General features: G+C 37.4%; 1 pseudogene; it reads left to right on the forward strand.

Annotated features, from left to right (window-relative positions):
• Window positions 1-14,686: 14,686 nt before the first annotated feature.
• Window positions 14,687-21,284, forward strand: LOC109729236 (COP9 signalosome complex subunit 3 pseudogene; annotated as a pseudogene).
• The last annotated feature ends 50,805 nt before the right edge of the window (window positions 21,285-72,089 follow it).

Genomic DNA, 72,089 nt, shown 5'->3' on the forward strand with positions numbered 1-72,089 from the left:
TCTGACAAGTGCATCAAAGGGAAACACAGAACATGGAATGAGTTTGTTAAATAATAATGACCAAAGCCCTGTAAAACAGCTAATTTGATTCTTTTAGACTGACTGGCTGCCTCCGGGCAGGGGTGAGAAACCTGTAGCCTTAAGGGACACATGTGGCACTCCAGGTCCGTCAGGGCAGTCTTTTGACTGAATCCAAATTTTGCAGAACACATTCTTTCATTTTTATTAATACATTTTTGTTCATCTTTTATGTTTTAATTTTATTTTTTAAATGAACATATTTACCAAATAATAAAATAAGTTTTAACAAAATACTCCTTCCAGATTGACAGGCACAATTAGAACATTAGTAAGACATAGGAGTAAAATTGACAGCTGCTATGCTCATGATTAGTTTTAAGTTCCCCTGCCTAACTGGTGGCACTACCCCACGAGGCTGGTTGACAAGAGTTTATGAGGGTCGAGTATGCCAGTCTGTCATCAGCTTTTGACAACAGTGCAAAGTGTCTCTGTTTGAAATGGAATTTGTGAATATTGCACAGCTTGACAGTATTTTTTAATTCTTTTAATTCTGTCTGCTTAACAAGTCATCATGTCAAAGAAGATTGAGAGAACACTGAAAGAAGAAAACAGATTTTTTTCATGAGGATTGGGAACTGCAATATTATCTTATTTCTGCTAAAGATAAAATGATATGCATGCTTTGTGATACTGAAATATCAACATTAAAGAAATTCAATGCTCATAAGAATTATAACACTCCTAAGGGCCACAAATATTTTCAATTAGAGGGAGAGGCACAAAAGGTTGTATTGCAGAAATTAAAAGATAAAAACCAAAAGCAAAGACAAGTTTTCTAAGCAGCAATAAGATCTAGAAATAAAGCCACTGAAGCAACTTATAAGGTAGCTAATACACTCAGAAACAAAAGGAAGCCATTCAGTGATGGAGAAATTGTGAAAGAATACATCCTTGAAGTTGTAGGATGCAGAGAGAACCATAATTGATCAGCAGCGTGAATTAGCCTTCAACTTAACAGAAAAACTTCATGCAATGCTTCAAAAGGAGACTACATGTTATTCAATCATTTTAGATGAATCAATTGATACTACTGACTCAGCACAGGTTTTATACTTCCTCAAGGTCATAATAGAAGATTTTCTTTGCTAAAAAGAGTTAAATCACTTTGGGAAATTTTGAGAATAGAACATGGGGATAGATACTTTCAACAATTTTCAAGATAAATGTCGTGAAGTTGGACTGCATATAGTAAGTTTAGTGATTGTATGTACTGATGGTGCACCTTCCATGACAGGAAAATATGAAGGGTTTATTGCACAGATAAAAAAATGATTAACAGATCCATATGCTCTCATTTCTTTTCATTGTATCTTGCACCAGCAAAATCTCTGTCCTAAAGAGTATTTTAAGTGACACTTTGCAGCAAGTTGTAAGCATTGTTAACTATATTCATGCAAATGCAACACAGCATCATCAATTTCATAACATGCAAAAGTTGAATGATGTAGATTTGCCATATCATTCTGAAGTGTGTCAGCTACTGCAGGACAGGTGTTAGCCCAAATTTTATCTCTGTGAGAACAGGTGGTTAAATTTTATGAAGAACAGAATCAGCAATGTGAATTATTGAAAGAAGATTTATGTAGGAATGCTTCATTTCTATGTGATGTCATCTCAAATCAAAATGACTTGAATATTTCTTTCCAAGGTAAAACTATAAATTATGTGACATAAAATCCAAGCATTTCAAAAAAAGCTATCTTTTTTCAAAACACTTCTTCAAAAGAAAATTTTGGATGAACATTTTCCCCAGTAACCAAATGTTATTGATGAGCAGGGTGATTTATGCAAATCACTTGAAGAATCCACAGCTATTATAGACCAAATAATTGGAGAATACAATAAAATGTTCACTCGCTTTGAGAATCATGAGATCACACTGAAATTAGCAATTCAGCCTCATCTAGCTAATATCACCAAGGCACCTAAAGAACTACAGATGAAATTGATTGAGTTCTCAGTAGATGACATGTTAAAGTCATTCTTTGATGCTAAGAAAGATCCAATTGAAATACGGAAAAATGCAGTAGAATACCCACACCTTCGGCAACATGCCCCCAAAATGCTTTCTTGCTCTTCAACCACATAATGCTGAGAATCTACTTTCTCCTACTTAACCCAAATCAAGATGCCCTTAAGGTCACAAATGACTGATAGCCACCTAGGGGATCTCTTGAAACTGTGGACCTCCATGCTGCAACCAAATATTCAAATGCTTTCCAACAAAAACCAGTAGCAATAAAGTCACTAAAAGGTTAGTTAACTTTAAAAGAAACAAATAGTTTTCACTTTTTGAAATGTATTGAGTATACAGTAGTTCGATTTTTACCAACTAATGTACATTTTTGAGTATATCCACTTATATTTTCTTGAACGTGGCCTTATGTGAGTACAGCTAAATTAATGTGGCTTCCAACATGAAAAGGTTCCCCACCCCTGGGTTAGGATTCCAGCATCTTTTGTGGGGGGAACACAATGCAGCCCATAATATCTGGAAGTGGAGAAAAGAGGAGGTGGGAGATCCAGTTAGTATTCAGGATTGGGAATTTGCAGCAGCTTTTAGGAAATCACAAGATCCTAAATTAAGGAAATGGGAAGAGGCACTGGATGCAATCTGAAGCTGATAGGCCACAGCACTATTTATAATGAATCTATTTTTAAAAACTTCAAAGTAAGCAATACAACTTTTCATTTAATGTTTTTCTGCAAAGATGCAATAGAACTAAAAATCTGCTGAAAACTATAACTCTCTCATGCATTTCTCATCATGATTCTCTACTACTACTGACCAGATAATAGGATTAATCAGCAGTATCGCCACAGCACAGATATTTTCATTTATATTAAATTGGATAGGTTTTTTTTCTTTAAAATGATAAACATTACATTTTAAAGTGATTTTTTTATTTTTTTCTACAGACTGAACATTTCTAACTTTATGTCTTAGCAAATTAAAGATTCCAACATAATTTTAAATGCACACACTTTTTTTTTCCAAATGTAAGCAAACTGCAGTCATCTGGGATGAAATGTTTTTAAGAATCACGCAGGACTTACATCTTCTTCAAGAAACTTGTCACGCATACAACTCTTGATGTATGAATTCTAGCAGCCCCTCTCTTCCTTAATGAATGTTCTGAGAGGACTTCAAAAAGACAAATTAAAATCATTTGTCCCTGACATGAATATCTGAGGACTATCAAGAGCTTTTTAATAAGTTCATTTAAGGATGAATATGGGTCAAAATATTTTTATGCCCATTCTTAGAACTGACAGATTGTCACGTTCATTAATGTGGGCGAGAATAACATTATATTGCAAAAATCATCAATGGAAAATAAAAAATTGAGATGTCGTATGTAGCCTTATGAGCAACTGTGCCATTCCTGGATATTAAAATTAAACATAAGCATGTGCAACGTGTTCTCGGTCTGCAACTTAGCTTTGCAACTTAGCTTGAGAAATGCAGAGGTGCTTCTTCTCTCTCTTCCCCTCCCCTTCACCACCTTTTGGCTCCAATCTCTTTTTCTTTGTTTCTGAAACCGCCCCAGGTCACCCCCTAGGCCAGGCCTGGGGAACCTTTTCATGTTGGAAGGCCTCCTTAATTTAGGTGTAATCAAATAAGACCATATTCAAGAAACTTCAATTAAATATATTTTAAAATGTATAATTCATTCATTTTATTCAACCAATATTTGTTGCTACAGTAAACAACTCCAACAACAAACCACTACCCCTGTCCTCGTAAATCTTATAGTCTAGTGGGATCCAGGGACAGAGAAGTCATAGAATTAACTACTACTGATGATTTAATTACGGCAGCTTTAATTCAAGTGTGAGTTTATCTGTCGGAGTCAGATCATGCATGGGATCAAAAACAAGCATTCTGGTAGAGGAAGTTTATAAATATACACAATCTTGCTTATCTCAAAACAGGGGAACTCCTCAGATTTTCTATCATAAAATATGTCAGGTCTGCACACATTTTTTCAGGACTTAGGTTTTAAAACAATCATTCACAATGGATTTAGGAAAGAAACACATAACAAAGCATAATAGTAAAATCATGGGTAATCATCAAAAAATCAAAATGCAGGATGTTTTGGGCTGAGATTCAAATTTTGAGAGTGAGACAGTGAACTTGAGTGCAAAATTTAGGGGTCACCAAAAAAAAAACAAAACTCAGAAATCAAAATAAATTATATTGTAATGCTATATTTCAAAAATAAAATTAATGCAAAAGAATTTATGATGAACAAAACATCAAAATTTCAAATAAAGAATACACGATCATCCAGGCATTTCCTTTAGTTGCAGACTCCATGAGGCTTAGCACAGCCCTGGTGATGACCCTTCCCCGGGCCTGGTGTGCAGGCCAGACTCTCTTTGTCCAACCAGATTCTGTCTCCACACCTTTCCAACTTGTTCTGTGCCCTGGGAGGCTGACCTATAAGGACCTGCACTAATGGTCTCGCTTATTCTCAGACTTCTCGATTGGGCCTAGCCAGTGGAAAATCTAGACAGATTGTCAGAGGACAAAGGATAATGAGATTGGAATATTTGTTCCCAGCTTCCTTGCCTACCAAGCAATGAGCCAGCCAGAAGTGGCTGTGGCCTCGATCAAAAGCCAGAGCTCCTCTTTAGTGTCCCTCTCTTGCAGCTACAATTCCTAAGCTGCTCTCCTTTCTGCTGCTACTGGGACGCTTCAATATCCCTCACTGATTCCCATAGCCCTGCCTACACCTCTGTAAATAGACTCTTTATTAAACTCTCCTCCAATATCCTGTTTATACAGGCCAAATATTCCCTGATGGGACGCAACAGCCTTGGACCAAGCCAGCTCTTATGCAGTGCCAACACACAAACCAGGACTAATGCAGTGTCTTCTACACTCTGTGATTAAGAGCTTAGTTTGATTAGATCCTGCCCCATAAGCAATGACTCCATATGATCCCTTGAGTTTGGGCCTGGCTAGTTTGCCCTCACAGAACACACCACAGTCCAAATCTGGCAATTTGTTTGTTTCATGTATGGTGGGCAAGTTTAAATGTTTGTTAAGACTAGAAAAAATATTTGCATAATCAATTAAATTGAAAAAGTTTGGCAAATATAGATTGAATCTGCATGATACATTTATTTATTTATTTCATAATACATCCTATCAATATTTCCCTTAATTTCTAGGCTAACTTAACAAAAACTTAAAAAAAGAAAAACAAAAAGAAAAACCCTGTCTGATTAAGGTACTCAGATCTATGATCTGACTCTAGCATGGACTGCAGGCTGAGCTGACATCAAGGAAATGATTCAAATGACTACATCAGTTTTCATCTTGGAAATCATGTAGTTTTCACATTAATACCCACAAAAATAATATTCCAAATCGCTTGTGTAGGCGGACATAAAACTTTTGTGTAATAATGTAATTCTTTCTCATGAGGATCATAAAATTTGGTTAACTTAATTTTTTTGTATACCAGTTATGTGGTAATAATTCAGATGTTATTACATTAATTTTTCTTGCTTTTTAAATTTTAGTGAATGCTACTTTTTGTTTCAACTTTGTAAGTATGCATTTACAATTGCAATCCTTTATCATCAGGAAGAGACTATTTTATTTTATAATAGACTAGTAATACAAAAGGGAGCAATAGAAAGTAGATATTTAGACATATTTATAAGAAGTATTAATTTTCATCAAAATATTAGAGAAAATTGATGGGTGTGATACAGGAAAGTGACCTCCCAATGCTGGGAGCTACTTGACATCCAAGTGGGTCTTTGGCTTCATGCAAGAAAGAATTCAGGAGTGAGCCAACAGTATAAAGTGAAAGCAATATTTATTCAGAAACTATAGAAAGTCTACTCCACAGACAGAGCAGAGACAAGTTTTCCCCACAGAAGGGAACCAGCTCCCTGTTTCCTGTTGTTGCCTTTCTATTAATATTTAAGCAACGGCATAATTACAGGCTAAACAAGGGGAGGAATGTTCATGGTAGGGGTGGTTTTTCACCATTTTGGTTCTAAACCATTGGAACTTGCTCTGCCTACATCCTGTTTTGATGAGAGTAATTTGAAACTTTGTTTTGAGACTTCCTGACTCAGGTAATATTGCAGCAATGCCCAAAGCAGTACCTGCCAGTTCCCTATCTCAGGAGTAATAACCTATATTCATTCTTTATGGTAAAAGTTAATTAATATATACAAAGTTGCTTATTTCAAGGCAGAACATATTGTAACAACAATGTAATTCTACTTTTAATATGCTGATTTGGCTTATTAACTAATATAAAATTCTTTGAGATCCTCAGAAGATCAGTGCTTTATAAATGGAAACTAGTAGAAAATCTATGATGTACTGATTATAAAATATACTATGCTCTACTTATTCATGTCCAATCACATTTGTGATCTCATCTAATACAGGTCATAATATATTTGTGCTTACATTGGCTGATGGGAATAGGAGAGAAATGTAACTTGCTTATTGAACACTGAATATGGAATATTGAATATCTTTCTCAAATTCTTCATGTCTTTTAACAATTGGAAGTTTCAGAGCCTCATGAAAGACAACAATGTTGATATGAATTTCTATGTATTAGGCAAACATCCTTTATAAAATTAAATGTTCTGGGTCAACATTTTATTTACTCACATTTACATCGTTACTAGAATTTTGCAAATTTATAATAAAAATTCCCACAAAATTAGAGCAGCGAACCTTCAAAAGTGTTCAAGCAACTCAAATTTCAGATTCTTCTAAAATAAAATTAGAGAGGGCACAGGCAAAAAGGGAGCCAATTAGATGTTTCCTGTTGAAATAGATCAGCCAGGTTGCCTTGAATCAATCCAATCCTGGAAGCCACAGAAGCATTGCACTAAAAGCAAACACTTTTGGGTGTGTGTTTCTGAGCTTTCATTCGAAAAAGTAAAGAAGTTTAATTAAATGTGGATGGAGACTCCCGTCTACAAAATCAAACCCATGCGATGATAGACCTAAGCAGCTTTGCAGCTCTACGACTGCACACTTAATCCGTCTGTACTTTTCAGCTGCCAGAAAATAAATTAATAAATAAATCTCTGCCCTCAGCATTCACTCGATGCCTTCCTTTTCAGGACGGAAATGGCAAATCAGATGATGGAAAACATGACTAAATATGCCATGGTTGAGAGGCCTCCCTCTATTCCAGGCTCCTCTCTCACCCTTCACTGCAACGTTAGTAAACACAAAGTGCGCATGTTCGTGCTCACCCGTCTCGCTGTAACGGTAATAGAGAGGCTCTCCAGGCTGTTACTCCACTGACCGAATATTCTAAATGTAAATTAGAACACCTACTGAAATGGATTGAAAAGAAAATTCATAAGATCAATTTCACAGGCCAAAGGAGAGCAAACTAGCACTAAGGATCCTCAGACATTAGGGGACATAAAATAGCAAGGATGTCAGGCAATGTGCCAAAAATGTATACATTCTGGGTGACCTCAAGCCCATTGCATCTGCCACCTTGCTCCTGTTGGAGTGTTTTGGTTTTTTCTTCAGTGGTTTTAGGGTTCTGCTAAAATTCTAACCAGTGCAGTTTATGGAGAGCCTTCTACTACGTACCTTCATTTAAAAATTGCATTAGCCTAACAACACGTGTTACAGTGAATCACTCCATACAATGCTCTTACTGCAATCACTGTCAAACTCTGGACCAGTCACCACGGCTCCATGGCAAGAGTTCCTGACATACCACCGGAAGGAATGGCAAAATGCCTCATAAGAGTGGCTAGGGCACATATACCTTGTTTTGTTGTGTTTTCATATCTTAATCCCCTCTGATTACTTTCCCAGTAACATATTTTTTAAAGTTATATCTAAGGCATCAGTTAGTGATTATATGCATATACCTTAGAGTCATATGCATGTGGATTTGAAACCTGATTATACCATTTGCTCCCTTCATAGTGGGCAAGGGACTGAACACCACTAAGACTTACTTTTCTCACCCATAAATGGAAAATAGTGGGAATGACACCTACCCACGGGGAAGTTGCAAGGATTAAATTAAACAATTAGTCCAACCTCTGTGGAAAGCAATATGGAGATACCTCAAAGCGATACAAGTAGATCTACCATTTGATCCAGCAATTCCACTACTGGGCATCTACCCAAAAGATCAAAAGTCACTTTATGAAAAAGACACCTGCACTCAAATGTTTATAGTAGCACAGTTCACAATTGCAAAGCTATGGAAACAACCCAAGTGCGCATCAATTCATGAGTGAAGTAATAAAATCTGGTATATGTATACCATGGAGTACTACTCAGTTTTAAGAAACAATGGTGATATAGCACCTCTTGTATATTCCTGGATAGAGCTGGAACCCATTCTACTAAGTGAAGTATCTCAAGAATGGAAAAACCAGCACCACATGTACTCACCAGCAAATTGGTATTAATGGATCAACACCTCAGTGGACTTATAGGAATAACATTTATCAGGTGTCGGGAAGGTGGGAGGGGGGAGGAGGAGATGGGTATATACAACCACAACAAGTAAGATGTGCAAAGTTTGGGGGATGGACATGCTTAAAGCTCTTACTCGAGGGAGGAGGAGGACATAGGAAATATAAGTAACCTTAACACTTGTACCCCTATAATACGCTAAAATAAAAAAAAATAAAAAAAAAATTTAAAAAAAACCACGTGTAGGTAGTGCAGCTAATTACCAGTGCTATAGAAGGTAGCTGTTTCCATAGGTAGTTTCAAAGATTGTTTTTCTTTCTCTCTTTCTCCTTTGCTTTCAGTCAACTCTCCTCACTGTTAATTTGACTCTCCTCCTGCCCATCCACGCCTCGTAGTGCCCAGGGCAAAGGTGCACAGAGCCCTCGTGTCAGGATTCAGTCCCTTTCTGGCTTCAGCTTCCATCCGTCCCCACGTGCTCCAACATCCAGACACGCCGAAACTTTCACAGTCCACACTGTTGACTCCTCCCGAATCTTCGCACAGGCTGCTTTCTCCAGTGCATGAGAACTGTGGTTCGATTGTTAGGAAGGTTCTCAAGTGTCGCTTCTTCTCCAGACTACAATTTTTCTTTCCCGGTATTCCATTCGCCCCCTGCAGCACTGGTCAGGCATTATAATTACTGCCTACTCTTCTTCTCTTCCACCAGGTGACAGACACTGAGTGGAGATCGACAGCAACTAGGTTTTGTTCTTCTAATTTTCCTGTTCTGGTCTTAACACACTGACAATCATGTTGCAGGAGTTTAAAAAAAAATGTCTGTTGAATAAAGGCCAGGGCACTGGTGAAACTGATATGGGAAACGGCCATTTTATTCAATTAAATGCAACACATGTTCATGCACTATACATGCACAAGGCAGACGCTGTCCTCTAGACGCTGAATGCCTTAGAGGAGAGATGAGCATGCGAACAGACAATTGCAATATAACAGGCAGTGAAAGGAGCTATATGGGTGCCCAGGAAGAATCATGCATTTCACTATGAAAAATTCCAATAACAAATGGCATTCTGAAAGAGTCGAAACTTGTTCTTCAGGGGAACATCTCTAGAGCATTGTCATTATTATTTATTTCCAAATTTCAAGTATAGCAAATTCCACATGTTGATCCACATGAGGATATCTATGATCTTAATATTCTGGTTAACATAAGCAACTTTATATAGGTTATTAGTCATGTGTAACAATTTCAAATAATTCATATTAATAACATATTCTTAGCTCTGAAATTAAATTGACCATAACTGCAACTTTGGTGACTGAGAAGGCACTTTGGAATAATGCAATGACTCAAGGTCAGAGTAAAATTATCTCCTAATACATAAAGAAAATGGTTATTGGAACATTCTATTGTTTGAATTATCTATAAGTAAGGATTTACTGAAACATCTGGAGTTTTGCCACCCAATGTATAGAAGGACTCAAAAGGTCATTTGCTGTTATAAATAACATAATAGCATACTTGATCTTTTCCTTCTATTTTTTCCTCTTTTCCGAATTTAATACTACAGCTTTATAAATGCATAAACATGGAACTTTCTGCAAAATTAGAGAGATGACTATTTTGTTAAATTTTTTCAGATTCTTTTAAATTTTTTATTGACTCAACATAGCACTAATATGACTGAAAGATTTCAAATTAAGCACTCAGTGATGGATTAGCTGAAATGAAGAATCATACTTCAGTCTTTGCTCCTATAACTCTGTAGCTTGGCAATTTTGTGAAAACTTTTTCATACTGAAATGCCATTCATATATGGAGAAGACCTAATTTTTAACTATTTTTTAGCAATTTTTTTCCTGCCTACTGGTTCCATTCAGCAAAGTTTCACAATTTCTCTTAAGACTCATTTATTTTCTTAAAAAATTTGGAGTAGATTACACAGAGGATAGTTTATTCCAAATAGAAATTCTTAGTCTAACCTCGTTACTAATATCCATAGCAACATTTAGAGTCAACAAGTCACAAAACATTAAGTTGAAATGACAGTCACAATATCTCTTATAGTTTTGAATGTTTGTATTATGAATTATACAGATTTTATTTTTGGATATATGTATCAGTCATATATGTTATAGACAAATTGGTCGCCAAAATGAAAGTGAGGTGCATGATAAATAAACTAAGGAAATTCTGGGTCAGTATATATAAACTTGCATCTTTCAACTTGCCTTCTGTAGAACTGACATTGTGCTGTCTTCCTGCTCTGCAACAAAATAAATGTGGACATCCTCATGAGAGTATTTCAGGATTCATAAGGAGTAGGGATTATATATACATGATTACACAGCAAATGAAAATATTTAGTGTCACACAAAACGGATTTATTTCACTGCACTAATGTCACCCCTTCCAAAAACAACAGCAGCCAGAACAAAGCATGGACACAAACAAGCAGAGGGCACCTGCTTTGCCGCTTTGTCTCGGAGACTCCTGGCATCACTCGGGCATCTGCAGTGCCCGATTATCCTCACGCAGCTTCCAAGGGCAGCTGCGGACGGAAATAAGTTCTCATTCCAAGTGAATACAAAAAAGGGCTCTTCTAAAAACATCCATTTCACAATACATAGTAGCCTGGCTAAAATAGCATCACTCTTTCTATACTCTCATTCTCATAAAAATAAAGACAGTAATTGGAAAATACACTGTAACAAGCTTGGATTCTCAGTTTCTATCTCAATCTGCTTCAGGAGCAGTAAGATGAAAGAAAGAAAAAGGGTTTTTTTTTGTATGTGTATGTATGTTTTGTTTTTATTTGATAAGGTAAAAATACTTTGTTTTGTAATTTTTTGTATAAGTAATGCATTCATTCACATGGTTTGAAAATCAAAATGGCATATAAAGGCTATACATAGAAAAGACCATGTTTATGAGTTTCTTTTGTATTCTGGAGTGTTTCTTTATATGTGCAGATACAAACATATATTATTTTCCCACTTTCTTGCCGAAAGGTTACATACTACCAAGATTATTCTATATCTTTATGTGTTATACCTTTAACTGTTTATGCATCAATTACTTGTAAGGTTAGGAAAATGCAAGTTGTAAGTTTCCACCTTTCTTTAAACATAAAAGTTTTTAAATGAGATGACAATGCTGTAGGGAAAAGGTGAAAAAAGAGGTTAAATCTACTGCTTTAAAATCTTAGGTAAATGTTACAGCCACAAATCAAGAGATAATAGTTTCATGTTCCTATTGCAAAATATTATTGGTTCCATGTATAAAAGGTAGGCATACACATATAGGTATGTATCAGTATAATAACTATCATCTCTAAACACAAAGATAATTCAAATACTGGCCACAAAATCAGTTATTTAAAGATGTATTTATATTATAGTCTGTCTAATAATACCACATTATTCTTAATGACTTATGTCAACAGGTTTTCCTTTCTTTTAAGTTAATAAACTGCTTCCCTTCTATGTCTATATTTTACAAACATTGAGGGCATTAAGACTTGCAAAGGGATTTAGCCTATGGTAGCAATGAATACTTCTTTTTGATATTTTTAAGGCCATTGTATGTTATTTTCTTGGTATTCTTTTGGATTGTCTGAACCACTTGTTTTCTCTGTAATGTAAGTTAAAACCAAGTATAGCCACATAATTCTGGATGAGACATGATATCCATCCATGAACAGAGAAATATAAATGAGAACAGGACATTTTGGAATGTTGTTCATTTACAGATGATTCAAGTGAGTGAGGAGAAGTAAATCAAAGATGCCCACGGTTGTACAGCTGAGCTAGGACTTGACTTCAGGACAGCTGCCTCTGACTAGTGCTCTTGGTCCTAAGAGATCCTGACTCATGAATAAACAAAACCGTGTATATGTAACTGTGCTATGCATAGAGAGACACGAGGAAAAGAATAGGATGCCATTTTGTAAGGATATTAAACTAAAAGTGTCAAACTTAGCAGAAAACGAACTTTAATACAAAATCTCTGTTACATTTTCAAGGCATTTTAAGAGTGAATTATCAAGTACCTGGTAATTATTGTTATAATGGCAGTGTTATATTTAGTATGGAACTAGGTCACATCGTGTGTGTTTTCTGGGTAGTTTCAGAGTAATTGGAGCCATAGGAAACAGCTAAATAGTCAAGAAAGGCATTTGGGGACTTTAGGTCTGGCAAGTGAAGGCTATGTAGTCACTGTCCTAGAAGAAATAAATTCTGGAGGAAGAAGATGTGATAGATTTTGATAGATAGATTTATTCAATTTATAATTATTAAGCACCTACTATGTGCCCTGAGTTGTTCTATATTCTGGGAATATGGATGGTGATCCTACCTTTTTGTGGGTAAAGATACAATTTTTGTAGTATGCCAGAAGGTGATGAGTGCCATAAGAATAAAGCGTGGATGAGGTTGGAATTTAAAATAGATGGTCAGAGAAGGCGTCTTGGGTTGGATTTGTCCCCTCGCAATTCATATGTTGAAACCCCAACCCCCAGCACCTCGGATGTGACTTTATTTGGAAATAGGGTCCTTGCAGAAGTAATCAAATTAAAATGAGGACATCAGGATGGGCCCTGATCCAATATAACTGGTACCCTTATCAAAAGGGGAAATTTGGACACAAAGAAGACAAAGTGAAGATTCAGGGAGAGAGGATGCCATGCAAACATGGACACAGTAAAATGGTGTGTCTTGGTCTACACACCAAGAATGGTGTGTCCTTTGGTCTACCAAGGACAGAGGACTGGGACAGACCCCCCTTCACAGCCCTCAGAAGGAACCCACCCCACCGACACCTGGATTTCGGACTTGCGGCCCCCAGACGTGTGAGACAGGGCATTTCTGTAGTTTGAGCCTCCTGCTTGTGGCAGCCCTGGCAGATCCATGGATGGCGTTTTCACCGTGAAGGAGTATCTGAGCAAAGACATGAAAGTCTTAGATGAGAGTGTTGGCTATGGAGCTGTTTGAGGGACAGTGTTCCCGGCAGAGAGCAGTGTCAACATGAAGAAAGCCAGGCCAGACGTGTGCTCGGGGTGTTCGCTCAGGAGGCCGGTGTGGCCGGAGGGGAGTGAGCTAATGGAAGAGCAGTTGTAGCAGGCGAGGCCACAGAGAAGAGGGGTGTGTGTGGGGGGGGGCACAGATCCAGTCAGGCCTGTCAGCCATTGTTAGGATTTTGGCTTTGACTCTGAGTGAGGCAGGAAGCTACTGGAGGGTTTTGAGCAGGAGAGGGGTATGGCTTTTGCTTAATAAGACCAATTTTCCACTGCGTTGAGAGCCAACTCTATGAGGACTGGGGCGAATGGGAGCAGGCTGACCACGGCGGGCTAGCCCAGTTCCTTAGGCAGGAGCCTGCAGGGGGTGAGCAAGTCTGAGAAATGGGTGCATTGGAAAAACACTCCGAAGGTAGCACAAATAGGACGGTCTGATGGTTTGGACGTGGTGTGAGAGGAACAGAGAAGCCAAGAACAAATCTAATATGTTTTGGCCTGAGACATTAGAAGACCAGACTCATCATCCACAAAGTGGAGGATGACTGAGGGAAAAACAGGTGCATCAGGGTTGGGCTTCACTTCCGATCGCCATGATAATGCTGCCTAACAAGGCATTCTAGAGCTGAGTGACTGTAAAGAAAGTCACAGCTTCGCACTCACTGAACTGCTTGGCATCAGCTGACGGGCTTCACCCGCTGGGTGCCTCCCGGCTATAGGTCAGGTCCCAGTTGCTCCATTGTCTGTCTCATCACTCTTGGATCAACAGAATAGATGGGGAATGTCCTCACGGGCTGTAGAAACACTGGGAGTTTGGGAGACAGGAGCACTCAATGTTTCTTAGGGCCGAGGTTCAGAACTGGCACAGCGCCCCTCCCCGTCACATTGTATAAGCTAGAGGAAGTCATGTGGTCAGGCCCCAAATCAAGGCTCTGCCACTAGATGAAGGAACTGCGAAATCCCACAGCCAAGGGCAAGGATACATGAGTCCGGGGTTCATGGATGCAGTACGGACTGGACGTACAAACTGAGGTGGCATCGTGCATGCTAAGGGACAGTATGAGATCATCAAATGAGTGAGTGTGACAGAGAAGAGGTCCAAGGCCTGATTATCTTGGAACTTAAAATGTGTATGGTCGGGACGATGAAGAAGATCTCAAAGCTGAGAGTGAAGAGTTGCTGCAAAAGAGGTCAAATGGAAACCCAGAAAGCGCTGCTCTGGAAGCCAAGTGAGGAGAATACATGAAGGGGGGAAAGTTTCTGACGATGGCAAATCTCGCACAGAAGACAAGGGAGATAAGAACCGAGAATCGCCCTCTGGATTCGGCAATGCCGGGGTCATTGGTGACATTGATGAGAGCAGCTTTCCTGGAGCAGCAAGGCAAAGCCCCGCGTGGAGTGAATTTAAGAAAGAACAGGAAACGAAACACTTGAGAGTGATTACGAACATTTTCAAGGAATTTTACTATAAAAGGGAACAAGGACATTGAGGAATAGAGAAAAGCTGAAGTGAGGCTCCAAGATATTTTGGGGGAAGAATGAAAGCATGTTTGTACACGATGGGAATAGCCCAATAAAGAGGGGAACCCTGATGGAATTGGTGATACCATAAAGCGAGGGGAGAATTGCTGAGTCAGGCTGGACTCTGGTGCTCGGCGTGAGGGCTTGACGCTGGGAGCACAGGGAGTTTATTTACGGCAGTGGTTCCAACCTAGGGAAAGTTCATCACCCAGAGAACGTCTGGCAATGAATGTCTGGAGACCATTTTCTTCCATTTTCTTTGCCACAGTTAACAGTGCTACTGAAATTAGTGGACGGAGGCCAGAGGGGCTGCTAAGCATCCTACAATGCAGAGTGCGGCTTCCCTACAGTGAGAATCATCCACCTGATGTGGCAAGAGTGTGGGGGCTGCAAAGCCCCAATTTACAGCAAAACGTAAGGAAAGAGAGCACGTGGGCACTACTGCCAGTGGGCAGGCAATTACTGTGTGGGTGGGAGCTTGGGGAGTGCTTCTTCTCATTGTGCCATGCTTACTTTTGTGTGTCAGCCTGGCTGGGTGATGGCGCCCAGCTGCTTGATCAGTCACTAGTCTAGATGTCGCTGTGAAGGTATTTTTTAGATGCGGTTTACATGTAAATCAGTAGACTGCGTAAAGCATATTCCTCTTCCTAATGTGGCTGGGCCTCATCTAATCAGTTGAAGGCCATAAGAGCAAAGACTGAGGCTTCCCAAAAGAGAAGCAACATTGTCTCAAGACAGCAATATAGAAACCCTGCCTGAATTTCCAGCCTGCACATTTTGGACTTAAGACTGCACCATCAACTCTCACCTTCATTCATTCATATTCTCTCTCTCTCTCTCTCTCTATATATATATATATATATACATACATATATATATATATACACATATATATATATTTCTCTGGAGAACCCTGATTAGTGCACTTTGCTTCCTTTTTTTTCAGAGAAATATAATGCAAAATCATCAGACGGTAGTGAGCATAGGAGGAAGTACAGCAGGATTGAGGGGAGAAGCATAAATGGACAGGGGAAGCTCAGTTGATTCCCCGACTGTGTTCAGTGCCAACTCGAGGTTAATGGTCATGCGCTTTGAACGATCCCAGTCAGCATGACAGTGTGTTTAAATGTGGTGCTATTTGGCCTTGGAGAGACAGGTACAAATTGTTTACTTGTACCTGTGCTGAGGGAGGGGGCGGTGAATGGAAAGACAGATATCATCAGTTAGGGTTTTGCTAGAGATGTAGCATGAAAAAAGGGGAAGGGGTTAAAGGTGCGAGTGAGAGAGTAATTATAAGAGATAAAATCGACAATGTAATTTCAGCTGGAAAATGAGACCAGTTAGAAGAAGAGGGAGTTTAGTGAAAAGGTGAGTCTGCTGTTCCGATGGGGTGGGAGAACTGTGTTTTGGAGGGAGCATTCTAGAACAATAAGAGGTGTGAGAGGAGCATGTGATGCTGGAAGTTCAGATCATAAGTAATGACAAAGTCTATGGGACTACAAGGGGGAATGGAGGTGCTAAATTAGGCAGGAGAACAGAGCACTTGACAGGAGGTTGAAGAACCACATGACCCGTTTTAGGATGATTATCTATGTGGATATTGAAATCACTGAGAATAATGAATGTAGATTGTTATAAGAAGAACGTCGTTAAGCCAGGAACTAAAATCTCCCAGATGGGAGAGGAGTGAGCTGAAAGTCCACAGATGCCTGTAGCTCATGGTGGTAGCAGGTCTTCTGAGGATATGAGATTCCAAGCCAGGAGGTTTTATGGAGAAGATTGAGAAAATCATCCAGAAATGGCAAGGAGAAGCAGGAGTGTCCCCACCATAAGCATGACATCAGGAGGATGGCATATGAAGGAGAAAAACAGTCACCACTTAGGGGCCTACAGGGGGGCAGAGTGAGAGCCACACTTCCACAGAACCACAGAGCAAATCAACTTCTCTGCCAGCTCCATTTAGAAAAGTCTCACAAAAGAACTTTGAATTGGCCTAGCTTGGGTCACATGTCCACTGCTGGCCAATTACTGTGTCCAGGAAGGTAAGGTACTGAAATTGACAATATTCACTGACACCATATTTCTCTTGAAAGAGTTAAACACTAGAGCCATTAAAGAGGAAGGAAAAAGAGTAAAATTAAGCAGGCCAAAGTAATGGGATGCAAAGAAAAGATTTAAACTAATACACTATTGTCTTTAATATTATGATGATTGTCAACATATCACCAAATTGGTTAACAATACATCATTATGTTGCTTGGGAGTTTATGGACAAGAAAGGGAGAAAGAAATGAGCCCATATACAAAGAATATTAAAAACTCTGAATCTGAAATCCATAAGACCTAAGGATTTTTTGAATTTCTTTTAGTATTATTCTTTTCTCATTCACATACTCTGCTATAGTCTCTTTTCAATTGGCAAATTCATTACCGTGGACATATTCTAAAAGTGGATCTTTTTTTGTTATGGAGGTGGTAAATTCAGAGGAAGTGGTTTTGTTTTGTTTTGTTTCAGTAGATAGTTGTTACATGTCACAAATCTACATTACTTATGTGAAGCTGAGAGTTGAATAACACTGATCAGTGGATTTTTAAGTTGGTTAGTCAAGTTAGTCTATTATCACCCTCTCAAAAGAATTTGGGTTCTATTCTACTGTGTAATTATTCAACTTCCCTGTTCACTTGAATAGATACACTTAGCTTTTAATGACCAGCTTCTGGGTAAAAGAGGGACAATTGTAAGAGACAGAAAATCAAAGTGGGTGTCTGTAGTAGAATCTAAAATTCCAACTCCTAGAGTGAAACAGGACAGAGATGAGAAAGAAGAAAAGTTAACAGATGATGTCAGCTCCATGTCTTAGAATAGAAATCTCAGTATTAATCAAAGCTAAAGAATCATAACACAGGGATTCCTGGACATATTTCTAAATATTTTTTTCACCAGAAGTCTTAAATTTGAATCTAGTCTTGTTTCTAATTAAATGAGCCAATTAACTTGGAGCAAGCCAATGACCATCTCTGAGCCTTAATGAACACACTTTATAAATTGTAAAGTGACATAAAACTATTATTGCTCTTATTATGACACTCTATTGATTGTATATGTATAATGATATATTATATATACGCAAGTATATATATATATACAGGCATATACATTATATATATGTATGTGTGTATATAATACGAGCCAGGGATATTTTCTTTTATTGGGGGTCTACATGTTGCTTAATAATTATGTAGCCTCAGGCAACATGCTTGTTCTCTCTGAGTTTACATTTCTTCATTTGTACCTTTACGGAGTTTTTCTTGAGGATTGCACAGGGCTTCGTATTGTTTCTGCCACATACAGCTACTTAAAACTAGAAATCATTAACTTAATTAATTTCTATCTAGTTTCACATTTCTTGGCTCTGACTGTTATCATGTGTTGTGAAGGTTCTTAATTATCTAAAGTTTCCATTCTTCACTTTTAGGTCTAAAGCCACAGGAGGAGAGATACCATATCTATTTTTACTATCGAGTTCTGTGTCCTTATCCTTATACTGCTAGCTCCGGAGGCAATAGTTTGAACTTACTGGGAAAAATTGTGACTCATATGTAGAAATGAGTTATATCAAGAACTTCTCAGAAAAGTGTGCTATGAGAATAAGCGGTTACCCTTCGACAGGAATGAATTACTGGGTTTGAGGGAACATGCCCTCATAATAGCAATGAGAGGTTTTTCAAAGTAGATCAGGATTTCCTGTCAACTGTGAAAGAAACCATCTTTAGCTGGATTTACCAGCATTTCTGGGAGAAAAACGTGGAAAGCCCCCATGATCTCATATTACATTCCTTTCAAAATTAAATGATACTTGGCAGAAGCATAGAAACTGTGTTGGTAAGCAACCGTTAGGCTCGTGATTGTATATTTAAATAAATGGTATTAACTTTAAAATAAACATAAATATTACTGTATTAAAGTATTTTGTTCTCATGTAATTTAAATATAACATTATGTTTTAAACTTTAATGTAACTTTTATTGCATTTTTTCGTAACATTTTTAGCATCTCTATCAACATGTAATTTGACATGCCATAAAACTCACCATGTGAAGTTTACAATTCAGTGGTTTTCAGTGTATTCACAGAAAGGTACATGCATCACAACAGTCTAAGCCTGGAAAATTTTTATTAACTCAAAAATAAATCCTATAACCATTAGTATTCACATTATAAGTCTTCCTGCCTGCCACCCCCAGCCCTAGGCACTGGGCTAATGTACTTTTGGTCTTTATACATGTGCATATTCTGAACATTTTATATAAAAGGAACCATACAATGTGGTCTTTCTGTGACTGGTTTCTTTCACTTAGCATAATGCTTTTAAGGTCCATACATGTTGCAACACATATCAGTTCTTCATTCCTCTTTATTAGCAAATAATATTCCATTATATGAATATACCACATTTTATTTATTCATTCATCAGTTAAAGGACATTTGTGTGATTTCCACTTTTTGCTATTTTGGATAATGCTACTATGAACATTCATGTATAAACTTTTGAATGGACATATGTTTTCATTTTTCTTGGGTATATACGTAGGATAGAAATGCTCCATCATATGGTAAGTTATGTTTGACAGTTTGAGGAACTGCTAAAATGTTTCCAAAGTAGTTGAACCATTTTATATTCTCAACAAGAAATGAGGATTTCAATTTCTTCACATCCTTGTCAACACTTACCTATTGTCTGTCTCCTTGATTATAGCCATCCTAGTGGGTATAGATTGATATCTCATTGTGGTTTTGAATTGCGTTTTCCTAATGACTATTGAGGTTGAGCATCTCTTTATGTTTATTAGCCATTTGTGTATCTTCTCTGGAGGAATGTTTATTCAAGTCCTTCACTCATTTTTTAATTGGGCTATGTGTGTTTTTGTTATTGAGTTGCAAGTGTTCTTCGCATATTGTGAATGGATACTAGTTCATTATCAGATAGACGAGTTTTCAAAATTTCCTCCCATTCCTTGGATTTTCTTTTCACTTTCTTCATAACATCATTTGCAGCACAAGATTTTTACTTTTAATGCAATCCAATTTATCTTTTTTGTTGTTGCTTGTGCTTTTGATATGCTCTTATGTTTAAGTCTATGATACATTTTGAGTTAATCTCTATAAATGGTATGAAGAAGGGGGCCCAAACTCATTCTTTTACATGCGTATATTCAGTTGTCCCAGAGCCATTTGTTGAACAGTGTTCTTTCCTCATTGATTGGTCTTGGTCACCCTTTTCATAATCAATGGACTATAAATGTATGTATGAGTTTATTTGTGAACTCACAATTCATTCAGTTGGTCTATAGGTCTATCTTTATGCCAATACCATACAATCTGGATTACTGTAGCTTTGTAGCAAAATTTGAAATGGGGATTTGAGTCCTTATTTGTTCTTTTCCAAGATTAAAATCCTAGGTCCCTTGTATTTCCATATAAATTTTAGAATCAGCTTATCTATTTTTGCAGAAAAAAAAAATTGAATCCTTTTGGTGAATTGCTGCAGTTCCTCCTCCCAGAATGGTCACTTGGGCTGCCACAGAGAAAGCATGGGGTCTTTCCCAAAATAATTTGTAAGACAGTGTGAGACAGCTCTCAACTCAAGGGCAAATTATTTAGCTCTGTAAACTGATTAACAAAGGTAGAAAACTCTTTGCAAAAAAAATATACCATCTGAGCACTGTGCTTGGGGCTCTGGATATACAAGAATACTTCCTGGGGTCCTTGCTGCTTTGTTTGTGAAGTTTTCTATGCCCAGTGTTCCTGACTTGGAAATATTATTCTCACAGGTTTAGCTCTCCATCAGTACTTGTAATGGGGAGCACATTCAATAGGCAACAGATACTTTTACTGGGCTTTGCCCCCAGTTAATAATTGCACTTGTGCAAAGAAAACAGCCCCTGGAAGGAATGGAAATCCTTAAAGAAGCCATGACAAGCTGCAGATGGATACAAACCCACTGACCTCAATACATGCTGATTTCAGCCAGTTTTGTTTACAGGCAAAGTGCTCTAAGTCTACCCTTTCATCTCTTGCCATGGCTGTGATGAATATCTGTAAAGAGAATGGAACTATATCAATCACGTTTTCTGTTTTCTGTATTTTACAATGCTTTGACATACTTGGGGCCTTATGGACCTGGGAGGGAATGCCCTTCCCCAGGTTAACCAATTCCTAGAGATAACTAACAACTTGCCTGTGAGTACACCTTTGATATTTAAACCAACCAATCCTTCAGTCCTTACCCACATCCACCTCCTTTTATCAGGTTCCTGCAGAACAAGGCCAGGTTCTAGAAAACTATCTTACACCATTCACAAATTATATGGAGGCAGACACCATGCTTTCCCTGGGTCAGTCCAAGTGGCCATTCTGGGAGGAGTGACTGCAGTGGTTCACCAAAAGGATTCAAGATATTTTTGCAGAAATAGGTAAGCTAATTTTAAAATTTATATGGAAATTCAAGGGACCTTTATATTCCAGAGTCTGCCAAAAGTGTTCAAACCATCTCCTCAGCTTGCCTACTGTTCCTTGCTCATTCCTTCCCTCGAAACTGCAATAAAGGTTCTGGCTCAGGCTTTCCCCTCCTCTCCTGATGCCCAATTAATGCTGGTGCTTCCATGTGTGGCCCTGCAGTGAGATGCCCCCTCCTCTTGGGAACTGTGAGTAACAACTGTCTTTGCATTGGCAGTTGTCTCCTGATCTGCTGGCTTCACCATAACCCAAATAAAAAAATCCCAGGTACATTTTAAAACAGGAGCCTATGATACTAAAACAGGAGATTATGTTAATCTTACATGCCATATATGTACATATAATCTTACATACCATATAATCTTACATACCATATATGTACATATAGGGAGGATCTATACATACCAGGCTGAAGATCAAAGTGAGGAGCACTCTACTTTTGTGAACAAGTTAAACCTTCTCCTGCCATGGTGGTTTCAGTCATACCATGGCGGAATCATGTAAAAAGTAGATCATGGTTTCTTTGATATTACTCTACAAAGTACAATGATTCAGCAACTGGACAACAATGTGGCCAGTGACTCTTGAAAGTAACACACACTCTGAGATGTCGTGATGTAAATAAAAAATGTGATTAATCCTTATATACTAAAAAAGTTGAGTCTTTTATTAGAAAACATCCCCACAGAGCAAGAAAACTCTAGATCTAGATGGATTCGACTGTGAATTTTTCCAATTTTTTTAAGAAAGAAATAAACTCTGACTTACATACTTTCTTCCAAAGTATAGAAGAAGGAAAAAAATAATTCCAAACAATTATTGTAAGGCCAATGCTGCTTGATATCAAATCTCAACAAGAACACTATAAGTAAAGAAAATTATAGCTCAATACCTCTCTTAAACATAGATGTAAAATTCCTAAGCAAAATATTACTGAGTAATTTAATAGAGTGATATCTAAAAATTAATATATTATAATCTAGTGAAATTTATCTTGAAAATACAAAAGTGGTTTAACATTTAAATATCAATAAATATAATATGTTACATTAACAGAAATAATAAGAAAGTCATAGAATCATATTATAGTTGCTAAAATAGTATTTTATAAAATTCAACACTCCTTTGTGATTTAAAAAAAAAAAAACAAAACCTCTTAGACAACTGTAAATCAAAGGGAACTTGGTGTCTTCCTCTCCCCTAGTCCCCAGGATCACAAACTCTTGCCAATTTTATCTTTGCGAAATATTTCAAATCTCTCTACTTCTCTCTGGCTGCATGGCCACTAGCACCATAATTCAGGCCCCATCACTACTTCTGTCTACTGTAGCCGTAGCTTCCGAAACTGGTCTCTCAGATTCCATCCATGTTCCTTTAAACAATCACAATGATCACATTCTAAGGAGATCATTGTGATTGTTTAGAATGTGAAGTGGATCTTGTCATTAAAAACAAACAAACAAAGCAAAAAAAAAAAAGCCTCCTCCAAAATTTCCCATTTTCCTGAAGGCGAACAAGGACAGGCGTGATCTGTTCCTTGTCTTTTATGTTCAGCTCATCTGCTACTACTGTGCCTGCCCTTCCCGCCTAAGCTGCAGCCAGACTGGCTTCTTCAGACATGCACGCCTCTAAACAGGACCGGGAGTTTCACAAATTCTCTCCCCTCTGCCTTTGATGGGGTTAACAAAGAATCTTTAATAGAGCCCCCTTACTGCTGAGAGTTCTTGAGAGCGTACTTTGCTTTCTCGGTTTAACGTGACGTAATTCTTTGGGATATAAAATAGTCCAGAGGATAATCTCTGAGAGGGTTACTGCGATGAACTCTGTGATTTATTTATCTTAAATTATAAAACTAATACATAGTGATTAAAAATAACAAATATATGAAAGTAGAAAAGAGGAAAAAAAGAATCCATAATCTAATTTTCAAAAAAAGTATCATTAACATTGGTGAGTATAGTTTTATACTATATTTAAATAATATAATTTTAAATATTTTTTGCAATTATTGTAACCATCTTAATGAGTCCACAATATTCTATCATGTGGATATATCATAAGTAATCATTTCTTTTCTGAGAGAATTTTTTCCTTTCTATATAAATATTGTTTTATTGAACACCTTTTTCTATAAAGCACTTTCTAAATTTTGACTTATTTCCTTAAACCATATTTCCTAACTGTGTAATTATTAGGTAAAAAATATGGAGAATATGGGAATAATAAGTGCATAATGACAAATTACTCTCTGAAGAATTACTATCTCTGAAGGATAATGCTACTGCCTAATTCACTGCAAGACTATAACCAAGCCCATTTCTTTGAGCTCTTCCTAAGAGTAGATTTTTCTCAATTTTTAAAATATTTTCCCATTGGGTAATAAAAAATATGTTTCAATTTAAAGAATAATTTGTATTTCACTGCAAGTATTTTCTATAAAGGTTTGTAGTTGAGTTGCATTTCTTTTATTTTTGGCATACATGTTTTTTTTTTTTTTTTTTTTTTTTTGAGACAGAGTCTCCCTTTGTTGTCCAGGCTAGAGTGAGTGCCATGGCGTCAGCCTAGCTCACAGCAACCTCAAACTCCTGGGCTCGAGCGATCCTTCTGCCTCAGCCTCCCGAGTAGCTGGGACTACAGGCATGCGCCACTATGCCCGGCTAAATTTTTATATATATATCAATTGGCCAATTAATTTCTTTCTATTTATAGTAGAGACGGGGTCTCGCTCTTGCTCAGGCTGGTTTTGAACTCCTGACCTTGAGCAATCCGCCCGCCTCGGCCTCCCAAGAGCTAGGATTACAGGCGTGAGCCACAGCGCCCGGCCGCATACATGTTTTTTATTTAGTTTTCTATTGCAACAAAATTGTCTTTAGTTGATACACCTTCAACTAAAGTTATCAGAAGTTAATTCACACAGCCAATATACATAGAATAGTAAATAAGGAATAGATGCCTTTAAGAAAAAAAAGGGTATTGGTTTTCTATGGAAAGCATTTGAAATAATTATTCAAAACATTCATCAAGTAGCTCATGGAAATTAACAATTTCTTAATTTTTTATCCTTTGCTACCCCTTGCAAAGCACTGTATTAGACATAGTTAAAAACACAAAGTTCCTAAGGCAAGATATCTGCTGTTTTGGGAAGAGGTTGCTGATAAAATTGTTAATTAGCAACTTATCAAGATATCCATGTCATTGTGTATTGTAAAATGCCCATGGGCCAAATGTAAATTATTCATAAATTAACACAGGAAAAGCAAAAGCTAGATCAGCAAGTTGAAGGTCATATCTACCTGATTGACTAAAATGCTAATCAACCCATAATTATTAAAGATGAATATAAATATAAATAAGCATTTCTGGACAAAAATACACATCAGAATTTATCTTCATTTGCTTAATAAAACTTCAAAATTGAATTGATGAAATTATTTAAGGTCAGTTACAATGCCTCTTTGATAAATCTGAAATTTATCTAGGAAAACCTACACAATGCAGCTTAAATGAAAAGGATTTCAGTGAGTTATAAATAACACCAAAAGGAAAAATCAAGAAAAACATAAGTCTACACCTCTAATTCCCATGAACTCTTTTTAAATTCTGTTCCATGTGTATAATTTCAAAATATAATTTCAATATTCAAAAAGTGCATGTCAGGCACATAGAGTGCCATGAATGGCATTGGGAAAACCTCACAGAATTTGCTTTTTCATCAAAAATAAACAAAATAAAGACACCGTTCTGATTCATAAAGGCTAACATATAGCTTCTTGACAAACAACTGAATATGTCTGGACTGCAATATAGATGATCTGTCACTCTTGGCCAGTTATTTTCTGTTTCCATTCATGTTAGGTATTAGCAAGGGATTCCGGGTCTCCTGGGGATGAAAGTGGATGCTGTTGTCTTGGTGCAATTGCCCCACCTGGGAAGAAGGACCAGGGTGGGCCCCACTCTCCCATCTTGGTCCTTCCCCACCCCAATCATTTCCCAAGAGACTGCCATACCTGAGGAGGAGGGAATACCCCACGAATCTGCCAATCAGAACTTAGCACCCTAGCTGCAAAAGAATGCAGAGCACTCTCCAGCCCATGGGCCAAGCAGCATAGGTACCATAGAGTCTGGAAATTGACCTAGAACAACCTGCATGTGCAGTTAAGACTCAGATTGTGCAACTTCCAACTGTCCAAAGTGGTTCCATGGTGATGTCTGAACGACAGGGAGGTCCCAATCCAGGCACTATGAAACAAGACTGAGACCACAACCAACCCTTTTTGTAACCTTCCTTTTGCTCTCCCTTTACCGCGTCAGTGTGTCCGTTCGTGGTGTAGATATCATGCTCTGTAAACTAGTATCTTGTTCTTGCTCTATAATTCTATCTTTCTCTTCTTAATAAACCTTATTTTTGTGCTTGCCTTACTTTGATGCGTCTGGTCATTCTTTGACCATGAGCATGCCAAAAACCGACATTTCAGACTGAAACATGACATTCAGATTTAATTTTATTCCTACATGATAAAAAATAATAATGTTTTTGTGCCATAGTTGAACTTTAGATTTATTACCACTGTAAAAAACTTTATTAACAAGTACATTCGATTATTTCAAGTTAGTAAATACCCATTGGGCTATATACTATTGCTAGCGTTATACTAGGTGCTAACATTGTCACAGTGAAGACAGCCCAGGTCCTGCCCTCAACAACAATGCAGTAGTGAATAAGTAGACTGATGGAATTGGGGAGTATTAGTTCACCCAACATTCTGTTTGTTCACAGTTCACCACCACCAGAACTGTCAATGCAGCTGTGTTCTAGAGAACCGACCATGGTACCTATGAGGGTATGGAAGAGATTCAAATGGGTCCAAACCAAGAACCAACAAAAAAATAATGTTTTAATTGTTGAGTGCTCTTCATGTGATTTATTCAATGAAAATTCTTCACATTATGCATAATACATACATGCTTTCAGCCCTTACAACCAAAGAAGTTGTTTGTATGAAACCCACTTTACAGATGAGGACACTGGGGTGTGAAGGGGTTGGTAATTTCACAACGTTCCCATGCCTGGTGGACAGTATTGCTGAGCCAGTCTCAGATCCCCCAACCCGTGGATTCTACCACCATGTCATTTCTACAGTGTCCAAGAGCATGCCTTTTCAAGGCCAAGTCATCAACTCCAGTTCCACTTTACTCCTATGGCAAGATTCAACATTTTTCTTGTTAATTGCTCTCTTTATAAAAATTGTAAGGAAATAACATGGCCTCCTGCAGGAACTTCCTGACGCCCACTTCTAATCTGCAACGCAGTGGGGATCTTTCCACTGTTTTGCACTCTAATTAATATTTCATTCCTGTCGCACATCCAGTTCTGTCTGGCGCCCATAGGAGAAAGAGGGAAAGGCTTTGTGTTAAATTTTGAAAATAATAATTTTAATGGAGTGTGAATTAAAATGATCAAAATTGTGGGAAAATGAAATTCATGGTAACAACGTCAATATTATACTTCTGCACACAGCAGATACTCAGTGTTCAGAGACGGCAATAACCTGTTGACGGAATTGTATTTCTAAGGGAACCAGACTATGCTCCTGAGAATTTTTTGAGTTTTAATGAGCATTCACAATGTTAAAGTGCTTAGCTTTTCCTCTTTAATTTATTTGGATTGAATAGAGCTTATTCAGCCAACAGGAAATGTGCTCAGTCTTGTGGTAGCTAAGACATAGAGAAGTTTGTGAGCACTTTTGAGAAAAGGAGGGTTCTGCAGGGAGAAAAAGCAGAGGAAGCCATGGGCTCTGAGGGATAGTGCAAAGTAAGCAAGTCTGGTAACCAAGAACACAGACAGAAAGGGGGGCGTTGAGAGAAACCAGCCTTTTCCGGGAGACACTTGGCCTGGAACCCACAGGAGGGTCAGATGGGGAGAACAAATTGCTTCTGAGACCTCTCAGAGTGTGCAAAAGTTCTCTTTTCCCATAGCGCTGATCCGTGCATTCATAATTGCTTTAAATGAACCAACTCTAACTGAACAGTTTACCGGCAAGTCAGCAAAGCCTATGTTCAGTTGTCCTTCCTCAGGTGTGCACAGCCAGGCTCACAGCGCTTCGTGGCAAGGCTTGTGCGAGCCCAGAACCCACTGCTGTGTTTCCCCGAAAATAAGACAGCGTCTTATATTTATTTTTCCTCAAGAAGACACCCTAGGGCTTATGTTCAGGGGGTGTGTTATTTTCCCCTCAAAGCCTCAGTTTCCAGCACGCACAGGATGGCCGGGACCTGATGGGGGGAGCCGACCTTGTTGGAGGGGCTGCCCGCACCTTTCCGGTCACCTCTGGGATAGTAGCTGTCACGATGGGGCAGATGAGAAGGGCTGCTCATCCTCTTTACCGCTCTGCCACGAAATGCATGGGTTGTGCAGATGCGCTGCGTAGCCACGCCCGTCACTAGGTCTTATTTTGGGGGTAGGGCTTCTATTGCACAAATGCTTAGAAATCCTGCCAGGGCTTATTTTATGGCTAAGTCTTATTTTCGGGGAAACACAGTACCTGAATCCTATCAATACCTACTCCCTCCATAACTACCATCACACCAAAGGGAATGTTAGAAAGGTGAGAGGTGTGTTTTTTAATGCTTTTTAAAAATGTAGCAATGATTTTATTTCATAAGTCATACACTCTATTCTTTTTAGTTTTATAAATATATAAACAATTATTCTAAAATGCTATTCCTCGTGTTGTTGGCTGTAAAAGAAAATATGCTGTGCCTTCCCCCCCTCCCCCCCCCCCCCCCCCGCCCACCACATGAGCCACTTTGCTATGTATATGCAGTAGGTGTGTCTTTGAAAAACCACTCTTTTGCTTCTTGGTAAAAATAAAAAAAAAAAAAACCTCAATAATATTTTCAATTATTTTTAAAATGTTTGATGTTTCAGTAAGTTCTATAGTTAATTCTTGTCGAAACTCACAAATGGTTCTATGAAGAGCCAGATGATTCACTGATTATCTCTGGTGGTGACGGGCCATTGAGAATTTCAAATGAGATAGTGAAAATTGCATTGAACATTGTAAAGCACTATGTAAAGTTAAGGTTTTGTTTTGAATTGGTGATAGTAAAAAGAATAGCAACAAACATACATTTGCATTTTAGTCTTGTCTAAAGAAATACACAGGGTGCATTGTTGGAGTGTATTGAAAATGAGAAGTAAAGAAACACCCAACCCATGCCCCACAAATGAGAAAAGATATAAAGTCCATTTGAACTTTCCTTCAATAATGAAAACAAGTCATGCTGTCTCTCACTTCAGGGCCTTTGCAGAGGTAGTGTCCTCTGCTTGGGCACCCTAAATGTCAACCTCTTTACTTGGTTAACTTTGTCCTTAATCTCAGCTGACACATCATTTGGTAACATGAGTTGGTGAGGTTCTTGTGGAACTTGAGGAAGAACCTGGGATTCAAGTCTGGTTTGTCTTGTGTGTGGCATAAAGACAGGACATGTGGAAAACTCTGAATAGAATAAACTAATTCAAATAAAGCAGAAGTGGTCATGAAAATATAATCCTTATCTCCTTGCTCCCACCCCTGAATTTGTAGCACCTTTCTGGAGGACTTGGTCACCTCTGGTGCTTGGAATGAGGCTTGAGTCAATCTTTTATAAATTTCGGGGGTGGGGGGCTGAGAAACCTGACCTGAGACTGGAATATATGAGCACAACCAGAAGAGTTGAAGCCAGCTGTCAAGAGGTTCTTTTACAGAGGTGCGGGGGGAAGAGAAGGGAGGAGGGTGATCACTTTCATTTACGATACATTTTAGTATATACAGAGATGCCTGAATGCTGTTTAGGTGATTCATTGGTTTGTCCCATCCATCTACCTCTTTGGATCATAGATTCACGATGTTTTATGGTTGTTAGGTCTGCTGGACTCCTAACACAAGCAATCACCTCTTTTATAGATGAAAGACAAATTTATAGACAAAAGGACAAATAGCATGTCTGGATATATCTTCTTACAGTCCTAGCAATCTTTCTGGAAAATTCAAATCTGTAAAAATTCATTCTCAATGCACCAATAATATAGAATCAACATTATTACATCCAATTTGCTATAGGGCTCACATGGTAAAACTGTGGCATATATAATCCAAAGTGTTTGAACATGCCATTGTCCTCAGCTTTTATTTTAGAAGACATTGAGCCAATGTCAGCAAAAATAAATGTCAGTGAATGAACGCATTTGATAATTCTGTTCTCTCCCTGCTAAGTTTCAAAGGTGGTTTGTGCCTTTACACATGACTTAATGGTCCATCAAAGCCTTGATTTTTAAATAGTGTTAAGAAATATAATTTATTTAAACTGTAATATCTATCATAAAAGCTTGAATAAGAAAACTTCATAGGGAAGGCAAAATATCAGAATAACATGTTTAGAAACTTATGCTAAATAGTACAGAAAAATATGTTTGGCAAAATGTATTCAACGATCTGCTGGTAATTTCTGGTAGGAAATTCCTCCCTCTGCTTGAGAACAGTTAAAAAGGTGTGTGAGGGTAGGACTAAGTTAAAAACTTGATGGTGTCCAAAACTATTCAATTGTTAGTGAGAGTCTTCAGGTGGCAAAAAGCACAAGGCACTATCAACTTTTATGAAACTAAAAACAATTGGTGTAATTTAAGAGATTTGCAATATTAAAAGACAAATTAGCTAAGGGCTCTCAACATTAACAGATGGGGAGTGATCTGGGTCCAGACTGTAGCATTGGATCCTCAAATCCCACAACTAAGAGAATTTTTGTAACTGGAGTAAAATGAACTCATGGCATGCTTCTATTAACAGCATTCAACCAGAGTTCTGAACAACACCTTTTATAACAAAATAGTACTATTGACCTTTGCAAATAATCCTTACAATAATCATTTTGTGCACGGGCTCTGAAGTCATGAGAGCTGAGTTTCAATTCCAGCTCCACTCCTCAGTAATTGCTTGACCCCGGACATCAGTAACCTCTCCCTGCCATCGTTTCTTCATCATGTGGGGATAATTATAGCCTCTACCTCATCTCTAAGTGTGTGGGTAATAATAGTATCTACCTCATAGGGTTGTTTTGAGATTTAAGATGATAAATGCAAAGCATGTAGAACAGTATATACTTAGCAATGTCTCAATAATACTATCTATTATTATCTTTTCAATATCCTAAATTTACGAATAAGCAAATTGAAGCTCAGAGAGCCTATGTAAGTGCTACAAATTATACCACTAGAAAGAGACAGTGCCAGGAATAAAACCCAGATCTACCTTATTACAAAGCACATATTCTTTTCCACATCACCATGTTATAGTCCTGTGTATGTGTCAAAATAAAAGAAGAAAAACAATCAGGTCATTGTGTTGGCTAGGTAAATTGGCTAGGTGGGCAGGAGAGCTGGTGAGGATGAGTTTAAAATTCAGTGGACTGATTCTTTGCTATTGTGAATTGTGCTGTGATAAACATTTGGGTATAGGTGTCTTTTTTAATAAAATGACTTCTTTTCCTTTTGGTAGATGCCCCATGGTGGGATTGTTGGATCGAATGGTAGGTCTGCTTTCAGTTCTTTGAGGAATCTCCATACTGCTTTCCGTAGAGGTTGTTCTAGTTCATAGTCCCACCAATGCTGCATAAGAGTTCCCTTTTCACCACAACCACACCAACATCTATTGTTTTTTGACTTTTTGTTAATAATAATGCCAATTCTGACAGGGGTAAGGTGGTATCTCATTGTGGTTTTAATTTGCATTTCCCTGATAATTAATGGTATTGCACTTTTTCATATGTTTCTTGGCCACTTGCCTATCTTCTTTTGAGAAGAATCTGTTCATGTCTTTTGCCCACTTTTTGATGGGGTTATTTGATCTTTTTTCTTGCCAATTTATTTGAGTTCTTTTGTAGATTCTGTATGTTAGCCCTTTGTCAGATGTACAGTTTGCAAATATTTTCTCCCATTCTGTAGGTTGTCTATTTACTCTATTGATTATTTCCTTTGCTGTGTAAACTTTTAATTTTTTTCAAATTAAAAAAAAAAGAGTCAGTGGGAAGGTCATTCAAGCTGATGACTTGATTTAGGGTATGATTGTAAGAATGAGTTAAGACAGCGAAGTAAAATTGGTGGCACTTTGGAAGCTATCCAAAATTTCATCCTATCTGGAAGTATGCAATATAGGATTGCAAACAAATCTCTTAATATTCTGCTTCTTAATTTTCTAATTTGCAAAATGAAAAGAACAGACCAAATCCTCTATTAGTGCCCTTTCACTTGTAAATCTTTTACTCAGTTATATAGTTAGCATTAGCTTTTTTGTCTGATCTTAATTTCGCTTTCCTATTTTAAATGAACTCTTGCTACCTGATTCATGAATAAATATTTATTGAGTCCTTTTTAAACATATAAACTATGACAACTATTAAAAGAGCTAAATAGATAAATCAGAACCAATCTTGTTCTCAGGAATGCCACATTCTAGTAGGAAGAGCAAGGAATGCACATAAAATTCTCAATTAAAGGTAGAAAGTGATTATTTCTCTTCTGAAGATACAAGCAAATTGCTACTGAAATTCAGACATTACTTCTGGGTGGTGAATTAGGGAGGACCTTGGAAGACATGGGGTTTGGGTAAGGTCTAGAGTCTCAATGTGCAGAAATGGAGGAGAAGAGAGCTATTGTGATCAAGTTAAGAGAACACGAAATACTTAAGTGAATCACAAGAGCCCTGCTGAGGTGTAAGGGATGTACAAAGAGGAGTAGAAGATGGGGAACAATTTCTTACTAGATAAGTGCTCCATGATACAGGCTGTGGGCCAGGCTGAGCGTAGGATGGTAGCCGGGGGCAATAGGCAGCCATTGGGCATTTTAAGCACAGGATGGCCATGCCAGGGCTCTATTTTCAGAAGGAAAATCTGACAGTAGATGGTTTGGAAGGGGAAATAACAAAAGGAGATCAACCAGTAAGAAACTGCCATAACTCCTGTCTGAGTCACCAAGTGGACAAATTTGTGTCTTTGCTTTGTGGACCTGGTTCAGCCCTTGGTTCACCTATTAGTGTGCTTATTGAATGGATAAATAATAGTCTAAGGGTAGAAAAATATGGGAAAATGCTTTGCTGACCCATAATAAAACCTAATATACTTGAGTTGACAAGGATTAGAGTAAACCTGACGAAAATATAATAGCATTATAGAAAGTAGATTAAGGAACAGGAATGTTTTCAATGACACGGCCAAAAATACAATGTAATACATTAAATGTTCATGTTATTTGCAGAATGGCCCTGTTAAATGTTTAATTTTCACTTATTTCCATATATGCAATCAAAACTCCAATATATTTTACATCCAAGGTTATGCTAGGAAATATGATAGTCTGGTAAGCTGTGATTATATAACCTCAAAACATTTACACAGAATATTTTCAATAAAGAGTTTTCTCTACAATCCACTGTAAAAATCAATTGGCAAGTCTGTTTACAAAATTTCTCCCCTGCGTCAGTTCAGTTTTGGGGGGTATGTGGAAGGACTAAATTAGATAAAAATAAAGGAGGTGAGTCATTTAAGCATTAAGTAGCATAAATCTTCATCAATGGCTCTAAAGGAGCCTTATAAATATAAGGATTGTATTTAACAGGTCTCCTCTTGTAAGTGATTTTCCTGCTATTATTAACATGAGTAAAACATATTCTTTACTATTTATCCTGATAGTCTTAGCAGATGATAATCTGCAAGCTTACAATGGAGTTTACAAAATTATCCGTTCTTATGCAATTGATTACTATTGCATTTTTTCCCCTCTTTTTCCATTTTTATCTGTCTTTTATTCTGAGCCACAGCCTGTGAGCAAAAGAAAGGGAAGATTATGTCAGTGGTTACTATGGAAGGTCTTGCACAGTGACAGTCCAGAAGTAGAAGCTGCTGGTGAGAAGAGCTTGCTAATTTTGCTTCCATGGCCACTGACACGTGTGTAGAGACCTGGAAGTCCCCAGTAAAAGTAGAGCTAGGTTATGTCCTCTTACCTGATTGATTAAGTCTTCTTGCTGACTGGTTAGTTGAAAAAGTTAGTGACTTAGAAACTAATAAAACATGATTCTGACATAATCTTAATATTTTAGTAGCTACATGTCTATTTAATAATCTTTGACAGGAAACCAGATCCATTTGTGAATATGGGTTCACAGATTGAAGATCTGCTTTCTTTCATAAATCACATTCAAATGCATATGATTTCCTTAGAAGGAATTACCACTTGCCAACACAGACGCAGCAATGTGGCTGCAGAATCCTACTGAACATTTCCCCCGCACCAGTCTGTCTTGGTTGTCTTGCCCACATATAATCAAAGGCATATTTTTAACAATGTATATGGATAACCCTTCAAAAGAATTTTTACTAGTTTTTATGGAAACAGCTCTTCCTTTTTCTATTCATATTACATCACTTTATTAAGCCCCTAATTAAAATATATAATATAAGTGAAACTAGAATAAATAGGCTTGGAGAAAAATACAAGTAGCACTTGATAAGCACAGGACTCAACTAATGGGAGCAACACTGCCCAGTGGTGTGGAGTGTGGGTGACCAGCCACAGGCTCTCAGCACGCGGGAGGGGGGGGCACATGGAACAGAAGAAATGGAGATCATAGCTAATTGTTAAGTTAGTTAACTGGAGGGTGATTAAACAAGCTCATTCCTCCCCAATTTTGTCAGCAGCTATGTTCTTACTAATCCTACGACAATCACTCATTTCAAGCTCATATCATTGTCTTGATCCTGTGTAAGTCACCCAAATAAAGTTCCTTTTGCCTTTAAATAATTGGTACATTTCATAACAGCCTGAGTTGTAGCCAAAAACTAAATTATTATCATTATTGAGCATTCATAACAGGTACTATGCTAAGTGTTTTTTAATAAATTGTTTAGTTAATCCTTATCACAACCATGTGAATTTGATGCTATTATTATCAGCATTGGTAGATGAGGAAACTGAGGTTCAAGAGTGTAAAGTAACTTATTATGGGTCTCATAGGTAAGAGGCAAGTGCTGTGAATTGAAATGCAGATCTCTCTGACCCTGAAGTCTTAGTATTTAATCATTACGCTACTTGTTCCATTGTTTACTCATTTTTTAAAAAAAATCTACAGTCTTTCATCTATTTCATGGATTTTGTAGGTTTCTGAACATTTATTGCTTTGTCATCACTCTTGCCCTAAGGATATAACCTTTACCTTCTCTTTCTAGAGAAATACTAGAGAAGTACTTCCAGTACTAATTTCTAAATTCGAATTATCAAAATTCATTTAAGGCTTTTATGACTAAATATTTTCACATCATACTTATTTTGTAAGGGTCTATGCTTCCTCCTTGCTTTCCTATCTTTATGAAAAATACTGCATGGTGCAGTGTCCTGACTGGTCTCACCTCCTTCCATGCTCGTCCTGGAGCAGCCCATGTACAACACAGTAGTCAGGGTAATTCTACTGAAGCTTAAGTGAAACCACAGTGCCTCTCTGCACAGGAACTGCCTGAGTTCCTGCCTCAGGGTTTCTGCCTTGGCTGGTCCCTTGCTTGGGATTCACTGTTCCCCCGTGTCTACTCCTTAGCCACATTCACTGTGCCGGTTCTCATGTTACTCTTTCATTGGGATCTGTGGCTGACCACCCTATTTAATATTACAGCCCCCAGGATTTTCTATTCCCCATCCCACTTACTATACTTTTCTCCATAGTACTTAACACCTTCTAATAGCATATATATTTTTTACTCATTAATGTTGTGTTATGATGTTAACTGTCTGAGTGAAATGTCTGCTTTGTCCACAACTGAATCCTCAGAGCCTAGATCAGTGCCTAGCACAGAAAAATACTCTGCACTTTGTTGGATGAATGGTTGAAAGAATGAATGAGGATTTCAGTAAACACTTATTATAAAATCATGATATGTGTGGGTAGGAAAGAGAACATGTTTAAAAGCACTTGCAAAACTAGACAGTTTGAAGATCACACATTTAGATCCACCATTTAAAAAAGGAAGAAGAATAAATTCATAGTACACAATAGTATTTTACTTTGACAACTCAAAATTGCTATTTGATCATGGAAAAGCTTTAAAAATGTTTTGGTCATGTAGTGATAGAATGTAGGCAAGTGTATTTGTATACATATACATACAAACATTTATATGTATATTTTATACTCATATATGCACACACACAGGTATACATCTCTATAGTAGAATCCTAGGAAGTATGTTTTCAGGTTTTATGCAACAACAACAAAACAAAAACCACCACAGTACTCTGTCCTTGTAGTAGTTTTATAATCTGCCAAACCAACTTCATCTAAGTCTGCTACGATTAAGGGACAAAGAACAGCTCCAAATGGACTATATCAAGGAGTTCTTCAACTTAAATCTTGACTAGGAGAGAATTACATCAACCTGTTCTTAAGGGCTTGAGAGGCTTATGAGTTCGGGTTGATTAAATTACACAGCTGAAAGAAACATTTTCAAATCATGATGGCTGTATGAGTTTCCATGAGAAATGCAGAGACAAAAAATAAATAATTGAAGTCTTAACTTGGCCCAGAACGATGTTACATGTCTGCTAGGTTAGTAGACGTGGAAATATTATACCCATTGTGGCTATTTAGAAGAAATATTCTGCTTTTCTGTTACATATTTTTGCCATAATAACTCTTACTCATTTGGCAGGACAGATATATCAAGTGTAATTTTAAGATCAATATTAAGGGGAGGTGTTTTCACTCAGAACAATTCAACTGTGTCCACATCTGTAATATTAATACAAGGGTTTGAACTAGAAAATCTGCTTGCTTCCTTCCAATTCTATTGGGGTAGGATGCTAACAAATCTCAGAATTCACAATTTGTCTAATATCAGAGGTTTTTTGAGGTCCAAATCACATCTTCTAACCCTAGCCACACTATAGCCCTGTTTATAATTGTCCATGAACTATAGTTTTTCTATAACGTGATCTTTAGAAAGTTAGTAAGCTAACATAATATCAGACATTTCACATTCCTAATTTACTAATTACATTGTGTAATCTGGCCAGAGGCACTCCTTATAAATCATTTTTCTAGGCAAGCATGTGAACAAATAAAGCTGGAAGATAAATATCTAGCAGGTTTAACACAAAAGAAAACTGCATTCCGTTGAAAGCTCAAGTTTTTGCCCCTCATGTTCACTTCTGAGTTGCCTCTGGATAAGACAGAGAAAATAACAATGTCTATTTTTTCTTTAATTTCAGAATATCACAGGAGTACAAATGTTTTGGTTACACGAATTGTTTTGGAACTGTTTGAAACAAAGTTATAAGTGTGCCCATTCCCCAGATAGTGTACATTGTATCCATTAGGTATGATTTTTACCCATCCCCTCCACCCCCCCCACCTGTTTGACTTTTTTTGAGTTTCACTTTCTGTTGTACACATGAGTGCTGTTTGCTTAGTTCCAATTTAATAGTGAGTATCTGTGGTTGTTTTTCCATTCTTGCTATACTTCACTAGAGAATGGTCTCTAGTTCTATCCAAATTGTTACAAAGGTATTAATTCACTTTTTAATGGCTGAGTAGTATTTCATGGTATACCTATACTGCATTTTATTAATCCATTTACGAATTGAAGGATACTTGGGTTGATGCCACATCTTTGTGATTGTGAATTATGCTGCAAAAAAATTCTGGTGCAAGCCCCTTTTTGATAAAATGACTTTTTTTTTTTTTTCCTCTGGGTAAATACCCAGCAGTGGGATTGCTGGATCAAATGGTAGGTCTACTGTTAGTTCTTTGAGGAATGTCCATACTGTTTTCCACAGAGGTTGCACTAGTTTGCAGTCCCACCAACAGTGTATAAGTGTACCTTTCTCTCCACATCCATGCCAGCATCTATTGTTTTAGGACCTTTTGATAAACATCCATTCTCACTGGGGTTAGGCGATATCTCACTGTGGTTTTAGATTTGCGTCTCCCTGATGATTGGTGAAGATGGCTGACCAGAGACACCGGCTGCCAACGCATCTCAGTAAGAAGCAGTCGTTTTAGATGAAAGAGAAAAACAAACAACGTCTTTTTAATCCAACCTAAGGAAGAGAGTCTAGCTCACTCAACGTTTTAGTCAGTGGGCATACGAAATAGGCCATATCCGGCTGAGCATATTTCAGTTAGTGTCTGTCACCTTTCTGAACCTTTATAAACAACCATTGGAGAAAAAGTCGTAAAAATGGGTCAACAAATTTAGTATTTTCTTAAAAGATGTTATTTTTTAAAAATTTTTTTTTAATGAGTTCTACTTTGCTGGATTTTTTTTTTTTTTCTGTTCCTGGAGTTAGCCCCATGTGGGGCTGCCAGGATGCTCCTGCAGGGGAAATGAGATTGGGTGCTTTCCTCACTCTCCCCTTGGTGACTAGGAGAGACTCTTTATCAGCCACCCTGAACCCGTTATTTCTGTGGCTGCCACTCTGCTTTTTTTCCTAACCTCTAGACCACTGGGGACATGCCTACTATTTTCTACATCCATGTCTAGCTTCTTACTAAGCAGATACATAAGACTAAGAATTTCAAGCAACTTTTAACTCGTTATTTTTTCTATAAATCTCAATTGTACAGAATTGAGACAGAGAGTGAAAAAGTTAATGTTCTTCTTCCTGCATTTCTTGTCTACCAGCATCCTGCAAAAGCACAGAGCTTTAACATTGAAATCTTCAGACACTCCCTGGACATTCTCTAGCCTTCATACAGACCTCCTCTCTGTTCTTCCTCACACTATTACCTTTTTCTCCCCAGTGCTTCTTTCTCTTCTGAAATCTCAACCTCCTCCTATGCCAGAGGCTTTATTGCATGTGTCAGTGTTCGTGAAGTTGCAACTTTACCCTTAGATTTAGTACATTGTTGCATTGTCTATCACTGATTGCAATTACAAATCATTCTACCTTCGCTTTCTACCTCTAAATAAAGGGGAGGTGGTTTCATTTCTGAGTGTGGAAGGGACAAGAATGAACATTGGACTACTCCTCCAATCTCAACTGAGAATGCATTTACTCTGTTCATTTTCATTATCACATCCTTAAAGACATAACTGAAGGCTTACCTTATCCAGAAAGCATTCTTCACAGATCGCCCCCTCCAATTACTTCAGATTCCATTAGCACTTTCCACACTACTTAAATACTTGCTCACATTTTCTAATATTTTTTACATACAAATATTGCATTTCTGTGTACATAAGTTAAATCAAGGAAAGAGACTTTGTTCTCTCATTTAGAAATTTACATTTAGAATCCCAGAGTACTAGGTCCACAATTCACTTTAGAGATCATCTGGTTCAATGGCCTCGTTGTAAAGATGAGTAAATGGAATCATTTTACAGCCTCCCATTAATGTATAGCACAATGTCCACAGTAAATATGCAGTGAGCGCTTGCTGAATAAATGGATTTCAGCTGCTCATTTCACTGCTCTCATTACCATTGCATGGTTGGCAGCATGTATTAAGTGCCCACCTCTATGTGAAACAGTCTAGATGCTAAACAAATTACATCAAGGAAGACAACTCCATTAATGCTATAAACATGGTGGAGCGGTGGGGGTGGAAGGAGTATTTTGGACATGACAGCAATCAAGTGTTACTAAAGAGGACATTTATAGTGAGGGGCAGGTACAGGTTTCAAGGAACCTACTGGTCCTTTTCAAGTTAGTAAAAGACCCATTTAAGTGACAGAGTAAGAATTTAGAAGTTAATGATAGTCCAGAAGTAAGCAGGATGCTATGTTAATAATTAGTTGAGCAGAAGATCAATATTTTTGAGATAATATATTCTAATTTATATTTACATTCCTAATTAGTTCAAGTCTTTCCTACAACATGATTCTTCCAGGACAATTCTTTAATTTGTTGAATCTTTAACATGTATTCATGGTTGTTAGAGAAAACATCTTTATTTGAGGCTATATGCCTCATGCTAAAAGCATTTTATTTAAATATTTAATTTAAAAATAAACATAACTGGTCTCTGGCTTAACAGGGAAAATGCCTTAAGTCATGCAGAGGAGACAGGATTGAGTGCCCAGATCTGTTTAACCAGTTTCCTTTCTAGGAGAGGTAAACTTCAAAATTTGGAAGAATGAAAAAAAGCAAAATTGAAGTAGGAGGCTATTTCAGACAAAGGGCAATGAGTAGACATAAGTAATGCATCTAAGCAGAGAATAAATAATGGAGTAAATACAAATGTTTAGGAATGAGATAAGCAGAATATGAGGGGTGCAATGTAAATGCTGTATGCTTGTGAAAAGATATAATTTTAAAAATTCAAGTATAATTTACCTTCACAGAAAAATTCACACACTCTATAAAGGTGTTTAGAAGAAAGCAAAAGTCTCATTTCCCACATTTTATTTGAACTCCCCAGAAATAATATTTGTTATCAATGTCTGTTGATTCCTTTTCAAAAATTGCCAGGGGTATCTCCATGTCTACTTCCTTATTTATCTGTCCATCTATCTATCCATCCACCCATCCACCTATCTATCTTTTAATCTATCTATAGGTATAGATATTCATTATTTATCTTTATGTTTTTCAGTCTATGGGTATATAGAGGTTTTTGTTTTGTTTTTGTTTTTGTTTTTGTTTTTTTGAGACAGACTCTCACTTTGTTGCCCCAGCTAGAGTGAGTGCCGTGGCATCAGCCTAGCTCACAGCAACCTCAAACTCCTGGGCTCAAGCTATCCTACTGTCTCATCCTACAGGCATGCGCCACCCTGCCTGGCTAATTTTTTCTATATATATATTTTAGTTGGTCAATTAATTTCTTTCTATTTTTAGTAGAGATGGGGTCTCGCTCAGGCTGGTTTTGAACTCCTGACCATGAGCAATCCTCCTGCTACAGCCTCCCAGAGTGCTATGATTACAGGCATGAGCCATCACTCCCGGCCGGGTATATAGAGTTTTAACATCAGTGTCATTGTTACACACTCTGTTCTGAAACTTTTGTTTTAAAAACTATAACATATTTGGACTTTTTTTCAAATCAACAACTATAGTATACCTCACATTTTTTTCCAGTTGCAAAATATTCTATTACAGGAATGTACAATTTTTTAAAAAACTTAATCACCTCCTTACTAATAGGTATTAGGTTATTTCAAGGTTTGTTACAATTAACTTTTCTGGTCATTTATTTCTGCAATAGATTCAGAACATTTTAAATGCTCTTCACAGGAGAATTCTGGGAAGATTTCAAGAAGGGCATCTAGTTAGAGAACCATGGTGAAGATGGTTTAACCAGATGGAATATTGAATGTAATCAGAATCAGAACCACACTGCATAGTAATATACACATATGAAGATCTTCACCACGTCAAACCATTCCTAGTTAAAGCCAAGAAAGTTAGTGAAATTTTTTAAAAATCCACTTAACACTGATTATATAATTTAAGTCATCATTCTGAATATTACTAGTTGTTATGTTTAAGTTTGAATGAGAGGGGATTTAAATAGAGTAGGAGTAGCATTTTTGTCTTGGCAAGATTTTGTTTTGTTTTGTTTTGTTTTAAACCAGAGTCAGCAATGAGTCTGTCCAGGAACTGAGCTCTGTACTAAATCATTCTCTACTTAATTGTTTGTCAGAGCTTCCCCAAACTACTGATGATTCCTCTCCTCAAGACTTATAATTCCTGCAGACTTTAGGACAGGACACTAATTCCAGTTTGGAAAAGCTAATTTACAATACCTTCAACATCCATTTATCGTCCACTGCAACTCTGTGAGCCTGGATAAAGCTAATGGTATCTCTCACAAGAATGGCATGAAGACAATGGCTAAATTGGTGTAGTATTTGTAGAAAACCTTCACATTAAAAATGTTTAATAGTGAATTTCAGCTATTTTAGTTATATGCAAAATGGTGAGGGAGAAATGGGGAGAGGAAATCTATTTTTCTTATTAGATCTTTAAAGTAATTCTTAAACATCTTGAGCCTTGTGTGTGCGGTACTTGCAACAGGCATGTGAGCCTGGGCAGGTGTCTCTCCATGGTTATGGGGGTATGTCACTGGCCTCTTTTTGCTGCCAGATAAGGAAGGGGTCTCAGCAGGGGAAAAGAACCCAGAAGATGCGAAAGAGGCCTTTCAACAAGACCTTGGCAAGCACTAGAAAGAGATCTACAGCATAGGACCAGCACTGCTTAATTTTCCAGGATGGTAGATGGACCCAGATCAGGTTTGTCAATTTTTCGTTTGCACAGGAATCACCTGTGGATCTTATTAAACTGCAGATTCCGATTTAGTAGTTCTGCCTTCCTCATCAACTCCCTCTTCCAATGCGACCATACTTTGAGTAGCAAGGCAGTCTGAACATCAGTGGGAAGATTAGTTGTGAAAACGGGTGTCACAGCTGATTAAAATAATCAATTCCTACTGAGGGTGGACAATTTCATAACAGGCTAATGAATGCTCCTGGGTGGCTTCACAGGAGTACACAGGGAGTTCTAAGAATGTTATTAAATGCTCAAAAATTCTTGGAATGTTAAGTTCAGATGCTAAAGAAAATATTTCTGGCGAACTTAGTGTGAGGAAACAAACTATGGATGGGCATCCAGTTCTGAACACACCATTTTGGTCTAGAGTTATGATTCTACCTTCTTAGACTGCTGAGGCTGGATGGCAAGTGAGTTGATGGAACCAAGAGGAAAAGATGCCGGGGAGAGACCTGGAAAAAAGTGACCCCCAAGTGTCTAAAATACATTGTTCACCCATAACAGAAATGCTGTATAGCGCTGCATAAAGATTAATAACTTGTTAGCAAACAGGTATTCACTTCATCTGCATACACAAATCAATTTCATTGGACTAAAAAATAATTCATGTTTATTCTTCTCACGTGTGATGTCAAATTATTAATTTAATGCAATCGTTTACATTTAGAGCAGTTTTTCACCTCATTTTGGCAAAGCCATGTACTTTCCAAGTTTAGATTGGTTCAAACAAGGAGGATGACAGGAATCATGTCACATGGAGCTATAATTCTTCCATATTTTGTCATGTCTCCTGCTAGTGCTAAAGCCAAAGATGTCATGCAAGCTGTGCCTAAATCTTCATTAATGTCTAGTATTGTGCAATAGTTGAGAAAACACTTGTTTTTTATTACTTGAATAATACTCAAAGAATTTTAAAATGATTGCATTTGTTGAAGAGAGTACAAAAATAAAGAAACATATTGCCTTCAAAACGTCCTAATTCAAAATCTTTATGTTTGATATTTCTTTTTTATTCCTATACCTTTTGCAATTAACTCTCACATTTGGAACAAAGAATGGTGTGGTCCGTTAGCCTAACCACTGCTATTGTCAGGCATGATTACAGTTGGTGTTTTCCATATGTAATCACATTTTTAAAACTAGATTTAATGCCTTAAATTTGGGCCAAAGTTTTGAGAAACATCAGATAATTTGACTTTAAGACAGTGTCACCTTTCTTAACATTCTGCCCTATCTCTAAATAAGTTCACTGTTCTAAGACTCTCCTGGTAACATAACTGAAATGTCTTATACTTTTTCTAACTACATTTAACTTCTTTGTCGAGTTAAACTATTGAAGCAGGGAAATGTACCAAGAATATGCATAATTTTCTCCTCTCTTCTGAACTAGACAGAAAGCAGACAGTCAACAGCATGTAGTAGGCTCGTACTGGGTGCTGTGAGTAGATTATATGGAAAAGTGTTGAAAAACCCTGGGGCATGTATCCAGTCTAGAAAAGAAAGTTCTCTAATGCTTCTACAAAGGAAGGGTGTTCACTAATGCTTCTACAAGAGAAGGCAGTTCACTAATGCTTCTACAATGGAAGGGGTCCTTTTGATGTCAGTAAAAATCCAGGTGGGATGACAGCTGAGAAGCTGATCAGAATCAATAGTTGTTTTGTGGTTTATCTCAATGTGATAACAGAACCATAAAGAAGATATTTTAATCTGCAGTGCCACGTAAAGGGTAGAACAAGACCAGAAGCCAGCATCATATCACCAAACCCTAATGTTGGTATCTATTTGAGAGCCATCATGTTAAACCTGGCTTGATAAAAAAGATAATATTTATTTTCTTTCTACGCACTACTCAAATGAAAATTTCCATGGTTATATTTTGATTTAGTTTGCTTTATGCAGTTCAAATCAGTAAGTAAAAATCAACTAAAATGCAATATTTCTTGATTTTAAAGCCACATTTAAAAAGTTGTTTATACCAAACCATACTAGGAAACACACAGCCAATAATCTAACACTCTATCAAAATTCTGCACATCCTTTATAATGGGCTTATTGGTTTCTTTGACTAATTGGCTTATTTGACTTATGAAATCACATCGTTGCAACATTAAAGAACAAATGTCCTAAGCCATTATCTTCTATCTTTCATGTCCACGGCTGTCACCACATTAACATTCCAAATGGTATCGTTAGCAGGTGATCAAAACAATAGCAAAAAACAGTCCAAACACTAAAATTCTCTTCTGCATTTTTAAATTAATACGTATTAATACAGAGTAGCATTACTGATTATTATTTTTAAAGAAGTGGTGTCAGCATAGGCGTGATGTCTATACAGTAAGCCAGAAACATCACTTTCTCTCTCTCTGGAGTGATAAGTATTCATTGTAGGCAATGTTTATTGCCCAAATCACTGGAAAAAAACATTGTTAAGGGAAAAGAATGCAGATAATTTCAAACTCTATTGTGTTTGTTTTAGAAGTTTGTCTTTATTTATTTAAAGCATAATATACAAACACTTAGAATTTTTGAAGAATCACTATCTAGATTTTGTTTTTATTTACTTTACATTCTTGAATTTGTACCATGGTATCCATGAAAGGAACCAAGTGTTATTATTTATTTGTTTGTTTGTTTATTTATTGAGACAGGAGTACAGTGGTGCAATCACAACTCACTGCAACCTAAAACTCTTGGGCTCAAGAGATCCTCTTCCCTCAGCTTCCTGAGTAGCTGGAACTACAGGTGTGTGCCCCACACCCAGCTAATTTTTTGTAGAGAAAGAGATTTCTCTATGCTTCCCATGCTGGTCTCTAACTCCTGGCCTCCAGCAATCCTTCCACCTTGGCCTCTGTAAATACTAGGATTACAGGCGTGAGCCACCACACCTGGCCTACACAGTGTAATTTAAAGATAACTTTCTTAATATCTGACTTGAAGAACTCTACTTCCAGGGTCATGGTACAGTATTCACCTCACTTCTCTTTCTCTCTCTGCCTCTGTTCTTATATTTTCTTTTTATGAATATGTATTGAAAGAAGGTTTCCCTTTTCCTCTTTTGAGATGAGCTATAATTAAAATAAAAAGTTACAATAAAACCCTGCTTTATTTGTTTGCCTGCTTTGTCAAGAAAGGAGAGAAGACCCCAAAGTGGATCAACATATTTTTTTTTCCTTTTAAACATGATGAACAAAGCCATTTTGATTTATTATTTTCTCTCAAAGGACAGGTGACATTTCCTGCAACATTGACTTTAGTTCATAATCCCCTTTTGGCAAGCCAAAGGAAATTACAATTGGAAAGATTTTCACAGTCAGACGCTCCACTAGAATGAAATGCTGTAGAGCTCCTCACTTCAGCCAAACCAGCAAAATCCCTCCATTGCCAATTTTTCTTTTATATTTTGAAGTTGGCCTCTCAGCACAGATTTGATTCACACCATTTAAAAATAAATCTGGCATCTGCAAAGCAGAAAATTCAGGCTGTGTTGTCACAGTATCAGTATTTCCATTTTTATGCTTGGAGGAAACCTCGACTTCAAAAGAGAGCTGTGGTTTCTAACTCCATGGTAAAGAGTAAAGACTAATTTTATTTAAAACACACACATTTGTTATATTTACTAAAGAAAAGGGATTACTGCACTTATTACATGGCATGTTAAACATTTTTATGAGTGATTTAATTCCATGTTAAATGTATGTTTATGTTAAGAGGTGATACCCTATGACAACAATTGATGTTGAGATACATAGCGGAAATAAGAATTTGAATTCAGTATCAATATGCCATTTTGTTCTTGCTTTGTCATAACGATTTCATCATTTCCTGCTTAAAATTGACCAAACAGTTGGTGTTATTTTCCTGGTATGTATGTGGTAGCATGACTCTAAACATGACCCTTAACAATCTCGCCGTTCTGCCCGGGCTCTCTGTACCCACAGGCCTCTCCTGTACATCAGAAGCTGGAAGTATGCCCGCTCCTTTGAATCTCTGCAGGGCCTGTGATGCAGAGGAATTGCTGTTCTGTGAATTCTGAGCTCAACCCTTAGAGTGTGACAGCTTCTACTTCCTCTGTCTTACTTAAAGCCTTTGGCTGCTATGTAAGAAAACCAAACTACTGTGTGTGTGTGTGTGTGTGTGTGTGTGTGTGTGTGTGCACATGAGACCGAGAAGGAAAGAGAGAGACTATGTGGAGAGGTCTTGGAGGGCCGTAGTAGAAAGCAAAGGCACAACCGTCACAGCCAAGAGGAAGCTAAAGAGATATGACAACTAAATGTAACATGGTATTTAGGATGAGATCCTGGATCAGAAAAGGATATTTGGTAAAAACTAGGGAAATCTGAAAAAAACAAACACACTATGGACTTTAGTTAATAATGATGCATCAATATTGGTTCATTAATTGCAACAAATGTACAACACTGATGTAAATGTTAGTAAGAGGAGAAACTGGTTGTGAGATATGTGTGAACACTCTGTTAATATCTTCCAAGTTTTTTGTAAATCTACAACTATTCTAAAATATAAGCCTATTGGAGAAAAAATAAGGTAAATCAGCTGGGAAGAGCATGAATGAGTTAGACATGGAGCCACAGCTTGACTGCAACTGCATGAGAAACTCCAAGTGAGAGCAGCAGAAGAAGCACCCAACTGAGCCCTGTCAAGATCTAATGAAACAGCTACTAACCCTCCACATTTTGAGGTTGTTGTGCTATCGTAAACATGCTACTTTAATTTGGTGTATTTATGACATATAACTACTTTATTATATTTAACTTTAAAAAAGAATTCAATAATAATTTCATTCCATTGAGAGGAATAGAGATATCTGGAAAAGAGATTGCTTTGTCTGGAAAGATAACAGTTTAGTTTGAAATATGAACATATAGGTTCTGGGGGTGGAACCTGGATTCCTATTTTCAGTTTACCTCCAGCAAGCAGCATATACAAGAAGTTATTTCTCTTATTAAATAGCAGTTTTTCTTCCTCTGTCAATTTTTTTTTTTTTTTGAGACAGAGTCTCACTCTGTTGCCCAGGCTAGAGTGCTGTGGCATCAGCCTAGCTCACAGCAACCTCAAACTCCTGGGCTTAAGCGATCCTCCTGCCTCAGCCTCCCGAGTAGCTGGGACTACAGGCATGTGCCACCATGCCCGGCTAATTTTTTCTAATCTATTTTTAGTTGTACAGCTAATTTCTATTTTTTTTTTTTAGTAGAGATGGGTCTTGCTCTTGCTCAGGCTGATCTTGAACTCCTTAGCCCAAACGCTCCGCCTGCCTCGGCCTCCCAGAGTGCTAGGATTATAGGTGTAGCCACCTCCCCCGGCCTCAAATATGTTACAGTGTTTATACCACAGAGTTAGGTTGATGATTAAAAGAAGTTATGCATTTTGGTTCTTTTTTTTTTTTTTTGAGACAGAGTCTCCCGTGTTGACCAGGCTAGAGTGAGTGCCGTGGCGTCAGCCTAGCTCACAGCAACCTCAAACTCCTGGGCTCAAGCAATCCTTCTGCCTCAGCCTCCCGAGTAGCTGGGACTACAGGCATGCGCCACTATGCCCGGCTAATTTTATATATATATTAGTTGGCCAATTAATAATTAATAATTAGTTGGCCAATTTCTTTCTATTTATAGTAGAGACGGGGGTCTTGCTCTTGCTCAGGCTGGTTTCGAACTCCTGACCTCGAGCAATCCGCCCGCCTCAGCCTCCCAGAGTGCTAGGATTACAGGCGTGAGCCACCGCGCCCGGCTTTGCATTTTGGTTCTTAACACGATTCCATGCTCAAAGAACTTACTGTTCAAATGTTTCCTGTTGGCAGATGCACTACGCAGGCCACAGTGCCACAGTCTGTCCCTTCACCCCACCCACGAGGCTGCTCAAGAGGTCTTTTCTTCTCCATTGCTTAGTTAATTGCAGATGGAGGTCTAGTCCTGTTAAAACCATGTCTGAGCAAATATGAAACTCTCAGTTATTGAGTAATTAGCGTCTGTCAAGTATTTCAAGTGTATTATCTCCTCATCACTATTATCCAAGATGGATATTATTATAATCTTTTATCCTACAAGAAAACTTGTGCTTTACACTAAGTTACCTGTCCAGGCTCGGGCAGGTAGTAAGTAGCAGAGCTGGGGACCAAACCTAGGTGTCTGATTTTAAGCCCGTGCACTCAAACATGCCATCCTTTATTTCTTCTTCTATGCAATTTAGTCTTTCTTTTTTTCCCAATTAATTAAATCCTGCTCTACCCTCTAAATGTATACTTTACCTTGGGCTTGGCAATGTTAGGTTTATTTTGTGTTTTGCTAAAGGAACTGTTTCATGTCTTTAGGTCACAAGGTCAGCACTTCACAAGCTGTTAAAATTATTTCAATCCTATGAACCCAACTAGATATTAACCAGTCTGATCTAGGCCAGAAAATTTTTAAATTGTTTTATCATGGAACTCTACCATAAAGATGAAAATACATATATATTGTTTAAACTGGGAGGGACCAGAAGTAGAAAACTCAAGTAGTTGAAGGAAATATTTTTATACTTAAAGAAAGAAAAACTCCATACAGCTAGATAAAAATTATGAAAAAGGCCCACAGTTCTGCAGTGATCGAGTTAAAGAATAGAATTAGGTTGTGATGAGGGGCAACAGATGATAATGATAGAGATATGAAAAGGAAAGACATATAAACAAGATAGAAGAAATGCAATACAGCCGGCTAATACTGTCAATGTTCTCAAGAATTCAGCCACAGAGGGGAGAGCCAAAGTCACATAACTAACCTCTCATCATGACCTCTTAAGAGTAAAGAAAGAAAGAACAGGAGAATTTCTGTACAAATATTGGACAAAATAACATTTTTTAAAAAGCTTTGACCATCTGCACAAATGCCCCAGATGCCGAGTCCATTGGTTAGGAGTATAGGGAATGGTTTGCCTCCTGTAAAATGGAATTTCTGTTTCATCCTTGCAGTCCTGTCACTGCTGCAGGAACAAGAATAGATGAGGTGATAGAAGACCACGGTAAGAGGAAACAGACTCTTACAAGGGAGAAAAAAAATTCCTTTTGTAAAGCTTTCTATTCATGATAAAAGGAAGAGTTATAGTACTTCCTTCTAATCAGATACTCAACATTGAATTAGTGGTTTATTACAACAAGATATATATTCTGCTTTTTATGGTTGTTATTTATATATTTATGATATTCACTTCTTTATATTAAAAAAATGGTCTAAGTTTGTGGTAGGCCGAATAATGCTTCTCCAAAAATGTTCACTCTCCAACCCCTGGGATCTGTGAATATGTCACGTCACATGGCAAAAAGGGCGTTACCCATGTGGTCAGGCAGATGGACCTTCAGATGGGGAGAGCCTGGATTAGCCCAGGTGGGTCCAATATAATCACATAAATCTCCAAAAGCTGAGGCCTTTACTGGCGGGTCAGAGAGAATAGATGTGAGAGAGACAAACTCAACCCACAATTGCTGGTTTTAAAAATGGAGGAAGGAACCAGGAGCCAAGGAATGTGGCCCTTCTGCAAGTTCAGAACAGCCCTTGTATTACAGCCAGCCCACAGGAACCTCAGCCCTGCAATGCAGGGAAATGAATTCTTCCAACAACTGCAACAAGCAAGGAAATGATTCTCCCCGGGAGACTCCAGAAAGGAACTCGGCCATGCAGACCTTGACGTTAGCCCCATGAGATGAGCCACAGGCTTTTGAGCTGCAGAACTGTAAATTCACAAATTAATGTTTTTTTAAGTGGCTAAATTTGTGGTAATTTGTTACAGCAGCAATAGAAAATTTATACAAGTTTAATCATTACATCTTGTCTATCCACATATTCACAGAGGCACAGTGCCTCAATTATATATAATAATGATAATTTCTAAAATTTAGTGATCATTTATTCTATTGTCTTAAAAACAGGCACAAAGGGGCATACTATTACTATCATTCCATTTTACAGATAAGTCAAACAGGCTTAGAGAGGATTGAGGTTGATACTTAGACATTTCCATTTCCTTTTCAGATTTTCAAAGCCATAGAAATAACTTGTGAATGTGTCCATTATGATAGACCTAATGTAAAGACCTACCACATAATAGCACAGCTATCCACCCACATCTTTGTTAACTATAGAGATTTTAATTATAAGTATGGCCTAGACATGTTTTTCCATCAATGTTAAATTTGGACAATAATTGATACAATTTATTTTAAAAGCTAAAAGCATTGACATGGGTACTCAAGAGACCAAGCTCAGTGAATTAATTGAACCTAATAATGTTAATTAGAACAAATCTTTTTATTACCAAAACCTCTCCCAACCCAGTTAACATTTTACTTCAAACTAAAAAATAATATCCAATCTGAATAATTGTACTTTAATAATCTCAGACCCATAAAAATTTTCTTTTGCTTCATATCTCCCTGTACACAAAGAATGTTATAAATGTATTGATTAAGTAAACAACCAAATGCATTCAAGTTACTTAGCAAAGAAGCTGTAAGAGCCCTTAGAGATGTTATCTATATGTCAGGATTGGTGTTTACTCAAGGCTAACAGATATTTAAAATAGGAAGGTGACAAATGCAATTTAATCTAGTGAAGAGCTCTAATTTGCTTGTACAGAGCAAGTAGAATTAAGTAAAGCAACATAAGCATAGAGATTCCTATGATAATAATTATTATGAAAAGGAAGTGGAGGAAGCATCAGTCTCCACTGGGTGTGTTTTACTTCTCCACTAAATACAGTAGGCATCTTTAGCAATACTTTATAAATGCAGAAATCCAGGCTTTGCAAGGTTGGATATATTGTACAAGGGCACAGATAAAACACAATCTTTGGATATCAAGATTTCTAGAATTAGCAAGGTTTTCTGTTCATACACTCAACTTTCCATGATTCATCTCATTTCTAAGAATTCTGTACTAAGGTTACTCCATCACAGCAAAAAATTTAATTAATCCATATAGTAAATGTGTAAATAATATCTTTTGTTGTTTGGAAATAAGTGGCATTGCTATGATACTTAGGTAAATTTTGGCCTTGGAAATGTTTCCATTGCTTTTTCTTATTAGCTGAGTTTTACATGTGATGAGCATGATTATTTTTGCAAAAGAACTAATGTGTCACAAAACAAAAATACCTGATACTTTATTTTCAATATTTCCATTAAGACAATAATAAAAGTATGTGCTGGGATGAAATTAAGGCTGTGTGTGTATATATTTGTGTGTGTATGTATATATATATATATATATATAAAATATATATGAATTATATATATCTAAAAGATATCTGAAAAATTATATCTCAGGAATATATCAGGACTATACTATATATATTTCATATATTTTTCACATATATATCAGAACTATATATATTTCTCATATACACATATATAGTTGTTACCAGAGGTTTTGCCTAAGACTTACCAAAATTGTATTCAACTTAACTTTACCCCTCAGTGATGTAATTTGATTTGAGAAAATAACCACCTTCTTTAACACATATGTAGATCTGGATTTCAAGAGGCCAGATATTATCTTATTTCTAAATAATAAGATTTTGAAACAAATTCTTTATACCTCTCTGTCCATAAAAAACTATATATTTAAGTAAAATTATAATAGCCATGATAGGTAGATGATCCTATCATTGTATAGATATAAAAATATTCCAGAATTTTTGATAAAAGTAACCAGAGTGATGTTTAATAACTTAGATATTTAAAGTGGAGTAAAAACGTTTTACCCAGCATTTTAACACACATAAATTTTAAATGGCATAACTTCTACATATTTATAGTATAATGAAAAGATAAAAAGTAAAAGATAAATGGTGTTTATCTTTTATTGATTCATTCATTCCAAAAATCATTTTTGGTCACTAAAACTTGTTTATAGGAGATACATACAAAGATAAGAAAACCTGGTCTTCAGGCAGCATTTTGTTGGTGAGATGTGTTTTATTAAGAGATTCCAGGTGCTTCTCAGAGTTCTAGTGTTCTATATTCCCTGTTCCAGCTCATGGTGATCTCTTTTATTGTGTTAGTTTCTTAGGGCAGCGCTAACAAATTAGCACAAACTGAGCAGCTTAAACCAACAGAAATGTATTCTCTCACAGTTCAGCGGGCCAGAAGTCTGAAATCAAGGTGCCATCAGGGTTGGTTCCTTCTAGAGGTTCCAAGGGAGAATCTGTTCCCCGCATCTCTCCTGGGTTTTGGTCGTGCCAGCAATCCATGACACTTCTTGGCTTGTGGACACATTGCTCCAGTCTCTACCTCCCTCTTCACATCACTTTCTCTGTGTGTCTGTGTCCTCTCCTTATTAGGACACTTATAATTGGATTTAGGGCTTTAGCTAAATACAGGATGAGCTCATCTTGAGATCCTTAACCTAATCACATCTCTCAAGACCCCTTTTCCAAATAATATCACCTTCACAGGGTCTGTGGGTTAGAACTTGAACATAGCTTTTCGGGGGCTGCTATTCAACCCACTATACTCATCTTTACTTTTATTTATTTATTTATTTATTTATTTTACTTATTATTTCAAAGTATTATGGGGGTACAAACATTTCGGCTACATAAATTGCTTATGTGCCATTTGAGTCAAAGTTGTAAGTGTGCCCATCCCCCAGATAGTGTACACTGTACCCATTAGGCATGAATTTACCCATCCCCTCCTACCCCCCCACCTGCTTAATTTCTGATGAATGCTATTTCCATATGTGTACATAAGTGTTGATCGATTTGTTCTAATTTAATGATGAGTACATGTGGTGTCTGTTTGTCCATTCTTGTGATAATTCACTCAGAAGAATGAGCTCCAGCTCCATCCAGGTTAATACAAGAGGTATTAAATCACCATGTTTTTATGGCTGAGTAGTACTCCATGGTATACATATACCACATTTTATTAATCCACTTGTGCTGATTGGCACTTGTGCTGTTTCCACATCTTTGCAATTGTGAATTGTGCTACTATAAACAGTTGAGTGTAGGCATTTTTTTTAATAGAATTTCTTTTTTTTCCTTTGAGCAACTATTATGGCTCTTCATTCTATACTGTACACCCAGTCACTGACTACCAACTTCATGTGTCCTGCTCTAGGAAGCAATAGAATATTGTGGATAAAAGCATGGACTCCTAAGTCAAACTGCTTAGTTCAAATCCTGGCTCTGCTATTTTATTAGCAGTGTGACATTAGATGAATTACTTACCTCCCTTTGCCTTGCTTTCCTCATGTGTAAAACTTACGCATAAGTGTAGGACTTTCCCCATAAAATTTTTTTACTAAATAAGTTAATGTGTATAAGCACATATACATATGAGCTTTGCCAATTACCATTATGAAACAATTTTCAAGAATTGCTTTCTTTAGCAGAAGTCATTACTTGGAAGTGTGACCCTACATGAAGGGTCCGTGGGATTGCTAGTTCTGCAGGGTTGCATTCAGATTCAGGAGACCGACTCTAGGACCTCAGGTCGGTAAGTTGACAGAATGGCAGGAAGGGTGCAAGAACGGAGCAGCCTCAGGGAAAGAAAGCTCTTCTGTCAGCTCCACCCCTAGATAGAACCTTCTGGCCTTTTGGGGCTGTAGAGCAGGAGGAGACAAGCCATGGAAGAGGATAGGGAGGAAATAGTTGTTTCTCTTTATGTGTGTTGAGTTTGAAGCAATAGTAAACATGTTATGCCAGCAATTTGAAATGTGGAATGAAAGCTTGGGAGTGGAGACTTGTGATTTATTTATTTATTTTCCTATTCCTGTTCCTTCTATAGAGATTTGTTAGTTACTCACAGAGGAGTCAATGAGGGGACCCAGGGAGAAGGCTTAGAAAGACAAAAATAACCTCAGAGAACAACGATGCCTTAGAAAACACCCAAGAAGGAAGATTGAAGAGGAGGAGTTGCCACTAAAAAAAAATTAAAATGAAAAATAAGAACAGGTGTGTAGGGATAAAGGTGAAAAGAGAAATATGCAATCTCTTGTAAATTAGGCGAAGGAATGTCATGAAGGAGATCACAAACCATGTCGAAGGCTTTAGCAAGGTCAAGGGGACTTCCAAAGACAAAGGCCTTTTCTCAGTTTGCAATTAGAAAACCATCACTGAATTTTAGATGAGCAGTATTTGCAGAGATCTGGGGAACTTACTAAGAGGGCAAAAGGTTTCTCACTGTACATGCTGAGGAATCAGGGGCCAATAATTATTCAAGAGCTTAGCAGCTAAAGAAAGGTTGGTAGCAGGATTTATTCTAGAAGGAAGATTTTTGAGCATATTGGAAGGCAATGATGATGGAGCTGACAGTGTAATAATGGGAATGACAGAGAGGGGCCTGGCGTTCGTGAAGGAGGATGCAAGAGGGGAGGGACAGACTGAGGGGTGGGGGCTCAGCACTGGGAATGGTCTGGGGCAGCCTCGGGGACAATGCTGAAGGGCTCAGTCCCAGACGGTAGATATTTCTAGGCCCTTCTAGGCCCCACATCTAGGGGCATGTGCTCCTACGCTTGCCATTGCTCCAGCAGGCCTCTCCTGGGCACCTGCTCTGAGGCAGCCACCAGACATGGGACACTCAACAATCAAAGAGACCAAAACATCCTTCACAGACCTCATGCTCTTGATTCTCTGTGAGCTTAGATCTAATTGACAGAATAAATAAATAGCATTTGCCATTTAATAGCACTGCGTAGAAAGCAAAGAAACTTGAAGGTGGTGTGCCTAGGGTTCAAGTACCCATTAAGCAGAAAGTCGAAGGATCTTGCATTGTTAGGTTCCAGCTGGTGCAGGGTTTCTCAGCTCCAGCACTGTTGCCACTTTGGGCTGGAGGATTCTTTGTGTGAGGGGCTGTCCCGTGCGCTGTAGGACGTTCAACAGCGTCCCTGGTCTCTACCCAACCACCCTACCCTGGCCACACGAAGTTGTGACAACCAGACATGTGTCCAGACATTGCTAAATGTCCCCTGGAAGCCCAAATCACCCCAACTGAGAAGCACTGAGCTTGAGAGAGGTGGTGGGTGTGGCTAACAGAGGTCAAGCTACGAAGCTGTTGGAAAGAAGAAGGCTGGAGTGACATGGGAGTAGGCCGGAACCACGGAAGGAGAGACCATAACACTGGTGACCAGCAGACCCAGTGTGACTGAGGGGTTGGGAGAGTTGAGATGACAGGTGTGCCATCAGCATCACCACACAGAACCTGAAGTCAAAGCACCCAGGCTTGAACTTGATTCTCTACATGACCTTGAGTAACACATCTACTTGCTGGGCCTCAATAGCTTCCTCTGTGAAATGAGGGGAATATTGCAGTTCTTTTTGTTTTAGAGTTAAATTAAAGGCTGCACGTTAAATTATTTTATACACTGCAAAGTATTCTACCTTTAAAGTTGAGAATAGTAAAAAGCTTTAGCTATGTCACATGACTGTTCTAGAACATATGCAACATTTCAAAGATGAGTCGTTTATAAAACCTTAACTTTTCAGGTTTGGTCATTTGTTTCTGCAAACTCTCTAATGCCTTCAATGCTCTCTGTATAATCATGATGGAAGACAGATTTTTGGACAAAATCAGAATACAAGGTTTGGATGGTGGCCTGAAACTATGTGTTCTTTTTGTGTCCTGTGAATTCAGAAATAGGACATTTCTGGTTTATTTTAATGTGTTTAAATGCGTGTGAAGTACTGCTATTTTGGGGACTGAAAATCCTGTGTTCTTTCCATGCTATGGTCCACATGGCCTAAAAATATAACACTTTTTCAAAAGGTTTCAATGCCTACACCCTGCCTGAGTTTTACAGTCAACTTATAAACTCCAGATAATATAGGAGGTTTAGGATCGAAATGCTGACAGGCTCTTAGATATACAGGTTTTAACATCCTGGCACCAACTCTCATGAAGTGATGGTTAAACGTTATTCATTATGACCTTCCAAAAAGGAAGACTCTGAGAAGGTGAGTTTGGGTGAATTTACACCATTAAAAACAACATGTTTTGACATTTAAATGAGTTGAATACCATACTCTCTTGGTCCTAACTCTGGGTGGATGTCAGACTGTTTCTCCTTTTAAATCAGTCACCTTCTCCAAATGTGCATGAAGAAAAGCTTGAGAAAAATCCTTTTTAAAATGTGTATAAAATACGGCAACTGTTTCTCTTAACTAAATCTTCCTGGAACACCTGCATCTAGTCTTTCCCCGTGGTCTACTGGAATCGAGGTTGTCTTATTGCTCTCCTGATGTGTTCTCGTTTGTGCGTCACAGTAGAGAAACACTTCGTCCTGCCTTGCACTTGGCAGTATGGTCCATACTTCTTTATGTGTAATTGCCCCGAACAGACCCTGGTGTGTTAACAAAACCACCAGGATGGCAGAAGAACCAAGAATAACTTATTTCATGAGTGCATTATAAAAACCTTTAATGTTGCTTTCTTACTACAGTTTCTTTTTTTTTTTTTTAGTATGAAAAGTAGCTATAGATACATACTGAAGCTTAACAAATAAAGTCAATAACCCCTCAGTTTCACATCATTACCATTAATATAAAAATGCATTTCCTATTTTAATTTCAGAGCTGGCTTCAAACTGCAGTGCTTACCAATTTTAATCTTCTGAAGCTTTGAGTACATGGCAGAAATGAGCATTAGAAGACAATAAATCAATACAGAATGCCTTGTAATATAATTTCCCAAACCACTTATTAAGATTTCTTTTATAAAAAAGACATAATTTCTATATACCCATAAATGATGCTATAGTCATTTTTCTAGTTTGTCTTTCTTGCCTATAAAGTTGTAAATGAATATATTTATTTGTCAATGAATTGACAGCAAAATCTTTATTACTGTAAAGGATTTTACTGAAAAAAAATATACATTAAAATAAACCAGAAACATTGGAGCAGTATTTTGTCAGTTGAATTCATATTCCTGCCTTTTTAAAAGGGTCACATGAAAGGAGAAAGATATTGAACATCCTTGGTGAGATTTTTTTACTATTCAAAAGATGCTATACAACTTCCATGTACTAAATTTTCTCTTATCAAATAAAATTTGTTATAGCCTCAATGTAGAGGTTTCTTTTCAATTATTTTTTGATGTCCTTATGTTAGGATTTTGACATTCTAAATACAAAGTCTTTTTATAGACACTATTCCTTTTTGAAATCTGCTATATTATTGTGAACACTGTCTATATTGCCCATTATCTGTTTGCAGACCTTCTGGGCATTTTTCCCGGTACCATACAAATTAGATCTCAAGAGACTTTTCTATTGAGTTCCTCTTTTATTACTGTTTCTTCTACTTATTTCTAAAAACATGTTAATATTGTATAGTGCCAAAAGATTGAGTGGAAACCATAATTATGTTGCATGAATACATTTTTCAAGAATCTGAAGAAACTGCAATTTTTAAGCCAACTATATGTAAGCTGTATTTTGTTTATTTATTTATATTTTTTTGAGACAAGATCTTCCTCTGTTGCCCAGGCTAGAGTGCAGTGGAGTCACCACAGCTCATTGCAACCTCAAACTCCTAGCCTAAAGCAATCCTCCCACCCCGGCCTCCCAAAATCTTAATATTATAGGCGTGAGCCACTGAGCCCAGCCCTGCTCTATTTTAAATTGTTGTTTCTAGTTAGTGACTTCCAAGATGTGTGTGTGTGTGTTTGCATGTGTATACATATACACACGAAAAGAAAAAGCAGATGTAGTACAGTACCAGAACTCCATTTTCTACAACCTTTTTATATTAATATAATCTTTGCTGGTGGTCAGTTTATCCTAGTCATGGCCATCCTTTTCTGCAAGGGTCTTATGTTTTTTTTAGCTCCAAAACTTCCAACATATTTAGACCCTACTGTTTATAATCTGCAACTTATATCCTTAGCATAATTTATCTCTGCCACCTAAATCCCAACACTGTGAATTGGTTTAGGACCACCAACGACCATTAACATTAATAATCCAAGGCGTGACTAAATATTGCGCTGTATGTTGCAATCTCTTGATGCTGCTTCTAAAAGTTTGATAATTATATAGTGCTTCAAAAATTCGAACCCAACTCCTCTTCAGTACTGTTTTTGGTTAAACACCGTAATGTCTTTCACTGGTGTACCTGTCCCTACTAACCTGTGATTGAATTTATTCTTTCTTCCTATTCTTTCTCTCTTAATTGATTCCATTTTTTTCCAAATTATTTTCAGCATTTATATTTAAGCTCCATTTAGACTCCACTATTATTCAATGAATCATTTAAAGTTATTTTAGTGGGAAGTGACAGAAATTCAGCTCAAAATTACTTATACAGAAGAGGGACTTTAATGACTTGTGCAACTAAAATATCCTGAGATCGAACTGTCTTCAAGTGAGAATTGATTAAGCTGCTCTAACCAACACCTCAAGGCGTGGCTGGGGCAGGAATTGGGCGTGGCCAAGGCCGGGTAGGCGTGGCCAGGGTGGAGCTGTAGCCTCCTTAGCAGGCCCCAGCAGTTTGCCACCTACATTGTTTAGAATCATTGGCTTGTGATGATAGCAAACACAACTTTATTATTATTTTTTTTTACTTTTATGGATTCTGTTTTTTTTAATATAGACTTTTACTAATTATGTAAAATATTTACATGGATTTAAAATAAAGTATAAAACAAGCTAACAGCCAAAGGAGTGGAACTACCATCTTTCTCTTATAGATCTTGTTCCATCATTCTCTCATTAGGTGTCCATTGTTTTATTTTAAAACCATACGTGAATACATATATTTACTGTTTGTATAAACACATGTATATAAATGTGTGTGTATATGTATTTATATATATAAAAAAACAATGAATTTATATTCGCCCAATGCATAGGACTTTTCTGTGCAGAATTTATATAGCTAGGCCATTTTCTGTTAACTTAGCCTCAATAATAAAAACTTTAATTAAAAATTAACTTTATTTTAAATAATATAATAACATATACAAATATATTCCTTTAGCTCTATAACTTTCTCTGTGTGGGTTCATATTTGGAAAATAGTTCTACTCAACTGCACTCAGTATTAAGTTGTTTTTCTTGTTTTCTTTCAACAATTCACTCTTACATCTCCAATACAAACCACCAGAATGTAAAACAAAGTGGGACGGTTTTCTCTTTCTCTTACCAGCAAAAGTTTTCCCTATCAACTGGTGTGATGTCTTTGTTCAAGAGAAATTAAACCAGGTTTTTCTTTTTCAAAATCAAAAGTCTTGCTGAAGGGCATATTTAGTTATTTGATAACTTCTGATTTTGTCTAAGAGTCATGAATAATTAATGTTTAACTTCATAGTTCCTTCTTATCATATAAAGTCATCTGTGGTTTCTTGAACATTCTATCACCCCCCACCCTATGCCAGTCACCTCCAGCTGGCTAACTCATTCTTTAATACTTTACTTATGCTCTTCTCTGAATAGCTTACTTTTATCTACCCTCTCACAGCAAAAGTGAGAGCTCCTCTTTTATACTCTAAAAACATTGTCACTTCTGGTTATTCTTTGGTGATTAATTTGCCTGTTGCTTCCTATCTGATTGAAGTTCCTCCAGGATAGGACTGTGTCTTTTTTCAACATCTTCAACACTTAACACAGTGCCTGGCACAGTAGATGCATTTAAAAGTTGTTGTATGTCCAGATGGTTAATTGTGTCACATTTATTTTAATTCTCTGTTGTGCCCTGCACGATGCCTAAACACAGATGGAATATGAGGCATCTTTCTTAAACTGCAAAGTTTAACTACTAAAAGGGACATTAGCATCTATTTAGGTTCACTTAACATTAATGCCTCTATTTTTACTTAATGTTATAAAAACAGACCTTACCAAAATTGTTCAATTATAGAAAATGGATATGGAACTAAGTCTATGCGTTTGGAAATACAACAATAATAGCACATTACCCAGCGATAATGAGATTTTTGTTTATCTCCTTTTCCTAGCCTGCAGTTACAGTATTCTTTCTAGGTCATTCTGCCATGCATTCTGAAGTGTTATGTCTCATTGAGTTGAATAGAATGCAGAACTTTCCCTCTGATGATAAGAATGAAAATCCACCATCCCCCAAAATAATTAAGAGAACAGGAGGTTGACTATGTTTTCAAATATTTAGAAAATAAATGACATTGAGAAAATAAATATAAATGATTCTTGGTAGACTGAATACTCCTGGAATTTAAATATTTTAATGTGACTTTCTTTTATTAAGAATAACAAATTTTTGTTAAAGTTTATTTCCCTGAATATTATATTACTCACTCTGAAATATCCTTATGAAGTTTCTAAACTTCTTGAATTAATTACTTGAACTTCAGAAAATAACATCTGGCCTATAAACTATGAATAGTAAAAACATATTGTCAAGAACAGAATGTAGACTTTTTCTATCTTGAAATTAACTTGAATATGAATATGCTATATAGGAAAGTATATTATCCTGCATACTAAATTTATGATGAAAGTGAGCTATGTTTCCTTCTAAAAGGACTGAGATAAAGTCATTTGCCAGCAAATAACAAAGACAATATCACCCAGCCCAAAGAGGAATATTTATACACTCTTCATAGTTCTTTGACATTGGGAAAAGCCAGTCTGCAACTGGGATTTTCTTAGACTTTATAAGTAGCAAAATAACAATCCAAATTTTTCACCTTGTATTGAGATTAGGATCATCACAATATTTTGTTGTAACCTTCTTTCTGAGACCGTTTCTAACTTTTAGAAATTGTTTGCAAGAACTTTCAAAAGAGGTGATGTATCATCATAATTATATTAGCTATTTATTTATAACACCATTGATAGGGAAAATAATATTGTTTCAATGAATACATAGAATATTTTATTATGCTGCTGTATTGCTGAAGTTGGTCCAGGTTCAGATTTTATTTGTAGACTATTGGATAGCCTCCACTTGCCCTTCCATATCCACCCGCCACCCAACTCTACCTGCTTTCTACCATGAAGAGTCCAAGTAACACAAGCTGAACCACTCGATTAACCTCTGACTTCCTGTCAAGTGTGGCTGATGGGAGGACATGGTAGGAAGTCAAGGCAAAGGGGAGTGAAGTCAGGCTCTTTACTCCTTGGGCTTTTTCCCTGCCAGGAGTTCTCTGAACAACCTTGTCAGTCTGAGGGGGACCACAGCTCCTCTCAGCCAGCTGCTACACGCAAGGGTCTCTCCAGATTTTGGTAACAACTACCTTCAGTTTAGCCCCAGAAGCAACTCCCTGTTACTAGCCCCAGGCTATTGTGCCAAGTCTATTGTTTTCCTAAAACCTGTCTTCAGCTTTGTAAATGGTCATGTATGAAACTCTCCTGAAAATACCCCATTTGAGTGAAACATCTGTTTCTAGACAGGACCCTAACAGATCCATGAACTATTTTTGTATATTGTCCATAAATATTGATATACAGTCCTTTAATTTTTATAGAGATTTATTAGTGTTCATACATATGATATCTGAATAGACACCTAATAGCAAATTTTCAGACATCCATAACGCAATTAAAAGTGAGAAATAACCATACAAGATAGACTATCTGTTCATAGACTTTGTAGTCTATAAACTTTATTTAGAAGCAGTGTATCTCATTCAGAGTCACATTTCTCATTTTTAGAACACAATTATAATTAGCTTGTCTCTCTGTTTGCCCTACCTAGGACACCTTACAAACTACAAATTGGAATGCAAGAGCCTAAAAGCACACTAACAGCAAAATTAAATGACAGATGACAGCCAAACAGCAAGAAAGGTGACAGAAAATAGAAATAGCAGACACAAGCCTTAAAAAACACAGCTGTCTAGAGCAAAAGGAAAAATAAACATTTCCAGACACCTTGATAGACCCCTGGGGCATCATTACACTCTAACTCAAAGGGTAAACTCACATTCATGGTGCTGATCTCAGGCTACATGGGCCGTGCCTAAGAACAGAGGCAGGCATAAAATATATTAGAAAAGCTCCTCGCTCAATGATAATTGAATTATGATAATTTTTTTAACTTCAAGTGACATTATTTAGTTATCTGAGGATTGAGATGACTTTACATTGGAATTTTACCCACACAATAGGCACCTGTCACATGAAGACAACAGCATCGACTTAACTCATCATATTTTCATTTACTCTTCTATCTGCTAATTCTACTTATTCTCTCTATCCACGTCTATCTTAACTTTTGACTGTTTCAATATACCTGAAGGTTATCTTTCCAACTGTTTGCTTTCTCAGTTCTTGACTCCCTCTCTTCACCAATAATCTTGCCTCCTACCCCACCTCGGGCACCAACTAGAGCTTGTCATTACCAATACGTCCCAGCCCACCATGAGTTCTGTTTCCTAAGTGAGCATTTCCTGACCAGCACCTCCTATCTTTCCAGCTCACTCAGTCTGTAACTGCAATACTAACAAACCTTAAATTCCATGATCATCAGCACACTCTTTCCCTCTTCTTTTTCACAGTGTGGCATGCTGAATAATGGCCGTATTAAAGATATTCACATCCTAATCCCTGGACCTGTGAATATTAGCCCATATAGGGGGGGAGAGAGAGAGAGACAGACAGACAGACAGGCTTTGGAAATGTGATTAAATTAAGAATCTTGAGATGAAGGGTTTACCCTGGGTTTTCTGTGTGTGCTCTAAATTCAAAGCCATGTATCCTTGTGAGAAGGAAGCAGAGGGAGATTTAGCACACAGAAGAGAAGGGAATGTGATCACGGTGGCAGAGCTTATAATGAGGCAGCCACAAGCCAAGAAATGCAGCAGCCGACAGAAGCTGCAAGAGACAAGAAATGGATTCTCCTCCAGAGCCTAGAGGGAGTGCAGCCCTGTCAACACTAGTCCACAGTCCAGCCACACTGATCCGGACCTCTGCCCTCCAGAACTGTGAGAGGATAAATTCCTGTTGTTTTAAGTCATCGTGTTTATAGTAATTTGTTACAACTGCAGGAAACTAATCACTCCATTTTTAATACTTAAGATGAAACCACAACCTTGGTTAATTCCAATCTCTGCTTGTTCCAAATGTGATCCACGCAACTGAACATAATTGGGTGAAAACAACAATCATGGTGACTGGTCAAGATTTAAATTTACACACGTGCAATTCATGACCCCAGTTATCAAGTGGGTGCCTGATGTTCCCAGCAATCCTGGGAATTTGCTAATCTATCCAAACAGCCCATGACTGTTGCATATCTTCTTTTCCCTTCTCAATCTCCAAGACTTCCTCCTTTGTTTTCATTTTAAGGTGGTGATCGCCCTTCTTACTTCACTGAGAAAATGCAAGCAACTAGAAGAAAGTTTCTGCAGAATCTTACTAGGACATCTACTCACCAACTGTCCTTCTGCCTGAAACCGTAAACTATTTATAATCCTATCTAAACACAACCCTCCACTTCAGCACCACAGCCTATCCTTGTTTGTCTGTCTTGAGAGAACAATTCCCTCTCTGTCCTACACCATCAGCCTTCACTTTTTGAAAGAATCATTACCATTACTAATCTTATTTCATGAATCTTTAACATTCTTTTCTCGCTTTCATATTATGCTTTGCCATAAAGCTCCACCAAAGAGTTGTCTATTTTTACTGTCCCAAATGCCCTGTCTCTTGTTCTCTCTCAACACCTTTGAATCCAGCTTTCTGCTCATCCATTCCTCTAGAACTGCTTTGTCAAAGGTCTTCAATGACCTCTACATTGCTAATTCCAGTAGTCAATGATTGGTTTTCGTATTTCTTGACATATCAGAAGTTGTTGTTATAGTGTATACCCCTTTCTCCATAAACTTTTGTTCACCAGTTGGCTTCTTATAGAATATTAGATTCTCTTTGGTTTCCCTTCAATCTCATGCATTTTTCTTTCTGCTTCTTAATGTTTGAGCATCCTGAGTTCAGTACTGATCCTCTACTCTTTGTGTACTTTCGCCCATTGGATAACCTTCCCCAGCCAGGATAACTTCCCCAGCCAGGACCACTTTCTTGACCTCTGGTTTCTTGTATATCCAGCTGCCCCCTTGATATCTTCAATTGGATGACAAATGGCCATGTCAAACTCAACACTTCCAAAAACTGATCTCCTAACTCTCACCTACCTCAAACTTGATCAAATTGCAGCCTCACCTGTCTCAGTGGATGAAAATTCTATATGCTTGTTCAAGAGAAGAACATTGGAATCATCTCTTGAAGATTCCTGTCATCCTTTCTCATCCCAGACCCAGGAAATCATTTTGACTCCATCTTCAGAATCTATCCAAATCTAGATCCTTACCACATCCTTTCTACTTCTCATAAGCCACCATCATCTCTCTTTTTTTTCCCAGTGGTCCCCTAACAGGTCTCCCTACTTCTGTTCTTTTCCCCATAGGTCTATTCTCAATAAACCAGCCAGAGGGTTCTTTCTGAGGGTAGGTCAGAGCCTGCTACTCTGCTCAGAACATTTCTAATTTCACTTAGAGTAAAATTCCAAAACCTTATGATGGTCAACAAGTTTCCACCTGATGAAGCCCCTCTGTTACCTCTTTGAGCTCATCTCTTATAACTTTCATTTCACTACCCCTCCAGACTCAATGGCCTTTGATGTTCCTCAAACACACTCCTGCCAGGGCGGCCTTTGCCCCACCACCCTCTGTTGGTAACTGTCCTTAATTATCTGCATGGGTACATTTCTCACCTCCTTTAAGTGGTTTCACTTAAAACTCTTCTCAGTGAGGCATACCCTGACCACCCTATTTAAAATTGCACCACTATGGAACTCTTAATTCTCTTTATCCTGCCTATTTTTCTTTCAGTTCCCCAATGAATTTACCACCGTCAAACATACTACACAGTTGACTTATTTTTATGTGTATGATTTATTTTCTGTCTCCCTCCCTTGGAATGTAAACTCCCCAAAAGTGAGATCTTTGTTTTGTTCATTGATAAAATCTAAGTACTTAAAACCCCCCTGGCACATAGTAGCTATTGAAATATTTATTACATTGCTAGAATGAATTAAGAGTTGCTTGAGAAATTTAAAATTTTTATCATAAATGATATAATGAGTATAAATTAATATTGTAATTTTAATAATTCATGTCAATCTTCAAAGCTAATATTAAGAATTCTCATGTCTTCAAATATTTTAATTTTGAATAAAAGCATATTATTATTATGGTATGACATTTTATTATAATAGCTTGAAAATTCACTGGTTTTATATGGGACTTTCTGTCTCAAAATTATACTGAAAAATGAGCAAGCTGTCCTCTTCATCTCAAAACACACAATTGCCATCCTCAGAGGATAATGTCAGATAGCTCAACTGTATTATTAATCAACGTGATCCTATATATACTTGAATTCATACAAGTAACCTACACTCCATAGCATTAGAATGTTAAAGAAGCAGAATTTAAAAACTAATGTATGTGGATATCTAACTTCCATATTTAAGAAATTGTGCAACCTTAATTCCACTATTAAAAGCATTTTAGTGTTTCTTAGCACTGTACAAAGTAGTTTACATAAGTTGCTTCAATTAGTTATCTCAACAATTCTATCAAGTATATAAAAATTTTACACATATTGTATGTAAAGAAACTGAGGCAAGAAGAATTAAAGTTATCTGCTCCAAGTGACACTAATGGAAGATGCCAGAACAGGAAGCTAGACTTAGAACTCCATCATCTCAAAGCCTGTGTAATATCCATCATACTGTGGGAAGCAACTGTACTGGTTTGGGTAAGAGGCTCAATTCAAATACCATTTTTAAGTTACAGGTACTCCTTTCTGACAATGCAGGTTCTCAGAATGAATAGTATGCAGCTTGCTAATAAAGTGCATAGACGCTGTGTTTGATATCTATTCTAGAAACCCATGCATTCTGAGCATAACTTGTTCTTAGCATTTAAGACAACTTTGGCTGCTCCTTACCCAGAACTTTGGCTTGACCTTATCATATGGCATAATAAGGTACAGACGTAAAAGAAATACTCTTTCTCAGTGGGTCTGAGGAGATCAATCACTGGTTATTGACTCTTTCAAGAGGATTAAAATGCATGTACACAAAACAAGGATTTCCAGAAGGAGAGAAAAATTTCTGTTATTTACAATGGATATAAGGTTAGAATAAAAGTAATGAAAAGGAAAAAGGCTAGCCAAATCCACAAAGTTGTTAGGCCTGTCTTTGGAATGAAAAGCTTAAATGATATAAATCTGTAATTTACTATCACTGTTGTGAAATGTCACGGAGGAGGCCTCCAAACAGGCCTCCAAATGAGCTTTGTGGTGGGTGGATCTTTGTGAAAAATATAAAGAATTCTTCCATTTTAAGATGCTTAGCACAGCAGAATATGTAACCACTGGCTGCAATTTCAAAGCCCTTGAAGACATACAGGAGGACAATCTGGATCTATTCAAATATAGTTCTTGAATTTTATCTGCAATTATTTAAATGTGAGTAATTCCTGATGTGCATTTATTCTGAAGTGAACAGTGAAGGATTACACTTCAAAATAAAGAAGTGTATTTGTTGACCCTAAAGAAAAAATCTAAAATTATTCTTCAAAATTTTTGTGATTCTCAGCAATCAGTGATGGGATAAATATTAAAATTGAATTATGAGCCGGGCGCGGTGGCTCACGCCTGTAATCCTAGCACTCTGGGAGGCTGAGGCGGGCGGATTGCTCGAGGTCAGGAGTTCGAAACCAGCCTGAGCAAGAGCAAGACCCTGTCTCTACTATAAATAGAAAGAAATTAATTGGCCAACTAATATATATATAAAATTAGCCGGGCATGGTGGCGCATGCCTGTAGTCCCAGCTACTCGGGAGGCTGAGGCAGCAGGATTGCTTGAGCCCAGGAGTTTGAGGTTGCTGTGAGCTAGGCTGACGCCACGGCACTCACTCTAGCCTGGGCAACAAGCGAGACTCTGTCTCAAAAAAAAAAAAAAAAAAAAAATTGAATTATGATTAACAAGCTAAATAATAGTAAAAATGAGAAATATAAGGTTACATATGGGGGTCTATTTATACTTTTCAAAACTAGCAAAGCAGGTCTCAGACTTTTTTAAAATATGTGTGATTTTTGAGGATTCAGATTTATCAATTAAAATTTAGGTGAAAATTTTATGACTCATGAATCTCCAAGTTGTTGAGAAAATTATGTTCTACAAATATTGCTCTGATCTGATCAAACAGCTTTGTTGAGATATAGTTCACATACCACAAAATATATCTATTCCAAGGGTACAATTTGATGATTTTTACTATATTCTCAGAGTTGTGCATCCATCCTCACAATAACTTTTAACATACTGGCATCACCTCTAAAAGAAACGCCATAGCCATTAGCTATCACACCTAATCATCCTTTCCCTGCAGCCCCAGGAAACCACTAATCTACTTTCTGTCTATAGATTTGCTGAGGCTGGTCATTGTATATAAATAGATTTATATAATATTAATATTATTTTTTTGTGACTAAATTTTCACTTAGCATCATGTAGTGTTATCAAGGTTCATTCATGTTGTAACATATATCAGTGCTTCATTCTTTTTTATTGCCAAACAATATTTCACTGTATAAATACATTTCATTTTATTTATCAATTCATTAGTTAAAGGACCTTCAGATTGTTCCCACTTTTTTATGATGGTCATCAGCCTAGCTCACAGCAAACTCAAACTCCTGGGCTCAAGTGATCCTCTTGCCTCAGCCTCCCGAGTGGCTGGGACTACAAGTGTGAGCCACCATGCCCGGCTCATTTTTTCTACTTTTAGTAGAGACGGGGTCTCGCTCTTGCTCAGGCTGACCTCAAACTCCTGATCTCATGGGATTCTCTTGCCTTGGCCTCCCAGAGTGCTAGGATTACAGGCAGGTTTTTAAAAATATATTTGTTCCCCTCAGTGTTTTCTGAGCTTCTTAGATCTGTGGTTTATCATTTCTGTCATTAATTTTAGCAAACTCTCAGCCATTATTCCTTTAAATATTTCTTCTGCTCTGTTTTCTCTGGCTTCTCCTTCTGATATTCCAACTATGCATATATCATACACTTGAAATTATCCCACAGTTCTGTTTTTTTTTTTTTAGTCTTTTTTTTCTTTTTGTATTTCAGTTTACTCACTGTCTGCTAATATATCTATAAGCTCATTGAGATTTGGGGGTCTAGTCCAGCTTATTGTTAATCTCATGAAAATAAATTTTTATCTTTGTAACAGTGTTTTTGGTTTCTAATATTTTTTTTCTTGATACTTTCTTAGGGTTTTCATCTCTTTGCTTACATTTCCCATCTTTTATTGGTATACTTTTTAAATTAGAGTTCTTAACACATTAATCATAATTATTTTAATTTCATGTCTGATAAGTCCCCAATTTGTGTTATATCTGAGGCTACTTCTGAGGCTTGCTTTGTCTTTTCCAGCCAAATGTTTTCCTGCCATTTAGCATGCCTTTTTTGTTTGTTTGTTTTGTGGAAAGCTAGACATGAGGTATTGGGTAATAGAAATTGAGGTAAAAAGGCCTTTAGTGTGAGGCTCCGTGTTGCTCTGTCTAGGAACGGAGCTGTGTTTAACATTTACGGTAGCTGCAGGCGCCCAAGGCTTCACCTACGTCTAACGTTCTTCCTTTTGTCTCTCTCAGTGCCTTTGGGTTTCCCAGGAGCCCCTATGTAAGTGGAGCTGCATCCTGCATCTCGTTCGGTTGTAACCCACCCACTGTTATCACACTGAAGCCCCGTTGGTAGAGTGGTAAGGTGTGGGCCAGGGGAGGCATTCTGTAAGCTATGGGACTTTCAGTCCCTCAGTAACCTGTGCCCTGGTCTCTGGCTTTAACAAGTGTTTCTTAGCTTCTCCCACCTTCCTTCAGATGAGGCAAGAAGACTACAAGGGGCTGGAGTTGCTTCATTGCCCTTTCCCCAAGTCAGATAAAGTGCTTTCCCACTGCAGAGTTGGTCCTGTTATGGAGCATGCTTTGGACATATTTCACAACAGATCCTTTTCTCTTCCCCTGTCAGAAACACGAGATGATTTCTCTTTGGCTTTCCAGTTTGAGAAGCTAGCCTGGGGGAAGGGAAGGAAGTCCTCCTGGAGGTAACAATGGTGGGGGTTGTCCCTGAGATTGGGGATCCTGCAGCTTCTCACTCTCATGGGTCCACATTCAGCTCCCAGGACTTGTCCAGTCACCATTGCAATGCGCATGACAGTTTATGGCTCATGTTGCTTCTGCTCCAGGTAAACTGATCTTGACAATGATACTCTGTATGCACGTGACTCTCTTAGATTTTGGTGGGGGCAGGGAATTTTGCCTTGCAATTTTAATTTTCTGTTAGGTCAAAGACATCATTTCTTTTTAGTTTGCTCAGTGTTTGTCTTATTGCAAGGACAGGAATGACAACTTCCAAGCTATTTACATGTCTGAGATGAAACTGAAAATCCAATGCCCTTATCTTCTTATCTGAGACCTATCTGCTTTTCCTTTTGAGCCGTAGATTTCTGTATACTGAGGCCATGAAGGCCTAAGAAAAAGCTAAACTAAGAGTGGATGTTTGGTGACCCTGGTTTTTCCTCTTCTCTAAGACTTTGTTAAATATTCTCTGCCATGAATTACTCTATTCCTCTGAGAGTAATTCATCTTCAACTTAAATACCAGTTCAGTGTGGAGTCTTAGGTATTTTTCTTAAGTTCTGCTGAGATCCCAAGTACCACCCATCCCAAAGATTGTAGATAAGGTTAGGAGATTCCCAGAGCCAATTTTCTATTTCTTTTTCTATTTGTTGCCTTTTCTTTCTGTTTCTTCAATGTTCTCCTTTCATTCTCTTCCCCTCTGAAATTTATGGCCTGGAATTGTTCTATTAATATGTTATTTGTTTAATTACTGCTAGTGGGTTTTTTTTCTGCTTTTTAAATTTTTGGTTAATTATTTATTGGAGTTGGGGACTTCTGTGCCTATTGCCAAGGTGATAGCTACCTGGAAGTTTGAAGCGAAGTGTTAAAGTAGAACATTTTAACTAGTATTTCCATAAATATTTATAATATTTTTACATGGTAACAAAAAAATAAAGTTTTTTTTTCTTTGCTCCAAGTTTTAGAAAAGAAAACCTGGGAAGAATAATTCAGGGGCAGTATCCTTGACTAGTGGAGAATAGTGGTGAGTTCTACCAGTATGCAAGCTTCTGGCACTGACCCAGCCACTGTGCAACTCTGGACAGAGATATCTACATTCTCTAAACACTGTTTGGACATCTGCTGTCTTCACAATGTTATACCACTGGGGATTTACTGATGAGTAAAACAATTCCCTACTCTCAAAGAGCTTGTAATCAAAAGAGTTAAACAGCCATATAAAATGGAAATTAAAATACAGAATTTTACTCTCTTTATCTGCCTAGAACTCACTTTCCTCAACTTAAAACAAGAGGCCTGCCTGAATGACTGAATGATATAGTACCTTTAGCTCTAATATTCTTTGATTCTCAAGGTTAAGAATCACAGAACTAAGAAGGTATGTAATGACAAAAGGATTTCCATTTTGGGGAACTTATCAAGAAAACATGGAGTTGATATATTTGTACTTACAACACTTCAAAATAATTGGGAGGCCCATCAGCATATTATATGTCCATATTTTCAAGAAAAAAAAAAGGTGAGTTTTTAAGTTACTGATTAAGACAGTGGAAATTCTAGATGCCCTTGGACTCTATCATGTGTGGCTCTTGGCAACTTAGATGAAGCAATGTTTTATTGCTTCATCAGGGTAATAAACACTGATAAATTTTTCAGTTTTAAAATTACCAAGCCTGACACTATATTCCATATTTCCTAATTTTTGTAATCATCCAGAGAATATATTACTGTGTTTTAACATGACAGGTAGACAAATGATAAAAGAGATTTTATTACATCTCATCCTAATTTAGGGACAAAAGAGCACATTAAGAATCTTCACTCCTGTTCCCAAATTTTCTTCTGTCCAAATGGCTGAGATTTAATCCAAGAGAAGGGGTGCAGGATTTAATTCCCACCCCTGCCCATTCTCTTCCCTGTTCAAATCTGAAGCTAGATAAGTCTAGTGACACAGTATCAGGAGCTTGTTCAAACTTTGTTTCTGAAGCTTTTTGACCTTCCACCAATTTATTTGTTCCATACACGGCTCATTAGATCTTTACTCAAAGATAAAGAGGAACAGCAAATAACAATATGTTTCATCTATAACCAGAATATTCCAAGCCTTTTCAAAAGGCATTGCAAAAGAAATAAAGTATCAGTTACATTGGTCTAGCTTGCCTGTCTTACATCCTACCCCCATAAGTGAAATACAAAGATTTATTTTCTTTTACAAAGACTAGAAACCAACTTATTTTTTTACATACATATAATTTATTCACTGTGATATTGCTAGAAGAAGACTGGAGATAACTCAGATGCCAATCAAGAAAAAAATTATTAAATTATATTATATCCACACAATAAAATTCTATGCGACTGATTAAAAAATAAGGATGGACCCTTTTATTTTTAGCACATGTGTGTGAGAATATGTGTGTAAGTAGGTGTGAGGGTGTGTCGTCAAGACAGGTTCTGAGTTTAAATTGAAAGACTGTCTAAGACATTTGCTATCGTGTGAGCAAAGAAAATGCCACACAGATGTTCTAAAGTAAAACAAGCAAACCCTCACTCTGACCACTGAATTTTGGGCCAGTATTTAAGCTCTTCATTAGTATCCCTGTCTCCTGGACATTTTATGGGTCTTTGTTCCAAACTTGTCTTCAGAGCAATCTGGAGCAACACAGTAACCAGAGTAGTGATGTTCAGAGTCTCCAGGGACGGCATGTCATCTAAGTGCAGCTTCGGGAAGTAAAATGAGTCTGGAAGGTTGGATCCACTAATGGAAGTTCCCAAGCAGGTCCGGCTGACTCTGCCAGCCCTGGGCCTGGCCCATGTCTGTTTGAAATGTCTGTCAAAGCACCAGCACCATCAACACAGGTAACATCCACTGAGCCACCACTCTGTACCAGCTGCTTTATAGTCAGTATTTCATTTATTTCTAGGAATAACTCCATAAGATAGGTGCCATTATTGTCATCTTTTTACAGAGGAGATTTAGAGAAAGTAGGGGACTTATTCAGGATTCTGTGGAGGGGGTTGAGGTAGAACAGAAATACAGGCCATCTGACTTTAGAGACCTTGCTTTTGTTCACTATCTTAAGGTTTTCTCCAAGGCTCACTTTCAGCCCACGATGCAGTGTACAC

The sequence above is a fragment of the Microcebus murinus genome, chromosome 15 (genome assembly GCF_040939455.1).
Source record: "Microcebus murinus isolate Inina chromosome 15, M.murinus_Inina_mat1.0, whole genome shotgun sequence".
NCBI classification, from domain to species: domain Eukaryota; kingdom Metazoa; phylum Chordata; class Mammalia; order Primates; family Cheirogaleidae; genus Microcebus; species Microcebus murinus.